Source organism: Oxyura jamaicensis, chromosome 3 (assembly GCF_011077185.1).
Source record: "Oxyura jamaicensis isolate SHBP4307 breed ruddy duck chromosome 3, BPBGC_Ojam_1.0, whole genome shotgun sequence".
NCBI lineage: Eukaryota > Metazoa > Chordata > Aves > Anseriformes > Anatidae > Oxyura > Oxyura jamaicensis.
The window spans coordinates 40,359,066-40,429,355 of NC_048895.1; the positions used below are offsets into that span (position 1 = coordinate 40,359,066).

At 48.6% G+C, this 70,290-nt stretch overlaps 1 protein-coding gene and 3 long non-coding RNA genes across 7 annotated transcripts in view; all 4 read left to right on the forward strand.

Annotated features, from left to right (window-relative positions):
• The window catches only part of TOMM20 (translocase of outer mitochondrial membrane 20), a 12,782-nt gene extending 6,925 nt beyond the window's left edge, over positions 1-5,857 (forward strand). For both annotated transcript variants that reach the window (XM_035320541.1, XM_035320542.1), the window contains exon 5: positions 45-5,857. In XM_035320541.1, coding sequence (XP_035176432.1) covers positions 45-89 — 45 coding nt within the window. In that variant the 3' untranslated portion in view covers positions 90-5,857. The remainder of the gene's footprint in view (positions 1-44) is intronic.
• Positions 5,858-20,490: 14,633 nt separating this feature from the next.
• LOC118163658 lies at positions 20,491-44,304 on the forward strand. Of its 2 annotated transcripts, none has more exons than XR_004749156.1 (4): positions 20,491-21,925; positions 35,533-35,634; positions 37,012-42,537; positions 42,576-44,303. It is a non-coding gene; the product is annotated as an uncharacterized LOC118163658 (long non-coding RNA). The 2 variants fall into 2 exon arrangements; XR_004749155.1 differs by lacking the exon at positions 20,491-21,925 and adding an exon at positions 33,381-34,257 and having other exon boundaries at positions 34,596-35,634; positions 42,576-44,304.
• On the forward strand, positions 21,936-22,907 carry LOC118163659. The gene is made up of 2 exons (XR_004749157.1): positions 21,936-22,153; positions 22,564-22,907. It is a non-coding gene; the product is annotated as an uncharacterized LOC118163659 (long non-coding RNA).
• Positions 44,305-55,555: 11,251 nt separating the features above from the next.
• Positions 55,556-70,290, forward strand: part of LOC118164737 — a 60,304-nt gene continuing 45,569 nt past the window's right edge. Inside the window, exon 1 of one of the 2 annotated variants that reach the window (XR_004749640.1) lies at positions 55,556-55,984. This is a non-coding gene — a long non-coding RNA (uncharacterized LOC118164737). The remainder of the gene's footprint in view (positions 55,985-70,290) is intronic. The other variant, XR_004749641.1, reaches the window with a different exon arrangement.

The window sequence follows — 70,290 nt, forward strand, 5'->3', positions numbered from 1 at the left end:
GTCAATTTTATGTAATTGTGAATGAGTTTTTCTCCTTCTTACAGAGAATTGTAAGTGCACAGTGCTTGGCTGAAGATGATGTTGAATGAGGTCACACCACAACAGGGGGAAAAAGTGTTTTCTTACCCCAGAAGATGAGCATCAGTAGGGGGATAAAGGGGCAAACATAGTAGTTAATGGACTGTGTACCACATCGGGTTCTACCAGAGTTAAAATTAACTTTGTGTAGGTGGGTTTCACAGGATTTTATTTATTACCCCAGTGAAAAGTGTATTTTGATAAGAATTCATTTTATAAATACACTGTGTTGAGTTATCAAAGTATCACTATCTTCGTTATTAAAATATGCAGTTGTAATGTTGTACATATAAAGACATAAAACTACAACCTATTGAAAACCCAATGCTCATTTTTGAAAACAAACAAACAAACAAAAAGTTATGGCAATAAAGATTTATCTGCACTTGTGTGTCCCTACAGTACTACTTTAAATTTCAGAACATTTGGGTGTCAGAGCAAACGATCTAAAAATGACTTAACATTAAAATTTATTTTTAATGTTATGGCTGGTCTTCCAATGCTTTTGATTAAAAACCTCGTGTTATTTCTCAAAAAAATAGGTGTGTGATCATTTAAGCTGTAACTGGTCACTTCAGAAAGAGATGCAGATCAGAATGGAACTAGATGACTGGCTGCAGAAAGAATGACACATCTGTTTGTCAGGTACAATGACACCTCTTGTGATGCAAGGCAAAACTGTATCTGCCAAACAGGAAAGCTCTGTTAGTGCAGGTGTCTGAAATAAAGCTGCTAGGAGAAGAACCCTGGACAGATTTTAAGAGCACAATCATTGGTTTTTGGAAAGCCCGAAACATTTTATAAGATAACTAACATTTCAGTCTGTAGTTTTCAAGACCATAGAAAATGGTTGTTAACAGTCTTTGGCACTTGTCTTTAAAATTTTTGTACTGATACAAGTAACACAGGTAACACGTTGATATACCCAGGCTAAACCAGCTAAAGCTACTGGAATTAGAAACATGTAAAACTTCAGTACACAATGAAAAGGAGCCAAGTAACATGTAGGCTCAAATGTGCTTTCAAAAGAATTCTTCTGCTCATTTTCCACCGGTAGGATGTTCTAAATTTCAAGTTATAACAGACTAGCTTCTGCCCTTTTCTGGTTTTGTGCTATGGCCACTCAGGCAGAAGAAACAATTAAATATGGAGCTTTACACTTCAGCACGGTGACTTATGCTTTAGGGTGTTTGTCTTACAGACCAGCTGATAGTTTGTGATTGTGATGCCAACACATTACTAGTAAGGTACTAGATGGCATAGTCCAAACAGAAGCGATACTCTGAATGCACTTTAGCTAACATTCCCATTTATTTCTGCCTCATTTCAGCCTGCTTTAAGTTTCTGTAAAGGCAGATTCTTCGAAAACAGGTCTCAAAGTTTCAGAAATTGCTTAGCACAGAATTTTTGAGAGGTTAAGTGAATAGTTTATGGTCACTTAGCAGTCGGACACCAGAGTTTAGGAGTGCAAATGACTTTTGCTGAGTCTTTCAGATTGGACAATTCAATTTGTTATGGAGATATTTCCCCACTAAGCCCGTGAAAATACAGTGTCCCAAGATTTGGGCTGCTGTTGAATTTTTCTGTAGTGGGACAAATACTGAGGCTCATGGCTGGTATGAACAAAAACTTCTAGAATAACCGACTGTAACTTAGTCTTTTTGTTGTGCTTGAGTTGTTCAGGAACCATAAGGTAGAAGTAAAACTTAATAGCCATAATCTTCAGGTGGCAATGACTGTTTTCCTCTTTTCTTTGGTTTAGAGGGACAAAGTTATTCTGCACCTAAAATATTTAATAAAAAAAAAAAAAAACAAACACAAAAGTTGCAGTAGGTTCTGTGTTTTTGGGGTGCATTTGGGCTTTTTGGAGGAGTTTGCCTTTTTAATTTTAAGGGTTAGGAAAAATTTGTAGATTAAGCTGGCAGCACTGTTCCCACATGTACCTGCTATCCTTGCTGGGGGTCATTTCAGTGTAATATCTTTTTGGTTCATATTTTAACCTCAAGGTAAATCAAACTGCCTTAAAACCCAAACAGTGTAAGATACCCTTCCTTCAAACCCAAATAGCTTTCTACACTCTGGTATAATGTTGCCAGTTCAAATTCACAGCAGCAATGCTTTCCCGAACTAAGTATATTTTAGCAAATCTGTGTGTCAGTTCTTTATTTTGATGGAAGACTTGATGATTGTCTGATTGTGTTTGCAAATGTTCATTGCTTTAATAATTGTTTTAGACACCCATGTTACTCTAAATCTTTTTAGTTTTCTTGATCCTGAAAAGTTAGATATTTAGATAAAGTAGATTTAAATGAAGCCTTAAGAAGTACAGATACGGTTGCAAATCTTACAATCCAAAAGTACTTGCTTAGTAAGCTAATGGAAGCTCTGACACCTGATTTGAGTGCCTTGTCTAGTAGGGTGAGAATGTTGAACCCTTTTAATAAGGCTTAATATATATATATTTTTTTCCACAATCTGATGAGCTAAAACTTTACAAACTGTGAAGACTTGAAGGTACTGTCTAGAATGGGAATTTGGTGTTTCTCTAACAACAGCAGGCTGCCACAGCCCACGGATGTAGGAAGGAGGCTGTAACTTCAGACTGGTTTCAGACATAAGCAAAGGAGCTGGTCGCTGGAAGTGCAGTGGTACTGATGGGCATTGCTGCATCACTGGTAGCAATGCTGTTGCATTTAGTTGTGCGTAATAATACTCTTTGCCTGTGCAAATTAAAAAAGGTGGACATGAACTATTGCAGGTGGTGTATATTTGCTGCTGGTGAGCTCAAAGTTCCTGGTGTTGATATCTGTAATCTTCACTGCAGGTAAAGCTACTATTCTTTCTCCCAGGGAAGAGCCATCCTCCATTCTGTGGCTCTCCCCTCAGAGGATTCCTCATAAAGGAGATCTGAGGTCTCTTAGTTTTATGTTGGGGCGTCTCCTGTCATCAGTTATGAGCTTCTCAGGCAGCTTTTGTAGCCAAAAAAAAACACAACAACAAACCAGCTAGTTTTATGATCATGCAGGACTACCTTTGTTTGATGTCTCACCATTAAGTTTTTTAGATAATGGAATCGAGTCCAAAACCAGAGTGATCAGGCACACACTGAATCATCTGGCACTAATTTCCTTACCCTAGGGAATGACAGAATAATATTGTTGCCCTTAACTTGAAAAATGAAGTCCCGGCCCTGCTGTGTAGGAGGCAGCCAGCCAGCCAGTCATCATCAAAGCTCAAGCTATTTATGCACCCAGAAGAATCTTTCTAAAATCCTATTTGTACATCTGTTGATGGTGTGTTTAAAGTCCCTTAGGCTCGACACTGGCCCTGCATGACCATTGTGTTAAAATTAATATGAGTGAAACTTCAAGGGAATCTTTGAAGTGGTCACTAAGTGCTTTTAGTGAGTATTTCAAAGGCATGTTGTACTGTGCACCCAAGCTTCTGAGTTTTTAAACATATACAGATACGAAAAGGGTTGATGTGAAGAAAGTTTCTTCAAGGCTTCTGTTGTACCTAGGTCTTGCTTTTTTTTTCAGTTTGTGTTTACTCTGTCCAGTAAGGGTTATGGTCTCATTTGGGCAGTGACCAAAAAAAAGCTTGTCTGCACAGCAGTCAAATCTGACCCAAAGTGTGTCTTTGAAAGAGCTGAAACCTGTGCTTAGTTCATAAAGACTGGAGTAGCTTTCATCATAGCAGCTCCAGAAACTGAGTTTCTGGTGGAGGTAACTACCTGCTTTCTGCAGTTGTACCCAAGGAGAGCTTCCCAGAGAAGATATGGACATCTGAAGCTGTTCTGAGAGGGCAGGAATCGCCATGTGCTGTGTGTGAATATGTGAGCGAAGCCACAGAGAGCAGCTGGCCCTTGTGCCATGTTTCTGTACCCAACCATCCAGCAGGCTAGAACTTGACAATGGGCAAATTTTTCAAAGTACAAAGCTTTCCATTTGTGCTTACAAAAATATATATATATAAATAAGGGTTTTCCCTTCTTTCCCTGCAATAGGGACATACAGGTGCTAGTTTTACAGATTATTTACTGTATATCTTTCGATAAGGTGACTACTCTGTGTTTTGTGATGACTGCTGTAACCTGATAATCACAAGTTCTTAAAGGCCTGTGTGCTCTAAGCTTTGGACTCCGCAGGTGTCCTTCCAGTTCCTGTTCTGTAAAGATCAGGCCTGGATTTCACGGGTTAATAAATGCGTGTCCTGCAGCCCAGCATTTACCAGCATTTCCCTTGCGCCCTGAGGATGTTCTTGACTCCTTACCTTTGGGATGAGGGGGTGTCTATCAGCGCTCGCCTGCTCTGGTGGTTGCTGAATGGGGTGGTGTTGCAGCTGGAACGGCGTTGCTGCAGCCTGTAAATCCGCCTGGATGGTCCGTGCTGTGAGACAGTTTGAGTGGCTTTCAAGCATGAAATTTCTGCTCTGCATGGAGGCAGAAAACAGCCTCTGCCAGCTAGTTCTGCATCTTCTCACAACTTGGACCCTTGTGACTTTGAAATCCTAATTTGCTCGCGCTTTCATTTGTTGCAGCAGGTCTGAATCTAAACAGCAGAGGGCAGTTTTGCACGTTGTCTGTGCAAGCTCATCCTGCAAAATCCTGATTTTAAGAATCTTCGTGTCTCGTGGGGTGATGCAATGCAGTATTTTGTCCAGACAAATTTGGTACAGTGTATCAGACAGGGTCACTGGGGCAGCAGTGGCAGATGTTTCTACCGATACCTAATTTTGGCACTTTAAATTCTGTGTGTTTTGTTTGGTGTGGTAACATGATGAGAAAGGTTTCCCTTCCATCCCTCAGCCCAAACCAGGCATTTAGATAAACCTGCTACATTGTGCAGCTTGAACTCTGCAACACACAACTGCTTCTCATTCCCTGCCATGTCAGAGGTGAGCTCCCCCTGCGCAGATGTAATGTTTCTGGATGAGCTTTGAAAAAGGAGTGAAAGGAGAGCTCCGGTTACCTGCAGTAGGGGTGGAAGAGAAATTCTCCAGCTTAAGCCTGGAGTTGCACTGTCTGAGATGGGCTGTGAGAGAAGGGCTATTCCCACCCCCCAAAAATATAAAAAAAGGGTAAGATGTTCTAAGTTGGCAATGGGATGCAGTTTTGTTGCTGGTTGAAATTCAGCCTAAGATGGCAAAATCTCCTTGTGCTGTGGCAATCCCGTAGCTGACGTGAAGTGAGCTGGTGGGGCCCCTCTGATGCCCAGGAGGCAGCTCTTTGTAGCACAGTGGCACCTTGGCTTGTGACCAAATCTTAACTATTCCCGTGCTTCAGAAGTGGTTTCTCTGTGCTTCTTGGGGTGTGTTTGCAGGGGAAAGTGTATGTTGGTGCTGTACACGTAAATGGAAGTTTTCGGCCTCTGTAGTTGTCAGTCAACATATTTCTGGGCATTTAACTGGTTATTAAAAATACTTAGGAGTCTGCTTAAAACATAGCAAGTACCTAGAGAAATAGAGCTGTTTAATAAAAGGTATTGTCTCTGCACACCAGGCTTCTCCTCCTTCCCTAGGTCAATCTGGATGTGTCACACCCTATAACATAGCCTGGAAGATACAGAAATTTGCTGTAACAAACTAAACTTTGCCTGGTTTGGCACGTATGTAAAAGAGCATTTCCTGGAGCTCCGAAACAACCTGGTTAGCATCTTCTGTTGTATTTAATATTGTTTAATTAGAAGTAATGTACTTTCTGCTGTGATGATTAAAATGACAATGATTATTGCATGGATTTGTTAATTATAATGCAATGACTAATTAAACGGAGAAATGGAGAAAAGGGATTCCTGAGCAAGCACGTTCTTTGAGAAAGTCTCCTGTGGTGTTTCTAACTGGTAGTACATGCCTAATCGATTCATAGCGGTGTCTCGTTATCGGTGGGAGCGATGTTTGGTTTTGATGGAAATTTACTTTCACCACACATGGACCTGACGTTACGCCCGGTCCTGTAAGTTACTGCAGTGAAGACTCCCAGCTCCTTGAGTTCAGGACATGGAAGCTTTTGCGTATATAAAGAAGAGAAGCCCCGTCTGTCCCCAGGTTGCAGCCCCCATGTTTATCAAGTTCCTCCAGTTTGGGTGTTTGCTGTGACACTCGTCTGAATTTGCATAACTGTGAGGGGTTGCTGTTTGTTTTACATTTCATATGCTTTTATCTCTCCATCTAAAGTCCTGAGCTTTAACATCAGCCCCCCTGGCTTATGTTAGAAGTTGTCTGACAAGACCAAGGGTCCTTTTTAACTTCTCTGTAGGGATGTCATCTACTGGCCGTTAGCGCTGGCAGAATTCTTAGCATGAAAATATTATTATTACTTCTGTATCAGCAGAGATGTGTGTGGCACTCTGAAGAATCTGCCAAGATGAAGTCTGTGCTTCTGCAAGCTCGCAGTCTGCCGTCCTGATCCTGTAACTTACCCTGCACGGTCCCTTCCTCATGGAAACCTAAGCAATCAAGATCAGGACAATGGGACAGTGACACATGGAGGGATAAGGTAAGGTTTAGGATAGTCTGATTGGTTTGGTAGTTATTGGGTGGGTGTTTTGTTGGTCTGAATTATGTACAAAGCTCTAAAACTTGCTCCTTTTCACATTATTTTTAGACTGGTTGAGTAAAAGTAGGAAAAATCAGGCCTCAGCCAACTGTAGACCTGGTTGTAAATAACGAAACCTACTGAAACACCGAAGTATTAGACACTTGTTACGGCTGAAAAGATCTGAAGCACAACCCCCCTCAAACTGCAATAGAGTAACACGAATTGTCAGCACTGGGTTAATTATTCTGATGGCATTCCTGCAATTTGTAAGCAGATTTTGCATTGCAAATGTAAGCAGCAATCTTTTAAAAAATTTGGCTAGCTGTTTGGTAGCAACTTCAAAAGGAACTGTGGCTGTGTCGTCAAAAGCTACTAATCAGTCTATGCCATAGTGTCTTAAATTTGGTGACCCCATCATGGAAAGAGGAAAGCTGGGACATAGGTATTAAGAAAACATAAGTAAAGCAAACGGATCAGAAAGCAGTGCAGTGAGTCAACGTCCATCTTATATGTTGGATCACAAACTGAAAATGCAGGAGGACCTGCAGCCTTCTTAAAACTTCTGATACCCAAAGGCCTCGTGGTTAGAGCAGATGTTTTCTGTTGACCAGGATGGCTGCATCCTCCTTTTTCTGCTTTTGAGATGGTACCTGGGAAGGACAGAAGTATATGCCTGAAAGGAGCTGGCTGCGTGCTATGGGCAGAAGGTCAGGTATCAGCCTGGTGTGACTGCCACCTTCATGAACCAACAGGCTGTCTGGTTCTTAGTGAGAGCTTGGACTTCAGTACCTTGGCTTCTATGGGCAGCCATGGAAGTAAGTGCTGATGATTTAAATTGGTTTTCTAGAGCACACAGAGGCCCTAGGATGGAATTTATTGATACTAGGGCAGCATTCTTCCTATGCTTTTTGTCGTAAAATGCGAAGCAGGGAAAACAACCGACTTCTGTGTAGAATCCCTGCCTTCATTTTCGTTGTTTCCAGGATGGTGTTATGAGACTCTGCCAAGTCTCAGGGGAGAGAATGCTGGGTTGTCCTCCGAAGCTTCCAGCAGGCCTGATAATATCTGCCATCATGCTGTAGATCTTTTCCTAGTCAATGTCTCCTACCTTGTTTGGGCAGCACGTTTTCGATAAAAGCAGGTGTCTCCCAGATTTTAAATAAAAGTTTTAAGAAAATGGATTGCAGTCTGTCACAACCAGCAGTGGCTCAGGCTCAGGTTCCTTCATGAGCTTGCCTTTTTTAAAATTTACTGTTCAAATTCTGCCTCCCCAACTTCTGGTTATGTTCCAGATATTGTGTGCTTGATCTCAGGGGGTGACAACACAAGGTTTGGTGTTGATTGATTCAGCAGGGACTTTGTAAATACTCTACAAAGTATTCTTAGGTCATTGTAGCATTTGTAGTCATCAAAGTATCCTATAGGTTCTCCCTCTGGGCTTTTGAGGAAGGGCTGCTGTAAGACTGATTTAGTGGAGCAGCATGCATTGTATTTGTTTTGGGGAACTTAATTGCATTTTCCTTTCTTGGCAAATAAAGTTATTTTTGCTACTATCACAGAATATCACCTTCATTAATATGGCTATTTAGGGCATAAACAGAGCAGCTGTGCTCCTGGGAAGCCACACAGGATCCAGGAACCAAAGACATGGAGCTAATGATTAGCTAGACATACCATTCTTTGCGCCAGGGCCAAATGCAATCTACTGCTAATCACCTTTCATCCCATTTAAGGTGTGATAGTGGTCATATATTTCCAGTGGGAAGTGCAAGAGCAGAAAGCGCTTTGCCAAAAGGCAGAGTTTTGTGGGCAGTCTGGGATTCCTGATGCAAGGCTTCTTCCATTGCTCCCCAAAATGATGGTCTCTCCTGGTCGAGTTCAGGCACTAGGACTGGCTTTGTTTCCTGGATAAACAGGGTTCTGCTGTGGCCAGAACTTTGCCAGCCGCACATCTCTCAGTGAACATCAGAATTCACATGGACCAAGCTGCTTTTTCTTTTTAACCTGCCATGTGAAGGTCATACAAAATAATCAATTTGCTCTCCTTTGCTGGGTGTCTTCCAAAAGTAAAGTGCCTTTCTTTTGCTATTTGAGGGACTTTGTGTTTCGGCTTTTTTTTTCAGTGTTGAAAGGCTGACATTTGTGTTCTTTTCAGAATAAAGGGGAAACGTGTCATCAGTGAGGCACTTAATGGAGGGCTAGCGTCAGAGTACGTGGTGCTGAGGTATCTGGTCCGATGCGGTTGGGTATAGGGCGTCAGCTCTAGATTCAGGCCTGTCACCTTGGAACAAGGCAGTTCCTGCCAGCCCCTGGTCTGGCTGCAGCCATCCATACGGCAATCAGAGAACGCGACGAGGCTGCTGGAGCTCTGCGTGTGGCAGCAATGGGTGACGTGACTGCAGGCCTCGGTGTAAACACCAGCTTTCCACAGCAAAGCCAGGTTGGTCTTTAACTTCCTTTTGGGGGCATTTCTCCCTTTCCGCCTTGCCTCCCTACACCTACCGCTTACAGACCAAGCAGTTTCGCAGTTGTCAAGCTCTGCTGCAAGAGGCCGAAAGGAAAGCGGGCCCCGTTTTCACGGAGGTGCCTGCTGCGCACAGGCCCGGGGAGGTGAGGCTGGAAGCTCGCAGGTGTCCGGGCCGGGCTTCCAGCCTGTGCCTTTGCCGCTAGATGGCAATGTGGTACTCTGCGGCTGGGGCTCCCCGTCCCTGAAAAATTCCTGCTTTTGCTGTATTTATCTCTGCCAAACTGATGATTGCACCCACCACCCCGGCAAGAGAACAGAACAGAATCGTTCCATAGAACATTACAGCTGTTGTGCCTCTTTCTTTTCGCCTCTTTTTCCCCCTTTAGTTCTTTGTCCCACAGCAGGGCGCAGAGGTTTAAAAACCTTTTTTCTTAATCGCTCGCCTTCTAAAAACAGAGAAAACGCGGCCTCTTGGGAGCAATTAGCTGTGAGAAAAGCATTTCTCAAACAATTGCCAGGAAATATTGTCTTGACCGATATTCCTGATGTAACACTGTCGTTCTCAGTACTGTTGTTCTAAGATAGTCGACCGCAAAAACAGCAGGGTACCGATCTGTAATATATGACCTGCAGTTTACCACCTACCTTACCTTTTTTATATCCATTTACTTTCAGTTTGTGTCCTCCCTGCAGCCCCCCCTCCCCCCTCCCAGGAGCTATTCTGCTTAGGAGAGTGAGGAATTATTTGTAACTCTCCTCTGCTGAGGTGTATCAGGCCAAGGCTCTGACAAGACGCGGCTGAAAATTAAGGTTATGCCTCCGCTGTGCAGGCTCCAGATTGAAATTCTGTGGCAGTGTGCTGTGGAGGAGGTCAGGCTGCATGATTACAGTGATCCCTCTTGGACTCAAAACCTGGCAGCCTCGGTGTACGTGAGGTTGGTGAAGCCTGAATTTCAGCGGGAGCAGCTTGAGAGCAGGTACACGCGAAGCAGGCGGCAGCTGTACGCCGAAACCAGGGTCCTGAGCCTGAAGGCCCTCTCCCCGTGGCTGTATTCATGGAAGATGGGCCGGGCTGCAGGGTGCGGAGAGGTCTGAGGAACAGTGGTAAACTAGCACTGAAAGCCCAGATCAGCAGCAGCTAGGAACCACTGCTAGCTAGCTAGGTAGAAGTGCATACACCCCTGCCCATTCACATGCACAGCCAATACTTGTTTGTATTGTAAGGCTCAAATTCTGTCCCTCTTTACGTAAGTTCGTGGAGATTTGAGAAATGAGCCTCACTCTGTGGGACAGGGTGTGAACTGAAGCACCTTCTGGAAGACAGACAGCAGTGTAATCCTTTCATTCAACCCTGTCTGCAGCTGCTTTTTATAAACTTGGCATAAATACGTACTCAGTGAGGCCAGGCCTGTGTAGCTGGAAAATATTTTCCACCGTCCAAAAAAACAGAAGATTGGAAAAAGAGCCCAGAAATTGTGCATAACATGGAATGGCTTCGCTTGTGGTTTTTTTCCATGACTTCCTCAGCTCATTTTTCTGCTGCCAATTTTAGAAGCCCATAAGTCATACTTGTTAAACTTTCTCAGTTAAAATGTAACTCGAAGAACAAAGTCATATGATATGTTGAAGCCAAATAATCGTTGCGGAGCCTCTGACTTGAGAACAGCTACCCCGACTTGGCCAGCTTGCAGTCCTGCAGGGGCTCCTGTCCCAGGGCAGGCAGGGCCAGGGGCAGGTGAGCAGCATGAGGCATGACTGTGTGTCCCCTCCCAGACCAAGACCTCAGCAAGGATTTCTCCCTTCTTTTGCTAGGGTAAACAGGCCCACTGTATATTATGTTGCAGAGCAGTTGTTTTGGAAGGGGAGAATTTTCAGCTCCTCTTCTAGAAGCACTTTAAATAGGAGGTGAAGCAGAAGAGGGAACGAGAGGAGGCAGCACAGAGACCAGCGGGGTCCAGCAGTTGAGAAGCTGATGTAGGTAGGAGCTGTTGCCATCAGGGTAAACTAGCTGAGGAGTGAGGAGAGAGAGGGAGTGCCAAGAGAGAAAATGAATTTGCTGGAGGGTTTGAAGAAAGGGCATCCGCACTTCAGTGCATTTTTAAGTGTTGAATCAATATGGAAGTACTCGCGTGCCAGGAACAATATTTTCATTTGCCAATTTTGCTCTCTTATAAGGTGATGGTGCTCACACCCGAGCCCTGAATGGTTGTCCTAAAGCACCATCTCTTTGTCCAAATTCTGCTCTGCTCCCTCCCACAGGACAAGTCCCGGGTCACCGCTGTGGAGGGGAGTTGCTCTAAATTTACATTTGGGCAATAGCCGAGGGTGGAATTTGGCTGTGGGCTCTGCCAGCGACGCTGCTCCAGCCAGCCTTGTTCGAGGCAGCGTGCGCATCCCTGGTGCTGTCAGTCCCAGCCTGCGCCTCTGGGACCCGGTGCCTCGGGAAGGCAGGAAACACCGGCCTGAGCTGCCTGCGGGGAGCAGGGCAGGGGGAAGAGGTCAGCAGGGGCTTTGTAGTCACTGGGAAGGAGCCTTCCAGCCCTGCCTCCCGGTTGTGCTGGGAAGAAGCAGCATGGAGACTTGCCCTCTCCAAAAAAATAAAAGTGTATCTGTGTTTATTTCCCCTAAATAGCAGCTTGTGAGTTTGGTTCTGGTCCTCGTTGTAAACTGGGAAATGGCCCCAAAGCCCGTCTTTCGATGGCAGGGCGAAATGCGCTTTCAACATCCGTGTGGTCTTCACGGGAAGGGAGGAACTGAACAAACCCACTGGAAATCAGCAAGGGTGTTGTAATGTTTTTTTGGAAAGCCAGTTTCAAAACCCGGTGGCTGCCTCGCTCTCTCCTGGCAGCCGCTTCCTGTGCCATGACATCCAGGGAGGTGGTGGTGACTGATGTAACCGCGGTGGCCGGGCAGAGTCACTTGCCCAACGTGCTGAGGCTGGCAGGCGGCCAGAGAAATGTGCTAAGGCTGGGTTTTCTCACAATGGGCTCGCTGTCCCTGTGCACATACCTATAACTGGGTCAGGTGCTTGGCACGGCCGCCTTCCAAGCCGATTAAAGGAGGCGGCGGAGTTACCCACGCCAGAAGAAGAGGAAGAAAAAGGAAGAAGATTTTGCTCTTGTCCCATGTGAATGCAGACCTGATGCATCTCTAGGCACGCTTTGTTTGCATAACAATGCTGTAATTAATAACGATGCCTGCTCGTTGAAGCCAGTTCTTCGTGTTAATGGTGGGAGGCGTAGAGGAGAGGGTGAGGAGAGGCCTGGGTAGTGTTTTTGCTGGATCACCACCTTTAGGTTATTGTGACAGACTTCTGAAAGGATCTCTTTGTATGAACGGGAATATAATGCTCAGCTGGGCTCTTAAATTCTGTCTCTGTTGAGAAGAGAGATCCTTTCATATTGATTGTCATTCTGTATGCAGTTCAGGCACCGACTTGCAGGAAATCTGGGCCAGAAGAGATATCATTAGGTATTTATGGGGGTTTGGTTGGCTCAGCAGTCAGTTTTTCCATTGTCATGCCGTGACAGTAGTGCATTACATACACCCTCAGGAGACATCCTTCTGCTTCCACAACAATAAAGGACTTTTTTCTTTTTCTGACTCATCTTCAGCATGAAAAAAAACCCACAGTAAATATAATTAGCAACAGGCAGATATACTGTACTTAGCTCTCAAAGCCCATTGGGATAGCTCTTATAAAAATATATGTTCGTGGTTGCTCGCCCTATGCTTAAATGTCCTGAAGTCTTCCTCCAGCTGCATTCCTGGTTATACTTAGATGTTTTAATGTAGCCTAGTGAGGTTGTAGGCTGAGGAGCCATTTCTAGCTTGGATTAGGAGGAGGAATACATTTGATGCCGGGATTGTCTTTCATGCACACACGAGAGCTTAGGCCAGACTGGCAGGTCACGAGGCAGCACAGTGAGTGCTGTGCTGTGCTGACCCAAGGTCCGCTTAGCTCTCCGTCCTGCAGATGCCGTGGGAAGGAGGACAAGAAGCAGAGCAAGTCTGGACTGATGCTGCCCCACGGCTCCCTCCTGGCTCCCAGCACTCACTGAGGGATGAGGAAGGAGGCAGCCATCTCCATTCTCCTGGTCCCCCGGCCCCCACCGCCCGGTGGCCCCTGCTTCCTTTGCTCTGCGCGGGATGGAGAGCAGCCCCGGGTCTGCTCTGCTTCACCTCAGGTCCATGTGGTCACAGGAGGATTTCTAGGTTAAATGCGTCCTGCCCCCCCTCAGTATTTCCCTGATGTAAGTGCGATGGAGCAGGTGGCATGCGGCTGGGCTCTGCTTTCTGCCAGGTGGGTGTTCCCTTATGCCTGCCCCGTTAGGGGCTGCCTCCCGTCCCGCCTGTGCCGTTGGGGCACCCGAAGCCAGGAGCCGGCCTTTGGGCCCATATTTCACCTCAGGGTGCAGGCTGACGCCAGTCACATGGCTGCGAGCGGGCCAGCTGCGAGATTAGTAGGCCTCTGTTTATTTATTTATTTCAACCTGTGACTAAGATGGGGGAGTATTTGGATGCGAGCCGCTCCTCCCAGAAAAGTACTGTTTATATTTCGGTCTCCTGAGTCAAGTCAGGCAGATCTGAAGTGCTCGCAGCCCAGCAGCGGTATGTGGGCTCTGCTGCCATGTCCCCGCGTAACCTGGCATCAGCGCTGCCGGACAGAGCGTGGGCTGGCTGTTTGCTCATCCCGAGCTTACGTGGCCACACGTTTTCCTCCGTGTTCCCGATTGCTGAGCTCAGAGGGGCAGAGGAGAGGGAGAGCAGGAGTCCATCGGAAAGCGGCCGGGCGTTGCACGGGGCCGTACCGGGGGTTACGCTGAGGAGAACGTGGCTGCGCGGGTGGGTGATGGCTCCGCATCCGCAGGCGGCATTGCGGGGCTCACCTGCGCGGCGTGTGTGCGGCACAGTCACTGCGAGGGCTGTGTGCAAGCAAGTCAGTACCTGCTGGCATGTGATCGGGAGAGATGCTTTTAGAAACGTGAGGGTGGCATGAGGAAACAAGTCAGCTGAAATATGTTTAGCTTGTAGGGCACCTGTGGACTCGTAGACGCAAGCGGAACAGCGTACAGAAACTCCTCAAATATCAAGCTGCCATTTATTTCCACTATCTCTATCAAATTTCACCTGCATAAGCAGCTTATTTACTTCAGATCTGGTAAATTCGAGCCCCTGGCTCTAGGCACACCTAATTTCTGGGGGAAGAACAGAGACATTTCAGCCAGCTTCTATGGAAAATGATTTCCCAAAGCTAGGGTCTCGTTCCCTTTGGGAGCGCAGGGGGCAAGGCACAGGGAAAGAACTAGCTGAGAGGCATATGGGGCCTGGGGCTTTAAATAGCGCCTGACTAGGTGCAGGAGCTGACTGCAGAACTAGTGAGACATGGGGAAATATGAGTTCATTTTCTTGAGCTAAGGGAAATTTGGAGAATCCTGTTCCCATATGTCATCAGTTGCTAAAACAAGTCTACTGGAAATGTAAAAAGTCTGTCTGTCTGCCTCCACTCCTTGCCCTATAGCAATGTAAGTCGTACAACTTCATCTGAGTTTTGTGATAAATAAATGAGCAATCCTGCCTCCAAAGCTATCTGTACATCCTTGCTCCAGGCTTGTACCACAGCACAGGGCTGCACACTGTCAGGGAAGGAGATTTTCTCTGCGTAGCATGTCATGGTATGTTCACTGGTCACAGCATTGCCCGTGGGGTGAGAAATGGGCCTGGACTGCTCTCAAGCCATCAGTCTTGTGCATTTTCTGTCTTCGCACTCCCTAGTTCTTTAGTGTAATGCCTGTACAGCTAATGATCAAGGTCAGGCCTGTTGGCCTTCTGCCAGCAAACTAAAACCTGGTGTTTTTCTGAGCTGAGTTTATAAACAGGGCGCAGGCTGAAACTTCTTTTAAGCTGCCATGGCAAGGGCTAGAAGACAGGATGCCAGCTCCAGCGCAGTATGTGCCAAGAGTGGTGCTTATGGAGTTATTTCTAGAGGGGAAGACCTCAACATCCTGAATCACCAGCTTAGCTGTGACAGTGCAGCAGAAACCCTCCAGAGAAAGGGGACTGTGGAAGCTTTCATTTGTTGGTGGTCCCTCCTGGGCAGGCCCACCAGCAGTGGGGCTGCAGGCAAGTTTGTGTGGTGCTTGCCTGGGTTTAGTGAATGATCTGCAGGCTCCAAGCTGCATATGCCTTCCTGTTGTGAGCTTCTCAAACTATATTTTCAGTGGGAAGTAACTGAGGGAGAGGAAGAACAGCTTTCTAACCATGTGGAGACTGGCCTTTTCTTAGGGAAGAACGACTCAGATCTTAACAGTGCTCAGAGTTGCTGACTGAGACGGGTTTGATCTTGGCAACACCAAAGAAAGATGGGGTATTTCCAAAGGAGGCAAAGAAACACGTGTAAAACCAGTGTAAATGATGTTAGGCTTGCAGGGTTCTGTTCTCTAAATATGAGCAATCGTGATCTGTACTGAGCTCCGTGGGAGGCAAAGGTATGTCAGTCTTGGGGTGAATGTTTTTTTTTCTGCTGATTTAGCACAATGGGGAACCTCGGGGAAGCCTTCCTGAAGGAGCTGACTGCCTGCTCCCTGTCTGACTTACAGCCCTCTGGCTCGTGCTGACGCACAGCCCAGAATAGGCAAGTTTTCTTGATGTGTAGGTTGGGGCTTCCATTTGGGTAAAACATGCAAACTATCTTTCAGGGAGAAGGAATGGGGTTGGGAAGAGGAAACTCTGCTCGGCTTAGTCGGCATTACTGAATCACACAACTTGCTCTGCCTAGGCCCAAGCTTTCAGTAGTTGTGGATTTCAGCTCAGCACGGCATCAAGTTTGTGTCCTAAAGCTGCTGTATGGTACTGAAGAGCAGTTACTGAAACGGATAAAATGGCCTAAAATAAAACAGGAAAGAAAACAGCTCCCTCAGCAGGCAGGCGACGAATGTAGCTGTCACCCTGGTTTTGTTTGTGGTGGGCTGGGTGACAATTTCAGCTCCAAAGTCAGTGACATTCAAAGCCCTTCTCTGAGGGTGAAGGGATACAGAATGAGATCTAATTTGTTCTTCATGGGGCATCACTTTCTGGCATTCTTTTTCTTTTTGGCAAGAAACTATGGGTAATGTATGTCAATGTCATCAAAGACACATTCATGTCACTCTCACAACTGTGACCTTCTATCCAGCTAAAAGAGGTACAGCGGGTGATGGTGAGATGCTCAGTTTACGTCCACAGGGCAGATTTTCCAAGCAGCAGCTCTGTTGGCAGGGCCACCTGCCATGCTGTCTGGCCCCGTCGGTGCCAAGCGATTCTGGGAAGATCTGGGCCATGACGCCACAGACCAGCAGCAACGGCGGCGGATTCCTGGAAGCCGCGGTGCAGGGCGCCGGGGGAGCCCCGCTGCAGGACAGCCGGGGCTGGGGAGGAGGGCTCCGACCGGTCACACCTGCACGTTGCAGGGCCCTGTCCAGGCAGCAGGCAGCAGCCTTACCGAACCAGTCCCAGAAAATTGGCTGCCTTGGCCGGGAGGAAACGGCGTTAGCTGTCACAGCTTTCACTCAGAATTAGCTATGAGCTGGCCAGGCATAAATTGCTTTTGGAATTAGTCCTGCCAGCTGCATTACCAACAAAGCAAAAACTGTCTCAGGAGCGAGGCTCAGGGTTCACACATTTAAACCCTACCTGTCACAAGGTTGCTAAACTCTTCCCCAGGGCTGGTACTACAATATTTACTGTATTGGCATGCTGTCTTTTATGTTTGACTGCCGCATGATCGTATTATAACATGTCCTGTTGACAGGACTAAACTGGGGTCAAACTGTGTAAAGAGATAACAGTGGCCTTGATCACTCCATGGTGAAACCAGAGTAAATTACTGGATGCCGAATGAGTTATTCCATGTTTATTTCAGATTAAATGAGATTAGAATCTGGCCTTCAGATCATGTTATTTCTCTCATTCAACTGGGTCATATTTTTAAATTCACGCGGTGGTCAACATGATCCAGTAAGTGCCAGCACAGTCCCAGCACTTGCAAAACATCAGATGTATATATTGGCACTTTCCGTATTTGCTGACTGCAGGACAAATAGGTTTCATATTGGGACATCAAAGTCTGTTTCAGCAACTGGAGGCATGACAAAGCCATGTTATAATCTGGGTACTGATTACAGCATTGGAACATGTCGGCTCAGCACGTGGTAAATTTGGATGCCTAGATAGAGAAACTTTTTAGTGGCCTATGGCTTGATTTCAGCATGGAGAAGGTTGTCAGCATATTTGTGCTAATTAAGGAAACAACATGGGAAACTCCTTTACAGTGTAGATACAGCCAGAGCTCAGGAAATATCACTGCTTTTCGATGTTTTTTTATAACAGCTAGCTTGTCTTCAAGTAGAGCTGCAGCTTCGTGCTTCAGCTGCATTTCTAAACTGCACTGAAGCTTGTTTGGGTCTTGTGTTTTCATCCGTTTCTGGGGAATGGGTTGAACAATTCAGTCACAAGCACATGAGGAGAGCAACTGACATTTTCTGTGTCTGGGGACAGCAGCGCAGGGTTGGATTCTCTGATATGGTTGTATTTATTTGCAACGTTGACAGTAACTGCACACCAACAAATAAACACAGGTCTGTGCTTGTGCTAGAAGAACTTTCATGCTATTGAAAATAATGCTTTTGCCCAACAGTTACCTTTTTTTTCATGCTGGTATTGTGGATATGTTATACTGCTTTTAACATATTTCCATGCTGAAGTCCCCGGGAAGGCTGAAGTGTTGCCAACCGGGTTAAGTCCTTTCTGTTGCACTGAGTCAGCCGCCGTGATTTTACCTTTGCTCTTGGTCAAAGTCTTACGCTCCATTATCTTTTTGTTCTTTTTCTAAACATAAGAAACTGCAGTACAAGTGTTTATTCCGTGTGCTAGCATTTCCTTCTTCTCTAATGACAAAACCAGCACATTGCTTTTATTATTAATAAGACAGGAACACCTAGAAACCCTTGATGTTTTCCCAAGGGATTCCCAGCTGAAATATAAATGACAAACAAAAATGGGAGAAGTTAAGTGCCTTTATTTGCATTTCTGAACAGGGAAATGAGGTGCCCAAAATTAAAGGGGCACTTGATACTTCCTTATTTAAAGGCCGTACAAAGAAGCATGGCCAAGAATAGACGTGGGATCAGTAGGTCCCTCTTCTCCAGGGAGCCCTGACCACATTTCTGCTCACCAGCCCCAGCAGCACGAGGCCAGCACCGCCTCATGTCCATGTGCCCCTCTGTCTGAGCTCAGGCCAGCAGCCCAGCTCTCTGCCAGCACCTTCACTGGGTCAGCACACTTCTCCTGTTCCCCGGGCAAGGTGCTCCCCGGGCTGCTGGCCTCCTGCCCCTTCCTCTTTACCACCAGGGGAAGAGCTGCTGAGCTGACACCTGCTCGTGGTGGCTGCTTGCATTGACCAGTGAAAGCCTCCGGAACAGCGGCTGATGAGAAATGACTGCTGTGTGTAGGTGCTCACGGCAGACCTTTCCCAAGTGCCAGTCCATGGGAAGAGCCTCGCAGCTCCTACAAGGCATACGTGGAGCCGGTTATAACCTGACTTACCTTCCTCGGCATTTTGAAGTCTGCTGAAACATGATGCATAATGACATTACTCTGCTTTTGCAAGTAGGAGACTGCCTTTATGCAGGAGTGTCTCATCTGTGAACCTCACCTCAGTGCATAGTGCTTATTCAGACGTAACCACGAAAATGAGGCCTGGCTAAATAATGCCTCCAACTGAAAGGATCCACTGAAGCCCATTATAATGATCTTAATGGCTTCCAATTCAGCTGTGCCTGTGATACCAGAGTGCAAAGGTAATTATGGAAGTGCTAAATACTATTATTAGTTGATATTAGCAACAGGGTGGGGGTGAGACCTGGCGAACCCTTCCCCCACCTGGCACGGACACGAGTGAGGGTTGCCCCCTTGCCTCCAGCCTCCCAGGGGCTGGGCAGGTGAGGTGGGGCCAAGCCTGGCTGCCCCATCCAGCAGCCTGGGCTTCACTGGTGTCAGGAGGTGGCTCCTTCGTGCTGCAGGAGCCCTGCGGCACGTGCAGCGAGCAGGGAGAAAGCAGAAGTGTCTGCGTGCCACCCTTCTAGCCTCCATCTTGTCGACAGGGGAAGCAAACGTGCTGTCTGTCCTTCCCATGATGGTTTTGCTGCTCTTTCCCTAGGTTTATTCTGTCTGTCCTGCAGCCCTCTGGTGCTACCTGGCGTTACTGTTTTCTCCCTTCATGCTCTCTCTCCAGCTGAGCACCACGCATGGATGTGCTCCCTTTGCTTGTGCAGGGTTCCCTTCTCTGCAGTGTGGGTGTTGCAGACTTTGGACAAGGAGCGGGGCGCTCACAGCCTGGCTTGGAGTGGGGTCCTGGACCAGACGACATCCTTGGGCCCCTCCCCACCTCAGTGACAGGGGTTCCTGGCTCACTGCCGACACCGATCTAACCTGGAGAAGCACCAACCTGGTGACAGGCGAGCGGGTTTTGAGGAAACAGCGATCACTTTGGTGGTTAGTGGTTTGCTGCCTGACTCCTGCCTAGTGCCCGGCAGAGCACTGCTGGGCTGTCCGTGCTGCCGGGGTCCGTGATGCTTCACTGCAGGCAGCAGCCCCGCGGTGAGAGCTCCTTGGGTCGGCCTGGCTGACGCAGGCTGCAGGCAGCTCTGCTCACTGCCGTGCCCGCCTGCGCCAGGAGAAACCTGTGCGGCGATGATTCACCCTCAAGTGATTGCTTGACCCAGAGGAGGGCCTGATGATACACGGAGGCCGGGACACACCAGCCGTGATTACAAGATGATTCACTGCCATTCAAAACATCCTCTGTATTGCACAGGCAGGGCCGCTCGCGGAGGCTGCAATAAGGAAGTGATGTTTGCACCTTTAGCTGCCACGTTCCCACCGAGCCTTTCGGCTGCTGCCTGCAGCGTGGCGCTTTCTTCCCTCTGGCTGTGTTGACACCACAAAGTTTTGCTGGCAGAGGGCAGCTCCCTGAAACTGCCACGTGGCTGCAGACACGTGCCTCTTGCTGGTAATGTCCATCCTCGCCCTAGGAAGGTTTGGCCAGAAGTGTGGTGCACCCAGGTGTCCCGGTGTCCTCACAACGCCATCCCGTGCAGCGTGGCAGTGCATCACTGGACACTAGCACTATACTGAGGAGCAGGAGCGGGCTCAAGTCCTGCAGTTCTCCGTGTTCCGGCACATTGTTCTTCAAAGTCCTCCTAAATTTCTTGTACTGCTGTTGCCACTTCCACTTATCCCCCGCCAGAAACCTGGAGCTCGCACAGCCCCGCTGTGCTTGAGTTCCCTTGAGGGAGGGCACATAGCTTGCTGTCTCTCTCCATTCTTTGTGCTGCTGTCTGTGCTTTCCACCTTCCCGTTTCTCCCACATCTTTGCCCTTCACTCTTCCTCTCCTCCAGATGTGCTCCTGCCAGACACCTGCTCTTGTTTGGTTTCACCAGAGTGGTCCGAGTGTGCTGACTGCATTCATCTCGTCCTGCAAAGTGCTTCCCACGCGGCACACAGAGGGCAGGGAAGCCCTGGGTGCCTGGCAGGTGCCTGTCTCCTGCCCCAGGAACTGATACTGCTTGTGGCAGCGTGCTGCAGGCACGGGTAGGATCTGGGATGTGGAAAGCTTGCTCACGTTGGCTGCGACTTGCAAACGTGTCGGGGCTAATAGTGAACACGGTTTGTATTGCGCTTTCCCTCGAGCTAAGTTGAGCAACGTTGGTTAGCGAGTTGGGCATTATTCAGAGCTCCTAAACCTCGGGGTTTGCCAGTGACAAAGTTGCACGCTTACAGCAGGACGCTCCCGACATTTTCTGTGCAGCGTCGTGGCCAGGCTCCAGCACAGGGGAGTTGTGCTCCATCACATTTCCTTCTTCAGCTGTCACGCTCTGTTGCCAGCTCTGCTGTATGGATAACTAGGTGAGCTATCTCTGGAAAACAATCTGTTCAGTGAATTTAGCCCTTGTTTCCTGCGGGGGAACTGCCTTCAAACTGCCTTTCAGATGCATTTTAGGTGCAGTGTTATTATTTGCGCTTTGTCTAAACATGTGCTAGCTGTGGATTCTCTGTGTGCTCTTGGACATAGCTGCGGTTTTAAATACCCACCGCTGGTTATTCATAGTGCACATTTAGTCATTTAACAAACATGGTATTAGTTCTGCTCTCTAAGCTGATGACTAATACTCTTATAAATAGGAGGAATGTGATCTGAAAGGTCACGTGAATGTTCCCAGCGTGAACATATCCCCAAACTATGAGGCTTCTCATTCCAGGAGCGTGCTTGCAAAAAAAAGAAAAAGCTCATTATTAGGAAGAAGAAAAAGGGTTAAAACCCCACTCAAGCAGTTTCTGTGCTTTAACTCAAACAGATTTTTGCAATGTTTGCTTTTGCCTGCAATCTCTCCTGATGTGCTTGGGAAGATGGGAATTGCCCCAGTGGAACAGTCCTGAGCTCTCTCCCATGCCAGCGCCCTCCCTTGGAGCATAACAGGGCCTAGGTATTTTATGAGTACAAGAAACATCCTCTGAATTTCCTGATGGAAAGCAGAACAACTCCTAACACTGGATTCCAAAGCAAATGGGAAGAGTGCACGATGCAGGTTTCTGCATGGCTTTCCTCAACTCGGTACCGGGGAGAGAAGCCACGCTGCCTAGACCGCTGCGTGAAAACAAAATAAGCGATTGCTGCTGCTCTCCTGCCATTGAGAGCTCTGGTTTATGTTCACAGAAGAGAGGAAGGGTGGACCTGTGACCAGCCTGAAGGGCTGGCCTGGCCATCACGAAGCACAGCACCGCCTGCCCCCTGCCTACAACTCAGGTATGCCCAGGAGCCACCGAGGGTTAGGCTCAGCTGGTGGGCTTTGTGCTGGTGGGGCAAAGCAGGGTGAGATGCTGCCCGGGCAGGCTCAACATGCAGCTGGGAGGTGGCACTGACTCTGTCAGCACTTCTACACTCCCCTTCTACAGCATCAAGTGTGCTGGTCCGAGCCACCTGTAGCTGAAGTGGGCTCGTTGGACTTTGCACTGGAGCAAAGTGGAGGAGAGGGTTTGTGCAGCTGGCTCAGGGACGTGTCCTGGTTTCGTCAAAACAGAGGCAGGTCAGTTGGGTTGCTGGCTGAAGCCCGAGGCACAAGCCTAGGTGGCACGTGGGTGTAACGGCTGTGTCTGTGCTAAGAGGGTGGGCAGGGGCAGGAGCTGCGCCCCGTGGCTGAAGAACACCGTCCGTGGTGGTACAGATAAACCCTCTTGCCCTCCTAAATCCCGCGGCCACATACAAACTACCCACTGAGGGCAGTCCCTGACCCATGCTAACTCTTGAGCTGTGCTCGGGAATGCTGTGGGGAGCATTTGGTGGCCTGGGCAAAAACTGTCCAGAGCTGAGCTGAGGGCTGGAGGTAGGGATGGCTGAGTTGCTCTGCCTGTGCCCTGGTTCACTGCTTTGATTTTCTGCTCTAGATGCTGCCAGTCTGTCTGTTACAAGTTACCTTATGTGGGATACGGGAAGGAGAAGAGTCTTCCAGCTTCATTGCTAGCCATTGTCCCTGTGCCCTCTAACAAGGGCTAAGAGTACTTCCTTATGCACAGAGGAGTGAGAGGCTGCCAGGAGAGGACACGCTGGGAAAGTGGAGTGTGGCAAAAGTCGTTGCAGTGATTTGTGCTCTTGACTCGGCGAAGTATCAGGCCAATGGTATACACGTGCCATAAGGACAGTATTCCCAGTCTCACAGAGCTATCGTAATTTTGTCTGTGCTTATTATAGTTACAGGAATGCATTAACATTAAAATATATGGGCTAAAAACTTGTGTCCTATATTTTCCTCCTGCCAACCTTGCTCTTGACTTTAGGTAGCAGATTAGAAAGGACAGCTGAGGCTCTGGGTCCCCCAGGCAGTCTATTCACAGTCGAGAAGTCCCCGAGATTTGCTGGACTAGCCTTGATGTTTCTCCCTGAGCACACAACGTGTTTCCTAACTTCAGCCATCGCAGAGGTTTGATTTCAGTGGAAGATGGTATATATAAGTGATACTTGATTGAGAAGTGCATATGCAGGGCTTATGAAATAGCGTGTGAGCCTGCATGTGCATGCATTAAAATAACAGGGCAAAGGCAACTGCAGTGTATTATTTACCTACTGGTTCAGATTTATCTGCCTGCCTTAGGGACTGCTGCTGTCTCTGGTCTGTCTCTGTCAAATTTTGTTCCTAGAGAAAATAGCAGTGTGAAGAATCATGTCTGAGGGTGGCTCTCTTACGGCTGACATCAGGGGACTGAGCGGTACATTCGAACCGAAATCAGAGGCGTCACCAGGTTACTTTGGGTGCACTGACTTGTATTTGTTTGTGGGTGCATCGGGATTTCTCCTCTCCCTTGGTCAGTAGCAGAAGCATTTTTCTTGCCTAATGGCAAGTAGGTGGTAGGGGTGGGGTCAGGTCTTGCTTGTGGCTGCTGGCCAGCTGACAGTGGACAGTGATACAAATGCAGAAGAGGATGGGAAGAAAGGAACAGATGGTGTAATTACACCTGCTCAGGGTCAGCATGGCACCACACGCACTGTATCCATATGCATTTGAAACCTACACACATAAAAGAAAACATTCAAGACGTGCAATCAGGTTCTTCCACAGGGCAGCCACAATTACATAAAGATATGAATAAGGGTTTTTTATGCTGTGATGCTAGCAGTCAGAGCCTCCTCTCTGACTGCCCCGGGGAGAAGAGCGTGTTACGTGTGAGCAGAATAAATGATCTGTGGCTGGTAACCAGCACGGCAGGCGCGGTGCAGCACGTCACTGCAGCACCTTCCTGTGCCAGCCGGGTGGCAGGACCAGGCATCACGACTAGTCAAAAGCAAACCTAGTTACAGATCTTGAGCAAGGTCCTCGGAGCTGGCAGTTGGGAAAATGGGTGTAAATGTTCCAGACAGATGCCAGTCTGAGGCTTGCTCTCTACGTGTGAACAAGCACAGATCCGGTTTTGCATGTTGCAGGACAGTTGTGTTTGTAAACAGCCGGAATATTTTGCAAACAGGGAAGAGCAGCACCCACCCTGCTTCCTGGCTGCCATCTCTCCTGGGGTTTGAGAAAAACCGAAAGCAAGGCCCAGAAGCTTTCTCCCTTTCCATGGTGACACACCAGAGCAAAACAGGATTTCCTTCAAAGCAGCAATAGGACAGGCTTTGCCGCATTCTTGCATGGGTGAGTTTGGATGCCAGAGAGTGGAATTTCCAAGTGCATTTCCCTTCCTACACCTTTCTCTTTCATCTTCATAAATCTGTGCCAATTTTTAAAGAACCTATTTTGGGGGGAGGGAATGGGGACAGAAGTGATGAGCTATTCAGAGCTGAAAGCAGATATTCATGCTGCCAGAGGTAAGACGGTAGAAAAAATGTGTCAGTGTAGCAGATGATAGTTCTCTCTTAATGCCTCTCGTGAAGCATCAAGGTGTACGTGTTTCTCAGAGGGGCTGTACATCTCAGAGGCAGTCTGTGAACTGCGTGTTGAAATGGTTGCCATGGCAGTGACTGAGTCTAAGTTAGAAAGCATGATTAGCCAGAGCTGGCCTAAATAGCTGCAGGGAAAAGGAAAAGGAAAAGGAAAAAAAAAAAAGGCCAAGGACTTTCTGTTATTTCTAATGCAGACTCATCAGCACTAGGCTGTGCCTAAAAAGGGAACAGCGTGGAGGGAGAGGAGCTGGCTGGAGTGCCTTGCACCCCAGTCCCTGCTGGGGTGCAAGGAGTTGTGAGCAGCAGCATACACTGCATGGGGCTCTCAGAGATTTTTCCCTTCGCTCCCTTTACGCTGCACCAGCGTGGTGGCTGTGCACCAGCAAGGGGCTGCTGGTACAACCAGTCCCTTTGGTGTTGGTTCAGTGAAACTGCTTCTCCAGAGTGAGAGGCATGGCTCCAGTGACCCAGGGCAAGTTTTCACAGGGCTCTTCTGGCTGGGAAGTGGCATAGACATGTTAGAAAGTGTGAAAATGGTGCATGGAGGAGTTTAAATGCTTGTCCAGAGTGATGCAGAGGGTTGCCAGCCTGGGTAGAGTGCTAATGCATGAACTCCCTGTCCCTAGAGACATTCAGTGTGTGTCTGAAAGGCATCCCATCTTCATTTGAAGCCTGAGAACTGGAGAAGGCAGCCCTGTTTGATAATTCATTGCTGTGGTTAATCACACTCGTTAAAAAAAAAAAATAGGCACCTTATATCTAATTTAAATGTGTATGGTATGTATTAGCTTTCAGCCTCTCGTGCATGCTGTGTTCTCTGCTATATTAAAAAAAATCACTTCTTGAGATCCTGTGGGTTTTTGCTGTGAAGGTTTCTTCTGCAGTCACTTCTGAGCTTGTTTTTGAAGAACTGAAGAAGCAGAAATCTTTCTCTCTAAGGGTTTTCTTTTAGCTTTTGTCAGGGAAAAAATGGAAGACTGGCAGACTAAGGTGAAGATTTCTCAGTACCGGTACTGTATGGAAAAACACCCTCCCTGAGAGCTGTGGAGTGCAACATCAGGGAGCCAGATGCCCAGTGTGAAATCAGCAGAAGAGATTTATGCAAGCTCGGAGCGTGCAGGTAGTGTTTGCAGGAGCAGAGCCTGATAGCCTTATTGTCTTCTCTCATAGCTTTCTAAAATAGAGAAGTTTAATTTACATTAGTCTGGAGTTGATTCTGCTTTATAGTACGTTAAGTGAGATTAGATATGAGCCTGCTCAGGCCAATCCATTACATATGATCACTTACAAAGGATATGTCTCTCCCCTTCTGTCCTAAGGGATCAGGAGGTTCCTCCTTCGAAAGGAGTGCAGAGCAGCAGTCCTTATTGTGGTGGTTAATAGGTGCCTGTTTTGGCTGGTTGAGTTGGGGTGAAAGAGATCATAATGGCCTGCACTTTAGGAGGAAAAAAAAAGAAAAATCCACAAGACACCTATTTGCCCTACATATCACGCCTGTTGGCATTTGCTGTTATTTGCAGGAGTCTCTTCCACTTCTTGCACCTCCTAAATCCTTGTCATCCAGGTTTGAGAGCTGGAACTATCTTCCCTGGCACAAAGTCAACAACACGTTTTTTAGCACTAGCAGCCTTTCATATTTTACATTAGTGTTCCTCTTTGTTCCTTTCAAGCAATAATCGTAAATATCAGCTTTCATTCCTAGAGCACCTTTCATCCCAGGGGCTCCTAAAGCACTTTCCAAGCTTAACAAGCTTACTGTATAGAGTGCTCCTTTAGAAAGGGTAAAAGTTGCTTCCCATTAACGTCTGATTTGGGGAAGAAAACCCCCGAATTATAATGTCTTCAATACCCCAGGGAGCCTTTGCAGCTGTTATTTGTTGTATATGTTCCCTTAACAAAAAAAGATCTCCTCTTACTGCACCATCCCCCTTTCTTCCCCAGCTGAATCCAGCAGCACTCAGGTACCTGGGGGCAGAGGAGGGTGAGCAATGAGAAATAATCATCCTCTTTGATCTGAAGAAGTTCTTTTTTTTTGTTTGTTTCTGGAATCCTGTTGATGCCCTCAACACTTTCTTCTGGCAACTCAATTTCCATCTATTTTCTCTTGATGGGGGCAAATACCCAAGGGCAGGGTTGAATGTCCTCCTATGGTTTTAGCCAGAGAGGTCACCATCCATGGTTGGGCTATGCTAGGGAACATGTGAGAAACTGTAATCCTCTTCAGCACAGTCAGCCGGCCTAATTTAAGCCCCATTCCTCTGCAGTCAAAGCAAAGCCAGTTGCTTTACATTAAAACGAGCGATGACCTTTCAAATGGTCTTTTATTTGGCTCTTCTGTGGGAGCAGTAGGCCCAGAAGAGACAACAGTTGCTGGTAACTTTTAAACTGAAGAATTTGTTTCCTGGTGAATCATATGATTAATTTTAGGGCGGCTAACATCTGAGTAGTCTCAATTTGTTTTCATGGGTTTCAGGAGGACTCGGTGTTGCAGGAGCTGTCCATCTCAAGGTGCATGGAGCTTCCTTCCAGCTGGTCATGCAGGAAAGTGGTTTCTCCACAGCTTGGCTGATGGGGGCCCCGGTGAATCGTAGAATATCCTGAGCTGAAAGGGACCCACAAGGATCATCAAGTCCAGCTCCTTGGTCCCCACAGGACTACCTAAAATTAAACCATATGTCTGAGAGAGTTGTCTAAACGCTTCTTGAACTCTGACAGGCTTGGAGCTGCCCTGGGCAACCTGCTCCTGTGCCCAACCACCCTCTCAGTGCAGAACCTTTTCCTGGCATCCAGCCTGACCCTCCCCTGTCCCAGCTCCGTGCTGTTCCCTCGGGTCCTGTCGCTGTCCCCAGGGAGCAGAGCTCAGCGCCTGCCCCTCCGCTCCCTGTGAGGGAGCTGCAGGCCGCCATGAGGCCTCCCCTCAGCCTGCTCTGCTCTGGGCTGAGCAAACCAAGGGGCTTAGTTGCTCCTCATGCATCTCCCTCTCTAGATCTTTTATCTTTGTAGCTCTCCTTTGGAGGCTCTCTAATAGTTTTATGTCCTTCTTATGCTGTGGCACCCAAAACTGCTCACAGTGCTTGAGGTGAGGCTGCACCAGCGCAGAGCAGAGTGGGACAATCCCTTCCCTTGACTATCTGGCAATGCCCTGCCTGATGCACCCCAGGGTGCAGCTGGCCCTTTGGGCTGCCACGGCACACCATTGACTCATGTTCAACTTGCTGTTGACCAGAACCCCCAGCTCTCTTTCTGCGGGGCTGCTCTCGAGCTTCTTGTCCCCCCATCTGTACATGTAGCCAGGGTTGCCCTGTCCCAGGTGCAGAATCCAGCACTGGCTCTTGTTAAACTTCTTGTGCTTGGTGATTGCCCAGCTCTCTAATTTGTTAAAATCTATCTGCAAGGCCTCTCTTCCTGCAAGGGAGTCAGCAGCTCCTCCTAATTTACTATAATCTGCAAACTTACTGAATATGTATTCAAGTCCTGTGTCCAGATCTTTTATAAAAACATTGAAGAGAACTGGCTCCAAAATGGAGCCCTGGGGAACCCCACTAGTAACTGGCTGCCAGCCTGATGTAACCCCATTTACCCTTTGAACCCAACCCATCAGACAATTGTTCACCTATCATATTTTGTATTTGTCCAGCTGTATGCTGGACATCTTGTCTAGAAGGATACTGTGAGAACCAATATTGAAAGCTTTGCTGAAATCCCAAAAGATCACATCTACTGGCTTTCCTTGGTCAGCTAGATAGGTAACCTTATCATAAAAGGAAAATAAGTTTGTTAAACAGCACTGTCCCCTTGTGAACCTGTGTTGGCTATGACCAGTGACTGTTGTCTTTCAAGTGTTTTTCAGTAACTCCCAGAATAATCTTCTCCGTAATTTTACCAGGCACTGAAGTGAGACTGACAGGCCTGTAATTACCAGGGTCTTCTTTCTTACCCTTCTTGAAAACTGGGACAACATTTTCCAGCTTCCAGTTTACTGCAACTCATAAGGCACACAAATCCCTATTGCCTCTCCAAGGACGCACCAAGAGCCTATGGTAGAAGGGGGAACATTAGCCCTCTCTGTTTCAGTGCTTCAATTGCACAAATGCAATTTATCAAGATGGTATTTAGATAGCCCTAGATAAAAGATACATCAAAGCATATTTTTGGCTGCTGCTTTCAGAAGTAGTAGTAAATCTCCTGGGGGAATGCAAGCAGTCAGATATGATCCAAGTTATCGAAATGCTCCATCTCCTTACTGCCCCTCCTCCTCTCACCCGGGTCGGGTTCACAGGGAAGCCCTCTCTTGGGGCTGGTGCGTCATCTATTCCCATCAGAAGAGTTTAGTTCAGAAATGTATTTTCATTCTTTTCCAACAAAACAGTGCCTTTTTCAACACTAATTCCGAAGAACTGCAAACTGGCAAAGGATCCAAAAAGAATAATGAACCAACCGTTTGCTGTTTACTTTGGCCACGCTGTGTAAGTGCTGATATTAGCATTTCTGAAAGGATTCATTCATCACTGAATAAAGATTTGTACCTGTGAATAAAGTCTTGCTTAGGAGGTCCTGTGTGCCTCCTTTCCTCTATCAAAAAAGCTTACAAATGTCAAGAGGTGGTTTTGCATCAGAAGGCAGTGCATATTTATTATTTCCAGATAAAAAGAGCTACTGAAAATATTCCATGCCTATGGTATAATAAAAGCAGCAGCAGCAGTAAATTAAAAAACAAAACAAAACAAAACAAAAAAACACCTTACTTATTTTCGTGTGCCTTATTGGTTTGTTTATTTAATTTGATACCTGAAAGTGGTTTACCTCAAGCACAGTGCTTAGTTCTCATGTCACAGAAATGCAAGTAGACCTGCACTAGCAAGAACAATGACTGTTGAAAACATTTTGCCCTTTCCAGACCATGACCTCTTCCACGGATGCCAGCAGAATAAAAATACTTCTATATAGTACCCTTAAGTCTTCCTTCCCTCATGCTTTTTGCTGCTCTTGTTGTAATTTGTCTAAACTAGTTGCTTTTACACTAAGGTACATGACGCTGTTTTGCTTAAAAAAGAATTTTGTATGTTCTTCACGGGCTTACCTGGGATGCCACGGGCATTAGAAATGGATGAGTCTTCAGCCCTGCTTTTGGAACCAGCATTTATCCCATCACCGTGCTGCAGGTCACGGGTTTCTCAGCAATGGAGGAAGCATAACAGCAGCATTTGTGTGGGAGACAAAAAGATGGCTCTGAGTAAAATCTTCAGTCTCTTTGGGATGCTTGCATTTTGACTAGGACTCCTGGGGATTCTGTGGGATGAAGATCAACCTCTTTTCCAGGTACTGTATTATGTTACAACCCCTAATGATACCATTTTTCTTTTAGCCTTTTGCCAACTTCACTTTTAGGCTAGAAGCATTTCAGTTATAGGGCTTCCTGGGCATTTCTGCATCTTTGGGCATGGTATGGCTTCAGTTTTGACAGGAGATTTTGACCATTGCTACAGTCCAAATGCACAATGGGAAAAAGAAGAAATATGTCTGGGAGCTAACCTGCTTGCAAGTGCCCCTTATGTGAAAGGTGATGATTCTTTGTGAGCAGTGCGTCTCAGCCATCATTTACACAGCAGAGGAAGAAAAAAAGTGTGAATGAAATGGGAGACCAAGGACCAGCTCACTTGCTTCTGTGGGAAGTCCTCTTGGAGAGGCATAAATAGGAAGGTGATTGTGGAGATGTCCATGCTGGAGCTTCTTCCCAACCCTGTACATTGCTTGGAGGAGGAGTTTGGGCTGATGCCAAAGGAGGACCATGAGGGCCATCCCACTAGAAATCTCTAAATGGGTGAGTGGCTGCATGAGGGGCCAGTGGTGTACACCAAGGATTTCAGCGCGAGCAGCCAGAGAAGAGGCACCTGCTCTGCAACAGGCAAATGCTTCCCTGCACAGAAGCAGAATGATTTCCCTTCAAGCCAGGGCAGCTTGCCAACAGCCTCGAATGTAATCCTCATGGTATTACTTCCACAGATGGGCTCCACCGCCGAGGCAGGTAATCTTTAAATGTAGCTGCAAATTGCCTGTTCTAATGCTAACAAACCCTAATGGTGAGGAAGGGAAGACAGGTAGCAGCACCGATAGAGCATAATATAATGTGATAGCTGGTATAAATGTGACTCATTCTAGCCAGAGGCTTTAGTATAGGAAGTTGGTTAAAAGATGTATAAACAAATGGGATTTTTTTTTTTCCTTCCCAGTGAAGGTCACCACCAGGAATAGCATGGGAAATAATTAATGGAGGAAGAAATGTTCCCCTTCAAAGTAGAAGTATTGTCTTGCTCCGCAGTTTTGTTCCCTGACTTGGGCTCCCCTAACAAACACCGGCAAACACGCCAGGGCCTTTCTCTCTGGCGCTGTTGACAGACATCCCTCCGGCTGGCAGCTGACGGGGGACCTGGCCATGGCTGTCTGTGCTGCTGGCAAGCCAGGCAATCGAGGTGCTGCTGCTCCCTGGGCACTGCTTTGTGTTCTTCCAGGTGGCGGTGGCAAGGAGGAGCTCTGGTGGGACAGCCTGACATCTCCTGCACGGGACACTGTCCCTTCTGCCAGGAAGGGCTGGGCACTTTTCCATTTTTGACTCCATTTGGCTTCTCAGCCTCTGTACATCCTGGGCTATCTGTGCACAAACCAGCTGCCTTGCCCACTGCTCAGCCCCTGACTGCTCCCCAGGACCTGCAGGGGCCTTAGGGCAGTTCACATGGTGTTAGCTGCAGGCATTTTGCGGGGGCTTCTCCTCTGGGAGCCTGGGAGTGAGAGTTCAGGTCCTCCTTCCCCCAGCAAGCTCCTGGCTTTCCAGTAGGCTTCCAGAGAGGGGGCACTGCAGAGGCCCCCAAGTACCTCGGAGCTCCCATACAGCAAAGGAAAAACCTATTACAGGAAAGCTACTAATAGCAGAGGTAAGCTCTTACCCACATTTTCCACTTGTGTTATGGACTCTGGAGAATCGACTCTGGAGAATCGGCCAGATTCCCAAAATGCTTTTTGGTGTTTATCCAAAACTGCATTGAGTTTTCCTACCCCTAAACTGGCTAACGTCATGAAAGGAATGACCTCAGCTGCACGGATGCTCCTCCACCTAGTCCTATGACTAGAGAGGGGCTAGGACACAACCCCATGCCAACTCCCCTCTTCTCCCCAGAAAGGAGCCGTTTGAGGACATTGGATCTCAGTCCAGATCTGACTTTCACAGCTGACCCCAGAGAGTAAAATCCTGATGCAGAAAGTTTAGGGCAGTTCAGAAGTGTGGCTGTTTGTAAATGCTGAGATACTGGCTGGTGTTCTTCATAACGCCATTCAGTCTGGAGTATCTGGGAAACAAAGATCACTCCCATACAGGTGATCTGTCACTGGCATGCTTTAATGTTGACTTGAAGCATGGTCCTTTCATTCCGCTTGCTTTCTCACTTTCCAAGGCATGTGTGTTGCTCTTCTAGTTATCTCCTTATGGTCATGAGATGTGGGGTCACACATTGTCTTACCTGAGGCTTTCACAGCTGTTACTCCTCAAAATGGCTGCAAGGGATGCTGAGTTGGGTGGGATGACCTGTTGTTCTTGGATGTATTTCCTTATGGTATCTCTGTCCAGAAAGATCTTAAGGCAGGTATCATTCAGATGCTTCTAGATCCATAGTCTTGTCAAACTCAAATGTTAGGACTCCTTGTGAATATGGGGTTTGTAAGCTGTTTAACCACAGCTTCTATTCCCTTTTTGGTGAAAAATGAAATTCTTTAATTCAAGCTTCTTCTTCCTTCTCCCTCTCTTTTTTTTTTTTCCCCACTCCCTTTTAACATGGACAGACTGTGTTAGCAGTTGGTGTGGTGCAGCGGGAGCAGATCTCTAGAGGCAGATGTCTGGTGCTGAGGACTTGCTGTGTCCGGGGATTTACATCAGGTACCTCTATCCTAGTTCCCAAGGACTGGATCTTCATTAGTGGCTGGAGCACAGAAGTGCTCTCCTGGAGCCCACCTTCTGCTTTCATTTCATTCAAGAGGAATCCAGCTAAAAAAATCACTCCCCGATGGCAATCAAAACATGGCAAGTGCGCACAGCTGGGAGATTTGCTCCATGAGCTCACTCCTGATGCAAACAAGAGACCAAGCCCGGAGACACCACTTTGCCCTGAGCTCCCCACGGTTCACAGATCAGTTACTGGGATAGCGAGGCAGCTCTTTGGCTTGGCCGAGCAGCTCTCTTACCCTGCCTTGGACATCGCTGCTGATCTGTTCTTCAGCCCTCTTGCACTTCCTCAGCCTTCCCCGTTTCTGCACCCTTACTAAGCACATACATATGTGTATTAACTGTGTGTGTGTGCGTAGGCAGTTGTGTCTGCTGCAGGGATTTCCTCCCAAACAATACCTGTTGTGCTAGCCGCAGCGGTTCTCTTGGTTCCCATGCTCAGAGCAGTTTGAGTTTCCTGCTGGCTCAGCAGCCGAGACGTTCAGTGCTTTTTATACTTATTCTTCTTCGGGAGCCAAACGGAGGAGTGCAGTTTGCCTATGAATAGCGAGCTGACTGGGCAGGCGGCAGGAAGCTCGCATGCTAAACCGTGTGAACTTGGCGGGGGGCAGGAAGGGGCGCCGGGGCCGCTGGCCGGGCTTGGCGAGGCGTTTGCTGCAGCCCTGCCTTGCACCCTGCTCACGGGCACGCGGTGTGCTGGTCCTGCTCACAGGGATGGAAAACGTGGAGAGGGGAAAGGAGCGGGAGGCAGAGTGGTAGTGGCGGGCGAAGCTGTCCCTGAAGCCAGGAGAGGGGAAATTTGGCAGGTGCCACGTGGGGGGAGCTGAGGATCCGTGGGGCAGGCAGGAGGACCTGTTTTGGGCAGGATGGACCTCGTGGGGGTGCACAGCTGAGCCCAGGCTGCCTCTTGCTTCCAGCAGGGCTCTGCCCCATCGCTGCTCTGCTGGTGGCCACCGCCACGCTCAGCCAGGCCTTCTTGTCAACTGCAAAGCCAGTCCCAAATCCAGGGGATTGCCACCAAGTCACGCATTTTCTGTTCATCTCCGCTCCTGGCTCAGCACAATTTCATATTAAATTGCACGTGATCGACGACTTTGGTGCCTCTCTCAGTTTTTGAGGCTGCCCAGTGTTTCTTGTTGTAAGACCAAATGTTTACCTGCCTACAAGGCCTGCAGACTTCAGCAGCTCACCGCTCTGCTGACATTTTCTCTGCTGGGTATCGGTCTTGGTCTGAATGCACTTGGGAAGCTTCTGCAAAAGTGTTTTTGCTTGCTTACAAGAAAGAGATGAGAGAAACATTTTTTTTTTCTTCATATTCAAACGTGTTCTTAAAATGATCAGTTGAGAAGCCCTAACACTTTCTGCCTTTGGAACAGAGACTTGAGATTTGGCAGATAGCAGGAATGTGCCTTTGGTTGTTCTTCACGGGGGAAAAAAAAAAAAAAACTTGAGCTAAGAAACCTTAGGAAAAAATACCAACAGCCTCAGATCTCAGGCACTCAACAGAAACTTCTTAGAGGTAGGAGCTGGATTCTCTGAAGGCGCTTTTGTTCAGTGGAGACTTGTTCAAGTCTGGCGGCTAAATCGCTGACTTGCGCGCAGTAGGCGTGCTGCAGCCCCGCGCCGCGGGTGAGGAGCGGCTGCTCTTTGAGATTAAAGGTTTCTGGGGGACAGGGACGCTGCCCTGCTGGGGACCAGAGCCTGGAGATGCTCTCGGGTGCTGCCTGTGCAATGCAGGGGAAGGCTGGTCGAGTATGGGTAGGGCCGAGGGAGGGCTGAGGTGCAGCACGAAGGCTGGGGACCCCCAGCCTGGGCAGGGGACAGACATCCGGTGTGGAGCTGGACGTGGGAGCAGGCTAAGTCAGAAGGCTGGAGGGGCCAGGAGGAGCAGGAGGAGGCAGGTCTGGGGATATCTCGCCCTACCAGGCCATGCCTCCTGCAGAGCATCAGATATGGCAGACCCAGGGATTTCTGCCGTGTGGCAGCTCTCTGTTGTCAGCAAACACACGGGGAGCCCACTGCCAAGGGCTGCGACCATCCTGCCTGCTCCCTCAGCGCAGGCTGGTGGTCTGCTAGCACTCCTGGTTGCTCTGCTCCGGAGGCAGGACCGCAGCAGCACTTGGTGATGCCGACTGCATTGCTCTCTGCTCCGCATCCCTGGGCTGGAGCATGACCAGGTCAGCCCTCGGATACATCACCTGCCAAGCTCAAGCAAGCCCCTGTCAGGCATGCACGGAGTGAAGGTGTGTGCAGCGAGTAACTTGGCACAGGTGGGGAAACTTTTGACGATCGCAAAGGCAGATCCCCCTTCCCTGGCTAAGTACCAGTGCCGGTCTCTGAAGACTGAGGCACTTAATCTCTCTGTTTGAACAGAGCAAGCTAACATATATCTTGCTAATCTTATTCTGGGAGACAGTTGAATTATTTTAACTAAAAATTACCAAAAGAGCCTGCCTGAGGCAGACTTCCAGCACGGAGTATTTCAGCTCGAGCAACTGAGCTTTGGCAAAGCTGTAAGTAACGGAAAGCAGTCATTAATAGGACGCTTTAAGCAATTTTAACTTCAGGCAGCACTCACGGGGCAAAATGACAAACTTTGGCACTGGGGATGGCTCCAGAAGGAAAGATGTACATGGGCCCGTGACATCCTGCCTCTACCCCTTTGGGTAGCTGGGTGGTACGGGCAAATGATGGTAAAGCATGAAGAGAAACATGTGGGATTTGTCTTTCCCTCATATTTGTGGGAAAAGGAAAGGGAAAAACTTGAAACGTGTGTCCTAAGCTATTGGCGGGAGCTTGGCCGCGTCTAGCCTCATGTGCGTGTTGCACATAGCACAAATAACAAACCCAGCTGTGCCTTGTGCACTTCCAGTGTAACATCCACAATCCTGCCAGTGTCAAAATGGGCAAGCGGGGAGGCAGCTGGGGCTGGAGGCACACCGTGTGGTGGCTGCAGGCTTAATGTGCTGAGCAGCGCCATCCTCTTCCATAGAGACCTGGCATGGAGCATCTGAAGGGCTTCTTCCAGAAGACCAGCCCCTGAGCGGTGGCTGATCTCAAAGGAGGACCTCTCGCCACCCACTGCTGACCCCTGGTAAGCCCATCTCATGGACAGAGCCCACCTCATGGACAGAGCCCACCTCTGCTCACGAGGGCACCCAGATACTTGCTACAGAGGGTGAGGGGGCTGGCAGCGCTCACTGCCCCTCCACGTTTTTATGTGGAAAGAAGTGTTTTCCTTTCTCTCTACTCTTCATGTGGAGCTGTGCCAACAGCACTCTCCCCCGAATGTTGATACCTTCAGACAATTGTATCAGCCTCTTAGGGATTTATTCACCCAAGCTGCAATATTTAGTTCTTTAGTCTTTCCTTTAGTGATTCAGTTGTTGTTCTGTACTGAACACTGCCCAGTTTGCCAATGTCTTTTCGGCATGCGAGTGCCTGCATGGAGAGGAACCATCTTCCCTCTGCTCTTTTATATGATGCTCTTCACCTCTCTGCAAGTCAAGATCAGGCCATCTTATTTTATAAACTAGCATCTAATTCGCTGCCTACTCTTATCCCTGTGCTAGGCCCATTTCAGCAGCTGCTGCAGACTGTTTGTCCAAATGTGTTTCCTTGCATTGCCCACGTTCCAGGCAGGAGCTTTTAGATGCTGTTTTCCCTCACAATCCCCTATCTCAGAGAGATTGTTTATGAGACTGAAATCATAACAAGAAACCAAAGCTCAGGCACTTTTCCCTTCCTCGTTACTAAATCCAAAACGATCCTTTCAGAAAAAAAAAAAAAAAAGAAATGCTTTGCAGGTTGTTTTTTCTGCAGCCTGGGAAAGGATTTCTTCCCATTTACAGCCCCACTGGGTGCTCACGGTGCCATGCACTCGACAGGCTGGTGGGTGCTGTGGCTATGTGCAAGGGATGGGGCTTGGAAATGGGGAGCAAGGCTCTGCCCAGCCCTCCGCTGTTCTGGGCACTGATGTGCTCTGCCTCAGCTCGGGCAGGGGTTTTAAGAGCTGAGTGTTTGGACAGGTGAGAGCTTTGGAATGATATATGCACTTTGTGTGTGCAGGTGATGCTTCGTCTTTATATTCCAAGTGCATTAGGACATGAAAGAACCCAATTTCAATGTAGTCTGCAAGTGACACACAAGCCCAGCCTGCAAAACACATGCTGCTCGAAGAGCATTTACTAAGGTGTCCGTGCAGGTTTTATTTTCCTTAAGAAGTTTTTTGAGCAATTTCTTCCCTGCAGGCAACAGAGGTGAAAATCGGCTAGGTGAAAATTGGACTTAACCTCCCAGCCAGGAGAAGGCAGAGGCAAAGGGTGTTCTGCAGGCAGTTCCCAGTACCATTGCCTTAAGCAGGGAACTGGAAGCTGCTCCAAAGCTGTGGGAGCCAACCTGGTTTGCCTGTGGCTGCCATGTTAATTTTTCTCCTTTTGAGGTCTGAATCCTTTAAATCCTTGTTTTATAGGGGTGAATAAAAACTGACTACAGCCCATGCAGAGACCTGGAAGCCATTTGGTGCAGAAAGATCACAGAAATCTGAGAATGAATGCAAGCTTTTAAACCGAAAATAATGTATACATTTAAAGAGCAGAACATGTACATACATTCACAATGGCTGCTATCAAGACCTCTGGCAGTTTCTCTGAGCATTAAAGTCCTGGTCCTGGAGATTTCTGCTGCCCCTCAGGCTTCTGTCCCTTTCTATGTTGTTACTTGCAGTGTTTAAGCCCCATTAAGTTTAAGTGCATACATTTTCTTTGGCTATTCAGCCCTAGCCACTTTGGGAAGAAATTGGCCAGAATCCCTGAACCTAAAATAATCAGATGTCTGTTTTTCCATTGAAAAGGATCCCATTTATCTGGCAAGTAGTGTAAAATGGAATAGGTAACTCAGTGCAAACATTCTCCGAGAAACCTGTTGTTGCAAAACCAGGCAAGTGGCTTGCACACAAGCAGATAAGGTACCTTTACCAATGCCCAGGTTGTTGCACTGCGTGTCAGTATATTTGGTTTCATAATATGTGTGACTTTTATTATCAGCCTCTTGGTTTCTACCACTCTCTTTAGAAATACAGCAGCCATGAGCTGTAGCCCAAGGAGCACAGCCTTTCAGACACTCCTTTTGCGAGTATCTGTCGTGCTCCCAGAGAGGCTGTCTTTGTTTCAGGATTGTTCTGGGCATGAGAATTAAAAATCAAAACGGAGATGGTGGCCAGCACGAAGAACCAGCCAAAGTTATTTTAATGAATTTCTTTCCATACCTGCCAATCCACCCTCCCCTGCAGGAAAAACAACTCTCGAACGAATAAAGCATATGGCATGGAAGATAGAGTGCCGATGCCAAGTTTGTCTTTGCCTTAGCAGAACTGGCTGTGAGATGCTGAATCTGCAGATCTTCCCCTGGAACATGCTCTTGGAGAGAAAAGGGGAGGCACTTTCCCACTGCCGCTTTAGCCTGGCTCCTGCGGTCTCTGTTCGAGTCCTCACGGTGCAGGACAGCGTGGGGCAGACGCAGCACCACCTTCCAGTTGGTGGATATCAGCGGGCAGCAGCAGCAAGGTGGGTTAAGTATTTGAGAGGGACCTGAAAACCACCTGTGTGCAGGTCACTGACTGCCCGTGATGGCTGCTGTGCTGGCAGACAAGCATGCCTGCTGCTGTGGGGTTTGACACCCTGCTCCTGGACGTGGATCCTTATCCCCTTGGGTCCATGTCTCTGGGAATATCGGAGGACCATTGTACTGCGGCTGCTGAGAAGTGAGGTGTTCAGCCTAAGTCCCTCCATCAGCACTTGTCCTCCAGTCAGCCACCTCCACAGGTTGCTTCCCGCTCCTAAGTGTGGTGGGCTGTGAGAGATGTCCCTCTCCCTCCGTGACAAAACCCTGGATGCTGGCTCAGTCTGTGGCCAGCCCTCCCAGCTCAGTCTATCCGCGCACAGCGTGGCCAGCTCAGCCCCGCCAGGTGAGGCTCCTGGGGGACACATCGGTGGTGGGTCCTGAGGCGGTGCAGCTACCTGGGACCTCGCCACCAGCTGCTCAGCTCTGCTCTGAAGGATGTAAGATGCCGGAGGGACCTTACTTTTGGTGCCCCACAGAGGAATGCCTCGCCAGGGTTAGGCGACAGCTGAAGAGGAGGTTTGAGTGTCTAAATTTAGAAGTTAGGCAGCCAAGGCCTTTATTGGGCCTATCTCTGCTGGGACTGAAGCTGAGCAGATTTATATAGAAGGAACGAATTCCTAGCTAAGTTACTTTAATCTTCCAGACAGCTACGGAAATGTTTGTGTTGTGTATGAGACGTGTTTCTCCTACAGACCTGAGAGAGGAGGCCACCACCCTGCTTGGACACTTGCCATGGGGGGACACCATGGGTTAGGACAGGGGTTCTGCCCCCACAGGACCTTCTGCAGCACTTTGGCCTGGCGATGAAGTCCCCGTGTGTCAGGAAAGCTTCTTGCTGTGGGTAAGTGAGGTCTCTTGTTTCCAGAAGATAGAAGATACCTGGCAGGGTGACGAAATTAATGGCCTGGGGAGTCCCTTTGTTTAAATTAACACTGGGAGAGACGGGGGGAGGCGGCTTGGCGTTTCACATGGTTAATGTTCCCAGTCTTCTTCTTCATCCTCTCCTGGCAACCTGTGTACTTTCCAATGCAAAGCCAAATGAATCTCTGCAGTGCAGAAATGTAAATGTTTTGATAAAACCATTCTTAACAAGTTTGATTCGTTTAATCAGCTTGATTAACTGCAGAGCTTTATGGTCTTTAATCAGGAAGGATTTACTATAAATTACCATTTCTTGCAGTTTTGTGAAGAACACGATGGTGGACGGGAGCCTTCCCAGCGTGGAAGGCACTTCCCGACTCCAGCACCCAGCCCTGCCCCTGCAGCTCCACGTATTTCAGGTCCCTGCAGACCTGTGGGGCAGGTGCTGGGCTAGGGGTGGAATGGAAATGCGGCTGCAAAGTCCTCGAGAGACTCTCTTACTTGCATCTGCATCTCCTCAGTGATTAATCTCATCTTCCATTAAAGGTGCAGCATGCCTCTTCCAGCCAGGCCCACGAGGAAGGAAGCACAATCGTACAGAACAGCCCTCTCCTCATGTTTCACAAACAATCTTGACCTGCACTGGATTTTCAGGGGCTGGCTGCACAAAATTCCCAGGTTTACCAGCAGAAAGAGAAGAAAAACCAAAAGCAAAACCAAAAACAAACAGTTGATCAGAAGATCTCAGTTTGGGTACACGTCACAACTAGTTTTTCCTCTCTCCCGTTCAGTATGGCAGACTGTCAGGCTGCAGAATAGGCCCAGCTGGAAAGAAGATAATTCTGTTCTGCTCTGCCCAGCCTCATTTTTCAGCACTGAATGTCCAGTTGTGTACCTGTATGAAACCTCCGAGGCCCTGGAGGGTCGATACAGCGATGATTTATTCATTTTCAATAGGCAAACTTGTGTCCATGATACATTTCTCCGTGCCTTTTAGTCACTATCCCAGACTGAAGCAACCAAGGGGAGATTTAAAACAACTGAACTCTCTCCTCACATTGAGATTCTGCCCAAAGCACCGGAGCAGCTGGAGCGTTTACAAAGTCTCCGCACCAGCAGGTTTGCTCTTTGCTCTGTGAGCGCTCTTCCCTCGTTGCACTGCCATGCAGCAGGGCTGCTCCGCAGCAGGTCTCAGGGGGGCTGTGATCAAAACGCACGGGCTGAGCAGTGTGGTTTTGCAGCTCTCTTCAGACAGCCTTGTGCTTTTTACTCCCACCCAACTCTAAAGTGGAATTGCCTATGAGGAAATTGTGTATTTCATAAGAAAGGAATGTTTTTCATCCTTTCCCCGCAATCCTGTGGCCAAGCCTCCCTTATAGTCTGTTAGACTTTGCACCCCCATGACCTGAATGCTCATTTCTAAAGGATTCCTGTTGTCCAGTTTCCCTTGGATCCTGTGCTCAGCTAGCTGGATCACATCCCGCACCTTGGCTTCTTGGAGAGCACGTCAGGTAGCTCTGCAGGCCCTCCGGTGTAGAAACAGAGGATGGGCAAATGCCCTTTGTTTGGTGTCCTGTCACCACAGGCAGGATCCCGGTCCTGGGGCAGACCAGGTCAGGGCAGGGTGAGCTTGGAAAAGGTGTGTGAGATCCCTCGCTCGTGCTATGGGCTCTGCGGCGGTGCAGGAAAATGAGCGAGACGCGTGCCTGGCTGCGCGGGCACCCGTGCCTCTGTGGCCCAGTCCTTCCACGCGTACCGCTTCACAGGCCGGGGTGCTGCATGAGGAGAAACCCTGCTCCTCTTTCACCTTCGACATTTCCACACGGTACGAAAAACTCTTGGCTGTTTGCCAGAAGTTAGGATTTGTGACTTTTTCCTTTTTTCTTCTCCCCCCCTCCCCCAGACTAAACATTCACGTCGTATCGTGTCCGAGCAGTTGTTTCAATTGCTGCCAGAGACACTTGGGTTTAAGTGGCTGATCCTCTGCAACCATGACGGCTTTTAATGAAAGATTATGTCTCCGTAAGGCCAAAATGTTTGTTATCCAGCTTTGGCTTCTGAAAGAAACCCTGCAAATGTTTCTGAATCAGACGTGTGTGAAATGCTGTGCAATTTCTCTAATACCAAGGTGGAAAATCTGTCCTTTCCCTATTAATAGACCAAAAATCAAAACAGAGGTGGGGGGGTTAAAGCCAAATGGTTTCATACACTATGAATCCATCAGAGTTTTACATTCCCAGCAAGGGAAATATTTGAAAGCAGAAGAAATGCATAGGAATACATAAAAAATGAAACCAAATAAATATATTTAAAAACTTGGATTAGCTTTTCTTTTCGTCTCTTCATGCGAGTTGCTTGCATTTTGGAGCTGTGCTCTTGGACCCCCTGGAGGGCTCTGGCAGGAGCAGGCAGGGCCACCAGAGAGCCAAGTGGCCCTTCACGGAGGCAGAGGCTCAGAGCTGTCCTTCAAAACAGTTTCAGCTTATGCTGCAGGCACTGCTGCATGTGCTCGGGGTTGGGGAGGCCACAGCTCACTGTGCAGTCAGAGGAAACGGCAAGAAGCTCAAACGGCAAGAAGCCTGGGGTTCAGGATGCAGCACAGTTCAGGTGGCTTTGAAAAAGAAAGTCATGCAGCTGGTTGCTGGATCCAAGGAGAATGCAGTAACACGCTGCTGGTGACCTCGTGGGAGAAGCCACAGATAACTGACGGCTGTTAAATCGCTCTTTCATCATGCTGTGTGAACAGCACATGGCGGCGGGATCTGTACCGGAGACTGTTGCATCACAACTCATGGTTTCAGCAGAGCTTTGCAGAAAAAAAAAATGAAAGTAAACTGTTATTTTCAGCCTGAGCAGTGAGCAAATTCTCAGTATCTAAATGAGAGCCCTTAGAGTAAGCTCCAGGTGTTGCAGGAAGTGGTGGAGGCGACTCAGTAAATGTCACACTTCCCTCTAGCTCGGTTCTGAAGTGGTGTCCAAAAATAACATTTCATGGGCATCTGGCTGCTTGAGAAGGCCCTGCTGTTTTCATGACACTCACAACTAGCCCTGCCTGGCACCTTCCTGATTTTACATCACCTTCCTTGTCATGAGTGTCTGCCTTTATCTTCCTGTCTTTGTGCTTCCCTATAAAGCCAAATACATGGCAAGTCCTGTAGGTCTCCAAAAACAAAGCATTAACCACTTTCATCCTCATTCAATTGCTTTGATGCGTGTTCTTAAATATTTATGCCCTGTGACTGACCAATACTTCCTACCCTGTTTCAGTCCAACAAGTTTTTCTTTGCAACTGCCCTGTTCCAGCATGCCTGAGGGCACTAACCAGACACCAGGGCTGTGCAGCTGGAGAGTGAGTGCTGTGATGGAAAGGAGAAACCTTTTATGTCTGGAGGTGTGGGCTGTCCCAGGAGGTCCTAGGACAGCTTAGGAAACCAGGTGGCACAAGAATGGGGACATAGCTGGGGAAGCATCAGGTGTTGGTGCGTGGGTGCTGCAGGCTGAGTGTGCCAGGCAGGTAGAGGCATCAGGATCTTTGCTGTTCTTTATGGACAGATCCCATAAACTTCTGAAACTGCTGCCTAGTCTGGATTTTATACATTGAGACTTCTGTTTTTATCTGAGCCTCACTTAAGAATGATTTTAAGGTAGTTGCCTAACCACAGGGTATCTGCTCCTACGGCTGTGAAAATGCTTCAGACCAGGTACTGCTCCCTCCTTAAACCCTGGTGCTCTCCTGCCAGGAGGCACCTCAGCCTCAGCCCCACAGCCCCAAGGATGCTATCTCCCAGCGGTGAGCTGGGTGCTGAGTCCTGGAGGGGGATATCCTGGCAGTGCCGTAGCTGCCCTGGCTGGTGGTGATGGCCATGCCTCTCGTGCTGGTGGTGAAACCACCCCGGAGCCCCTTGCCGTAGCACGAACTGTCACCTCCTGCTTTCACAATGACGAGGTTTCATATCCTTCTCACAGCAGCTCTTGGCTGGAGCTGCCTGGGCTGCACGCCAGCCCCTGCAGCCACCATCTCCTAGTGGAGGACAGGGCAGCCCTTGCCACACCATGCTGCTGCTCCTGGTCCTGTCTCACGTGGCAGAGGGAAGTGGTGGGGCCGGCAGCGGTGGGGCGAGCACCCCAGTTTGGGGTGCACCTCCTTGTTGTTCTCATGTATTCTGCTTTGGTTCACCTTGTGGGGTGGTCTCAGAGTGCATGGGTTTCATTCCTTGTGCAGGAGACCAATCTGGAAAATGCTCTCCAGGAGCACCCTGGCAGCTTCCCAGTACAGTCCATAGGGCCAGATGCAGTTTGTCTGAACTAACCCCCACAGACTGCGTGCTGCACGGATGTCAGGTCCTCAGCCCCAGCTGCCTTGCCCCACAGATCTGCTCCTGTCGGGCTGCATGACTTGCTCTTGGAGATGCCACACTCGTGACTGCTGCTGGAAGTGAGCAAACCTGGGCTCCCCTGGTAGTGGCCTTCTGGGACAGTGCCCTGAAATTGGTACCAGGCGACTCCAGCACACCAAAGTGTGGCTGGCGGCAGGCCGGCAGTGCTGGCAGAAGCCCACCCCTCACCACGGCGAGGGGGGCTGTGGAAGTACGCGGAGGGCAGCAGGCCTCAGCCTCATGCTCACGCCATGCCTGCCGCCTGCAGCCAGGGTGGAGAGGGCTGCGGGTACCATGGGGCCGAGGGCAGTGAGGCTGAGGGACAGATTTTGTTCCTGGAACAGGTACATCACAGCCTGTGGAGTTTTTGTGCATGGTTCAGACAGGTCACTTCAAGCCCCAGGTATGGAAAATGGAGGCTGTTTTGCTTCTTGTTGATGCTGAGGGGACTGTGTGAGCGTGTGTGTGGCACCATTTTGCATCGTGTTTCTTTGCACAAGTTTCCAGGGCCTCTGCTGTTCTGCGATAAAAATTCATACCTTTTCGTTGACTTAGATGAAGGAACCCTTTGGAGAATGATGTCGCCTGCATCTCAAATACTCAGAAGTGTTTGATCATGAGTTTTGGATGACTTCAGGGCCAGACTTGCTGATTTACAAAGCCTATATGCCTGCTGTTCAAAACTTATGAAATATGGAAGCGATTTGTGTATGGCTGGGAGAGGTGCTCACGTGCTCTGTTTTTATTTTTTCCACCGTGTCTTTACAATTTCTGAGTCTCTGGGACTTTTCGCTGTTTCTTTTAAGCAGACCCGAATGGCTTACAAGGAACTTGCTTAAGTGTGGGGAGCCCAAACTTTGGGACAGATTTCTCTGAAAAGGTTGAAGCTTTCCAGGGAACCTCCGGGGAGGAGGGAGGGGGGGGGAGAAGAATTCAGTGGTGGGGCCCAACTTGCCCCAGCGGTGTCATCGGCCGCGGTGGCCGGGCATGGCAGCACGCCCGCGCGAGGTCTGGCGCCCTGCGGTTTCCTGCTGGGGCGGGCGGCCGTTGCCGGCGATGATTCAGTGCCACTGCGATGGGCAGCGGGCTTCCTGCAGGGATCTGCAAGCGACCCCAGGGGCGAGGGCAGCAGGGCAGGGGGACTCAGCAGGACGCAGGCTGATGCTGTGTTCCTGCAGAAACGGGTGCCAACACAGCTCCTGGGGCTGTCCCAGGTCCCAGGGCGCTTCTGCTGGGTGTGAGCAGCACCAAGGCATTGCTGGCTGCGTCCCCCCTGGCATGCAACCTGTGCGTTGGGCTGACAGAGCAAAGCTTCAGGCTGTCCTCGGAGCGCTGTGAAGTTTTCCAGGCGGTGTGGGCGGCATGGAGGTGCACGGGGTGACTCGGAGCCTCCCCAGCGCTGCGCCTGCCACGCTCGTGGCAGGTATGGTGCTGCTTTAGCAGAGCTTTGCATAATTTCTCGAAGGGAAGGATTTAGCAAGACAGAAAAGAGGAAATGCAAATGCCTTCCTTTATTTTTATTTTTTGATAGGGTAGCCGCACACTCACGATGTCTCCATTCACTCCAGCAGCTGCATGCGGCAGGCTCAGTGACCGGAAGGTGCGGTCCAGCCGTGTGTGCGCAGCCGATGCAAAGCCTAGAAAATAACAAACACAGGCTCACCAGAGCAGGGCACGTCCGTTACTGCCTGCACGCTGTAATTCAGGAACTAACAGATGTCCCCGAGCTTTGTGCCCGGCCTGAAAAGGACACGAGAAGGGAACTGGTTCAAGGCTCATGCACAGCTGCGCAGATCAGATGACTTTGTCAGCTGAACCTGCCCACTAACCGGCCCTGATTTATCATAGCTGGAACCCTGACCTTTATTTGGGCACAAAAATACCATCTTGGAAAGCTCGTTGCTGGCTCTGTAAAGGATGAGAGCAACGATCATAACAATTCATAGCGTTTCTGTAAGGAAGGGTCTGGTTACACGTTGAGATGTGCAGCCCTCCCCAGCTGCGTGCCTCATGCCAGAGTTCACTGGAGGTGATCACAAAAGACATTTTCCAGGGGCCAGGCTCACGGGACCTTTAACATTTCCACTCGCATTTATCCAGGGGGTGGTGGGGCATAGCTGCACACGAAGGTCTTGTGCCCACCTTTGCAGGGTGGGGGGCTCAGACCTGTGGCTGCTGTTGCCTGTTTGGTGGCTGGTGTGAAACGAGTTGGCAGCTGCCACCAGGGCCTGTGTCACGAAACCACTGTACGTTGGCAGCCTCAGCCCCAACCGAACAAGCCGGGCTATTTTTCTCATCCTTACTTGGAACATAAAACCTGGGCTTGAGCTCTGATTTCACGTGGTGCGGTGACCAAATGCCATCCGAAGATAGCTCTGCAGGTCGGCGTGGCCAGGACTTGACCATATTTCAAAACACAGCTGAAAAGGAGAACTGGAGAAGCCCTGTGGATTTCCTTTCAGCCTCATCTACCCTGGCTGGGCAAATGGTGTCGGGGGCCGTTATGGCCACAGCTGAGTTTTGGACACGCTCAGCTGGGGTACTGCTGCATGGGCCTTGATGAGACGGTGGAAGAAAGGATCATAGGTTGGTGGTTAACTCTGAAGAGCAGCAGCTTGGAGATACAGGCTGCGTTAACCTGCGGGCACCGCCTCGCGGATTCGTAACTGTGGGCAGCTCTTACTTCCATGTTTTTTTTTTTTCTTTTTTTTTTTTTTTTTTTTTCTCCAAAACGCACTGACAAAGGTTGAGAATGAATCCTGAGGGACAGCTCAGTCCGAGGGACCTCAGAAGGCACCTCTGCAGAGCAGACGGGTGTTGTGCAACGCTTATCTGCAGCGATCTGTGACTAGTTCCCCGAAGGCGGGAGCGCGAGGCGGTGTGGAGTTTGCAGCGAGGCCCAGCCTGCGGCTGTGGCCCCAAGGGAATCGTAGTTTCCCTGCCAAATATGACTTCGTTCAAGACCTTTTCCTCAGTCTTTGCAGCAGCGTGCCTACCCTCAAATTTCAGTTTCATAGTTTAACTTTAAGAAAACATCCAAAAAAGCCCCTCAGAAGATCAGGCAGAGTGTCACCAGGCTGCACAGATGACCACAAGGAAATCAGTAGTTGGGGACGTGGAAGGGCAAGGAGGTGCCAAAGTCAAAGGCCATGTAGTTTGTTTGCAGTGAGCCATGACCTTCCACTTTCATACATACCCCTCATCCGTCTGCACGGTGTCCTACTGTCTGTGGGGTTGTGGGGAATGACCACACACCTCAGCTTCCCTGGACAATCCTCTTTTCCCTTGCTTGTCTTGGTGATTCTGCAATTTGACGGTGCCTGCGGTGTTGTTTCATTAACGCAGCTGGTTTTTGATGGTTCCATGGCCCCACTGAGGAAAAAATGGCTCTTTAGTAAGAAAAGCCTGATGGAAAGGCTGGTTTATGAAAGGAACAAAAGTTTGGGAAGAGGGGAAAAGTCAAGTGAGTGCAAACACCAGCAAAGCCGTTCCCTTGCTCAAAATGAGTATTAAGAAAACTTGCTCAGTGGGTCACGATGAGCTCATTCAGTCCACTAGATTACTGGAAAAATCTTCCACTTTGACAAGTATGCATGTGTCTGTGTTGAGTCAGAACCTGGCAGAGCAGCTTTAGTACACATTTTTGTTATAAAGAAGTCCCCTTTGTCTTTTGTGACCCTAAAAAAATTCTGGCCTGAATATGCTCTGTGTTTCTTTTCTTTTCTTTTTTTTTTTTCTTTCACACAGAAAATGTAGGCACTGCAGTGTTGTATTTCATCGGGAAGGTGGTATCGGGGGCCTGGGGTGGGTCTATTTTCCTTCACTGTTGTGCATCCTTTTATTCGCTGTCCAGCCAGCTTTTATTTAGTATACAAGCAGTGGTGCACGAAAACATTGCGAGCGCGCCGCTGCGCATGCTCACACACAGAGCTCACATTTCCAGAAGTTTGCTGTGAGCGTAACAAAATTTTTCTGCTGAACTTCTTGGCATACTTTCAATGCGAGGCTGGCAGCTATTGTACGATGAATCCAGCCTACAGTGCGGAGGCCTCAGAGAAAAACAACGAGATCTGTGACACTAAGAAAACACAGTCACAGACACCACAAAACTACGCTGGGACGGACACAGTAGTTGTGGGGAGGGGTCATGGTCAAATATGCTATTTCAAGCAAAATCTGAGAGGAGGATGTGTTTTTAGCCACAGGAAGAGCGTTGTCTTAGTCAGAACAGTTAATCATGCAACATGAGGAGAGATACGTACAGTAAGCCCTCATGATTTCTGTTTCCAGCAGCTTTTTTCCTCGTCTGAAATGACTTGCATATATTTTCATATTGCTAGCTTGCAGTACGGTAGCATCTGTGCTCCGGCCTTGTTGATGGAAACCTGGAGGTTCTCCGGGCCGTGTGAGCCATGCTGTTGTCACAAAGCTAACCTCCCCGCGCCTCTCTCAGGCAGACAGAGAGAAAGGGAAAAAAATGTCCGGCTGACGTCAATGAAGACCACACTGCACTGGATAATATTACTGTGTGCCTCAACCACCCACTCCCTTTAATTTACTAGAAACTAAGCAAGCTGTTTTGAAACCCATAGCTTCCAGCGTGTTTGCGCTGCTCTCCCTCCACCAAAGGCCATTAATTGTCAGGAGCTTGAAAGCTACCTGATGCCTTGTTCAAAGCGCTGAAACAGAGGGGATTTCCATGAGTAATAATTTCAGTCTGTGCCTGTGCAGTGCACCGTAGGCTAGAGTAAATTGATCCAGCTGCTTGCAAGGCTAGATGGAAAAGTGCCCGGGGGGGCCGGAGCACATCACCAGATGGAGCTGGATGCTGTTGTCATCACGTGGGGCTCCCCAGCTGCTGGGCATGCTCGAGCTCGGCTTCCACCACCAGCGGGGCGCGCGCAGCCTTCCTGTCTGTGCTGACTTGCGGGGTGAGGCAAAGGCGCTAGCACATGTTGCAACATCTTCTCTTGTAATGAAAAGGATAATTTTAGATTAGCCAGAACTGTTGACTTTTTTTTTTTTTTTTCATGGTGGTTTTTCTCTTTTCCTCCCCCCCCCCACAATGTCCCCGCCACACTGACCCCAGTGATTCGTGCATGTGTTTTGCTCAGCAGCAGTCTTCTCCGTGACAGGGACTATAAAAGCTTCTGAGAGGCCAGCTACCTCTACAAACAATCAGAATTGGCAGGATTAACCTGTAACCCGAGGCGGCGAAAATACAGATTCCACTAGCCAGATGGCAGAGTTCAAAGATCCACTCACTTCCTGGCTGAGGTTGCACAAGTTAATTTTTATCCTTGTTAAAAAGAAATAAGAAGTGAAAACATAGCAATAAAATGTGTGCTGCTTGCTATCTCTGGTTTTAATCACATTTATTTTATTCCTTAGTGTTTTGTTATTATGTAGGTTTGGGGGATGTGAGGAAAATACATTCTTTCACTCTTCTGGAGATGTTTAAATCCTACTTGGTTTCTTTGTATTTTGCTGGGGCGTTTGTGTGATCAATTCAATTTAGTCTGTTGGCAAGGAGTGCTAAATAGGAGGAACTAATTAAAATAGCCGGAATGCAATTCATTTTTTTTCCCCCTTTCCCAAATGAACAATTCAATTAGATTCACAGAAAAAACTGCACAGCAAGTCTGCACCCTGGTCCTGGAGGCTTCCGCACAGAGGCCACTGCAGGTTTGAAGCTGCCTGAGCCGGAGCCCTCTGGCAGAAGCAGGGCATTCGGGCAGTGCTGCAGCACGGGGACGTTGTTGCACCCTTCCTGAGGCAGTGCTTGTAAATGCACTGGAGCAAAAGGATGGGGGTATCTAGTTCAGGAGGCAGCTCTCAGTTCTTTGGCCCTGACTGCACGGCTTTCCTCACGAGCTAAGTGCTAATTGTGACAAGGAAGGCTGCTCAGCGCGAGGCTCAGATGTGTGCCTGTGCCACCACTGTCATGTGGGTGCCGTGAAGAGTAAGCAAAGGTAGGTGGCTTGGCCAGCAGAGTGCAGAGGCAGGAGTGGAAGAATAAAGTTCATGGGTTGTTTTTGTGATGGTTTGTCCTCGCTGGCTGGGCCATTAATGAAAACAGACGTGGAGCTGCTGGCAGCGCGTCTGAGAGCCTGCAGGTACCCTTTAGGAGAGCAGCACTGGGAGTTCCAGGCAGGGAGTTTATGATTAATTTTGCAGGCATTTATTGTGCAATACGAAATGGCCACCGGCCAGCTCAGAAGTTAAGCCAGAAGATGACTGTCAAATGAAACTGTTACGTTTGGCAGATCTTTCCAAAGCTGCTGTGCAAAACAGGCATTTTGAAGCTAATTTCTGGATTTTCCAGATCCTCTGCACAGCTTATTCTTGTATCACGGTCCTCTTTGTTTTCCCGTTTTCAGTAGAATAATTGGCTTTGACTTGCACGCTGTATAAATTTTAGGTCAGGATTTTTTCCTACAGACAGCCCTCGCTGTGTCTCGCATTTGCCAGCATCTCTCTCCTTCTGGTAATTCCTCCTTGAGCAGTCCTGCAAGGAACAAGCTCTACCCCATTGCATGTTCTGAGAACAAAACTCTGTGCTCCTTGAACAGCCCGTGCAGCCCAGACGAAGCTGAGAGGGGGACGAACACGGCAGTGGTGGGAAGGGAGCCCTGTCCCTGCAAGTGGCTCGCGATAGACATTTCCCTCCTGTGTGGCCGGCCCGAAGGTGAGGTCAGTCAGCGAGCTGTGTTTGGACACTGTCTGGCACAAACGCTCCAACGATAATGCTTAATGTGTAACCAAGGGTTTTTTTCTTCTGTGTCAGCAGTTGGCAAGAAGACACTGTAAATAAGGATCCCTGTGAGTAAATAGATATGTGTGGAGAGGGGAGGGGAGCACCGCAGTGAGCAGTTTTGAAATTCATGCCAGGGTTGCTTCAGATGATAAGGTTGTTTGAGTAACCTGCAAACCATACGGATGCCCAGGTTTCAAAAACAGGAAAGCGTCTTGTTTAAAAACCTTCTAAGGCAACATGAGGGCTTAGAAAAGAAACTGGCTTTGCGGTTAAGTGATTGTACTTCCTTATTGATATAATGATTGAGCTGGTGCAAAGCCTGCCGGGATCGCGGTGCTGCGAACCGCAGGCCCAGCAGTTGTGATGACAAAGTTCTGCAACGGGCCGCGGGGCTTTCTGGAGAGATGAGAAATCTCAAAGTTTCCCTTTTCATTTCCTCTTGTGCTAGGCTGAAGTTTGTTATTTTTTTTTTTTTTTTTCCCCTCACTCTTTTTCAGTGATGTACCAAGAAATAAGTACACAATCGGGGTGGGCTGCCCCCCCCCCTTGCGTGGCCAGCCGAGCACCGGGACGAAGTGCACTTTCCTGAAGGGTCTGGCCTGGGCTGCACAGAATTTGCTGACCCTTCTGGAAAGCGTGATGGCTGTGTTTCTCCATACATAAAACCACGCCGCATGCTTTCTGTTTGACCTTTGTTTTGGAGTAAGAAAAGCAGCACATGAGAGCTGAAGTTAAGTTTCCACGGGAGAAGGCAAGGCACGTGGTGCACGTGTGGGTGGACGTGCACGTGTGCGGCCTGACCCCTGCGGGGACCCTCCTCCTCGGGGATTTACAGCGCCGGTGCCTCGACAACAACAGCCTGCCTTACCTGAAATGACACAGCTGAAACGGTTCCAAAACGGCGAGTTATTAGTTACTGGACGGGGGTAAAAGTGCAAAGCTGGGATCGAGGCTTTGCCTTTCTCAGCGGCCACAGTTTCCAGTCAAGGCCTCGCTCCTTCCTCTCAGGCTTGGTCCGTCCCTTCCCTGAGCACGTGGAGCATGTGTCCTTTCCCTGAGGGACAGCTCCAGTTCCTCTCCCCATGGAGAGGATATTCCAGCCTCCCCCTCACATCTTTGTGCCTCCCATGGCATCGCCATGAGGCTGCTTTCCTCCCTGACTGCAGGTTGCGGTGGAGATGCAGCCGCGATGCGCTTGGTCCATAAGGATCCCGAGCACTGCATCCTGATTGCTATTCAACCGAAATGACAATGGCTTCTCAGCCAGCTTACAGAAAATAAAATATTTAAAAAACTTTAGGAAATTAATTTAACTGGACTTGGAGCAAAGTTTTTTGGCTAGAAATTCAGGCTCCGGCCAACACAGCAGGCTTTTGCCAGCTCATTGCCTTGGTCCTAGAAGCCAGCAATGAAAAGAGAGCAAGGAAAAAAAAAATCCCCTCCATTGCCCATTAGATTTAATTGTGCTTTTTTGTAAGCCTCATAAATCCTGCCCAAATCACGTCATCAAGCCACAGGGAAACTGAAACCTTGCCCAAGGCAGGAGCCAGCAGAGCTGTTCAGACTCGAAGGGTTGCACTTGGGGACAAGCTCAGCGCGCTGCGATGCTGCTCTGAACGGGAGTTGTTTGTGGGAGGGGAGCGGGGGCTCCAGCGGCAGGACCGGGCTCCAGCCCTGCCTTGTTCCTCCGTGGGTGCCAGAAGAGCCGGGAGAGGAAGAGCAGCACGCGGAGAGGCAAAGCAGACATCCTCACCTCCCCCCCCAAGGAGGCCTTCAAAGGGCTTTTCCTCTGGAGGGGGAGCCGGAAGGGAGGAGCGGGGATCCGCACCGGGAAGGGCCCTTCCAAGCTCCTTATTTTTTCCTCTGGGCATTGGACAGGAGGAGGGGGGAGGATTAAAACTTGAAGGCATCTGAACTGAGCTCTTGAGGGCTTTCCTCCCCTTCTCTCTTGCGGTGCTTTGTTGTAATGTTCTTACATGCAGCTCCCAGCTAGGAAAAGAGCCTTTGGGATCGGAGGAAGAGCATCCTTGTTGGTGCTCTCCTCTGGTGCATGGTGCTCCCCTGGGACATCAGTGGCTTCTCCCCACAGAAAACAGGGGATCCCCCAGCCCTGGGATGGCCAGAAGAGAACAGGGTCTGGCCTGAAGCAGTGGCTGGCCCTACAAAGGGCACGTTTATTGCATGGAGGACAGATGTGCTGTCACCACCTGCAGCCCTGCAACGTGCCCTGCGGCGGTAGGTAAAGCTGACAGGTAACCAGTGGTGCTTAGTCACCCACCTAAAGACTGCAGCAGAAGCCAAAAATGGTTGCTTATTTTCACTTGGCTTTTTTTTTTTTTTTTTTTTTTTTTCCCCAGCTGAAATATGTGTAAAAAGCATGAGGGGATAAGGATCCCCCCTGCCAAGCTTTGTGAGGAACCCCCTGAGCTCTGCCACGTCCCGGCACCCTGACCTTCACATTCAGTCAGGCTTTACTCAGACTGATCATTATTTTGGCTGCGTTTTTGCTGCAGAGGAATGCAGGTGTTTCCTCTGTTCCCACCAGTGTGCCCATGCTCTGATTTCTGAGAGGCTGGGGAGGCTGCTCATGCGTGTCGTGTCGTGCTCAAGGAGGCATCTGAGGAAAACGTGGATGCAGTTCAGGCAAATGACCAGGGGAACGATGCATTTGCATGCACTTGCATGTGAGTGTAATTTAGGCAGGCAACGTGTCGAGTTTGCTTGAAAACCTGGCCCATGTTTTTACATTTCTGATTTATTTATTTATTTATTTATTTATTATTTTTTTAAGTTTAAAAAGGCAAACGCCCTGTTCCTTCATTTGGTCTGTAATAACCTGAGCTGGTTCCCTTGGAAAGCTTATTTATTCTCCTTGGCTGCTGAAGTGGATGCTGAGTTTTGAGCATCCTGAGAAGAGACGGTGCGCAGATGGGATTCTTTGTTGCTGAAGCTTTTGTTGGACAATTATAAGACTCGTTTATATAGCTGTTTATATATTAAAATTGTTGGGTTGCCTGGGGCTACGGATAAGCGCTCCTTGTTTGACATATCTCTAAATAAATATAAAGGCACATTATTAATGGATACAGCTTTAAAAGCAAACACCCAGAGATGCACTTACAATAAGGGGAGGAAAAACCAAGGTTACATCATGTTGCTAGAAGCCAACTGCTTTGTTTTCTAAAACATTTCTCTGTAGGACACAGATGATTTTTTGACTCATTCAGTGTTTGAGCATCCAAAAAGTCTCACGGTTGTTCCAAAATTCTTTCAACAGCATCCCGAATGGCATTAACAGACAGTTACACTCTTACTGTCCAGCTTATCCTTTCCCCACGACAGACTCGTGTTTGTCAAGGAGCTTTGGGAAAGAATATTCTGCATTTCTGGAGGGCAGTGTCCCTGCTGAGGTAGGAATCAGCTTTTTAGGGCTTTTCAATCCACATCATTTTGCGATCTCAAGATGCGTGGCTGTCCCTGGGCTTGTGCAAATGAACGTGTACCTCTGGGTGAGCACCAGGAGTCACCAGGAGGCTGAAGCTAGTTACGGCTGGCACAAGAAAGCATCTCCTAAGTTCATAGGGAACCATTCTTACCGGCAACCATGAACTTGATTGTGTGCTTTCTGCTACCTCTGCTGCACTCCTCTGGAGAATGGTGTTTCCTTCTTCTTCCTCTCCTCCTCTTCCTCCTTCTCCTTCTCCCCCTCCTCAGGCCACGCAGGCTTGAAGCCTCTCATCTGGTTTTGCTCCTGGCCCCACTGGTCACTCCTCACCCCCACCAGGAACCAGTAGTTACTTGTTTTGGACCTGGAGGACCCAGATTCAAGCAGGCTGGTGGCCAAGGAGGGGCTGTCCTGCCTCTGTGGGGGTGGGAGCTCAAGCAGGGGTCTGGGTCTGCAAGGCTGGTGGAGAGCTGGTGCCCCCTGCTCTGGCTGCAGGAAGGATGATGGCTTTGCTGCCATTCGTGCTTGCAGTTTTCGATGCAGACAGGAGCTGGGGCAGATGTGGGACCTGCACACCCACACCTTGGGAGGCTGGCTGGCCCCTGGGGCGCAGTGATGTGGGCACCCCTATTTCTCACCCCTTCAAGTGGCTAGCCTCTTTCCTATGCAGTTATTCAATGGCAGTCTCTCCTGTAGGTGGGTGAATTGCTCTCTTCCTCGCTGGGTTTGCCCCTCTGGGTTAGGAGGGTTTTGGCTGGGGGCGTTCCTGCCTGTTTGCTTTAGGGAAGTGGTGGGGATTCACCCGCTGGGACAGGGTGGAGGCGAGGCGGCCGGGGACAAGGCACAGCAGCGCAGTGTGTGGGAGAAGGGAAGGGAGGGAGAGGGAAAGGAGGAAAAGGCTTAACAAGAAGCACATTCCCATGGCAGTAGAGTTGTGCTCTGGGCAGGAGGTGTGCGCGAGTCCGCCTCTGCTAACATCCAGCTCGGATGCTGGGAAAAACCTGAGAATGGCAGCAGGGCACGAGCCCTCCAGCAGCCCTCTAACAGCATGGTGAAAGCTCCCGTGCCTCCTCAAGTGCTCTTTGTTGAGACATTGCCTCTGGTGTCCTGGCCAGGCTCCAGGGGGTTTTGCAACTCGCCCCCTGCAGCCACCCAGGATTCGGTCATCCTGAATACCTCTGGTCTCCCTCCCGCAGGCAGCTCTCCGTCACCAGTGGGACGGCTCTCTGGAGACGAGGAACGGGACCTGGCTCTCCTCTGCGTGCTGCCAGCCCTCAGCTGGGACCCTCCTGTCGGACAGCCGCTCATTGCACAGGTCACCACGTGCTTGGGGGGTTCACCATGGTGCTCCCTCGGTGTACTCCTCAAGCAGGCATGAAAAACTGCCCGGTATCAAGCTGGCTGTGTTTATCTTTTGGGTACTTTGGTAACTTGCAGTCCTCCACTGCACGGAGGATCTCTGGGGAAGGATGAAGGACACACAAGTGTTGGAAGCGCAGAGACAGAGGATAAAAGGGCAGGCTGGGCTCATCAGGCTCCAGCCAAAAAAATCTCCAAAGCAGCAAAACAGAGATGGATAAAGTGTTGCCAGTTAGTCAGGGGGAAGGAACGGCAGCATTGTCTCTTTGTTGGAGCAAAGAGTCTGTAATGGAAGAAGAGTAAGTGCCAGGGAACTAATATCCCTCTGCAGCGATTGTTTGATCCTTCCCTTCCCCTCCAAAAAAGCAAGTTGCTGCTGGCTAGCTTGCAAGTAAAAAAACCCAGTCCAAGAAATAATCGAGTCTCTTGTGCCAATAAGCGCATCTGTCGGTGTGTCAGTGTTGATCCTCCTTCAGTACATGCCACATGCTCGTTTCTTTACACAAGATGGGCTAGAAGGGCCATTAACTAGATTAGAAATTCTAAGGCACAATTAAAAAACATGCTGCCTCTTTGCTTTAATCTTCCCTCCTTTAGCTCCCAGGCTTGTTTTCGTGCCGGCCTGACACAGCCCTCAGTTGGCGGGCGGCGGTAGGCTATCATTACACAACCGTGGCTGGCTTCTGAGCTGTGCAACACCCTGCGGCACCTCGGCAGCAGCACGCCGGCCCGCGAGGCTCTCCAGCAAAGGAGTAACCCCACCAGCTGGCTGGGCGAGAGCCGCATTTACCACCCGGGGGGGAGAAGGTGTGAGCAGGAGAGGCAACGTGGGGGCTCTGACAGGCAGGGGCAGCCCTGTTGGGAGCGCTCCCGATGCCCCGAGCAACCTCTGGCAGCACGGGGGGACGGCAGCCTGCTCGCTGGCATGGGGAGCTGCTCCTTAATTGCTGTGGCGTTGTGCAAATGCGGTGGGAATTTCACAGAGGACATAACGCATCCTAAAACGATTGTTTTTATTCCTTGGGTAAGTGTTTTCCTCATGCAGAACAGCATTTATTGCTGTTATTAATGGCCTCACCGGTCCTCGTGCTCATTCTGAATCCTTATGGCTACTGTCATTGTACAGCACTGATGGTACAGACCCGCTCCGGGACTGCCTGCATTGCAAACAGGTTAAGGGGTTGATTTTTGGCAGGTTTGGGCACCGGGATGTTTTTGCATTCTGTCCTGTGTTTTCTCTGCTGAAAAGTCCCCCTTGTGACTGTGGAATATGGCAGAAGGATGCTTCCCTGCTGTAGGAAACTTGGGGCAGTGTAATCGCTCCGCTAATCCCTCTGAGACTTCAGAAATGAATGCCACAGTTTCCTAGTATTTCTGTAGGCCCCTATTTGCTTACTCTTCTTAAAATTCTCCATATGGTTATGTTTAGGGTGAGTTATGGAGGCCTTTCATCCTTCTCTGAAGCACAGGATGAAATACGGGTCACTTCTGGAATAAAGCAGTAAGACTTGTGATCCTGTCGCCCACTACATCTAATACGGCAAATTCTGTGCTGCCATGAAAGCCATCGTCCTTTTTGGGACTGAATGACTTGGTGGGGATGCTTTAAATGTAGAGCTGCACCTATTTGATACTGGTTTGGATGCAAGAACAAGATCTTTCACTCTCCTTACGGTGGAGTGCCAGCAAGGTTTAAAATTAATATCCATTGACATTAGAGAGGGAAGGAAATGAAAGAAACATTTCTTCCCCAGAACCAGCCTTGCTTTCCTGCCTTTTCCATAACTGCATAGATGTCTGTCATATTTGGCACCAGAAAACATTAACAAGTTTTTAAATACCAGGAATTCTTCTCTGTCTTTAGATGTAGACCAACAGGAATGCAATGGAAAAAGAGCAAAGGGGAATAGAGAACCGAGCCGGTCAAGCAGTTAACGTGGCTCTGTGTGGAGCACTTCTTCCTGCTTAATAAAACGCACAAAATATCCATCCCATCTGTGTCTGGGAAAACTAGTGCAAGGTAGCGGGCACTGCCTCTGGCCTGCTGTGTCCTGGGATCTGGAGAGAAGCCTGGGGCTGGGGGACATGGGCTCAGCTTCCAGCTTTCCACATTCGCTCCAGATAGCCAGCAGATTCTAGCAGGTTGGGAGAGCTGCCTTGAGACGCCTGTGGTCTTACTTGCTAGAAATACTGAGCACCTATCGTATTCACTGTGTCTAAGCACAATAAACCGTGGTAAATCAGGCTCCTGGCTCTCTGAACGCAGACATCTGAAATGAGCAGAGGCTCTCTCAAGAGATGTTTTTCCCAGCTATGAAAAGGGGGAATGACTACATTACAAGAGGGGCAGTTAAATCATGTTGGTTTCTTTTATTCCTTTTTTTTTTTTTTAATTATTTTTATTTTTATTTTTATTTTTATTTTTTTTTTTTTTGTAAACTGCTTCGAAGCTTTGGAGAGGAAGCCATTATGGGAGTACAAATGACTCTTTATTTTTTATTTTATTTATTGCCTCATTTTCAAATAATGAAATTCTGAACATACCTCCTTGCTAGCTGCTGAAAAATAAGGAAATGCGAGAGGATTCTTAATGATGCTAATAAAGCCAGTTGAACGCTTTGCCAAAGTATACTTTTTTAATTTTTAAAATACCATTTTATAAATACAAATGGTCTTGATAAGATTGCATTGGTTGCAATACAGTTTTGTTTAGAAAAATATACAGACCAAATTATTTTGTATGAAATGCTCCCTGTTTGTCTGGTTGGAATGAGGCGCTTTATTTCAGAATTTCATTTTGGGATTACTTTTTTTGTTTGGGACATTTAAATTTATATTCTATAATAAAAATACAAAAAATATAAAAAAAGGAAATGTGATTTTAATGCAAGTGGAATGTATTAACATAGAGTATGTCTCGATGACCTTGTGGGTCCCTTCCAAAGCAGGATATTCTATGATTCTATGATTTTCTGCCAGTGGAAGCTACAACTAGTGGGAAAAATTCACCTATACTGGTGGTCCAGCCTGCAGCCTTGCTGGCCTTCTCTGCTAGGGAAGAGACTGGGAGCTCACTGGAGTGTCCAAAGCAGCCTTCTTTGCTTCTTCTACTCAACCCTACTCATTCTTAATGCCTTTCTTGTCTAGCAGGTAGCATGATTTGAAGCCCAGGTTCAAAGGCTTCCTTTGGGCTGAGGTGGATTAAATGGGACCTCCAAGCGGTGCATGGATTTTTAACTTATCTCAAAGGTTTGGCGATCGTGGCTGTAGGATGTGGGTGGAAATCCATCCCTGTTGCTTCTCTCTGCCATTTGCTTCCCTCTGCCCTGCAGTGCTGAGCTCGGTGGCCCTGTTTTGCTGAGGACACCTCCCGGGCTGAGGACACTTCCAGCATACAAGGAACGTTCCCACTGTATTTTTGGGAAGAGGGATGACAAACATCTGCCCTTGGCAGCCACCAGGATCAGAGTGGGAAAAGGGATGAGGTAAGGTGGAGCCTCACTTCTGATCAATGAGTGCTGGGGGAGATGAGATGCTGTGAGCAGGATGGAGCCCAGGCAGAGCACTGGTGTGCTCACTGACAAAACCCATGCTGCTCTGTTGATTTTGCAGGAAAAAAGGACTATGTGAGTGTCCACAAAAGATGTATCAACCAGAGTAAGTCACCCGCTGAGGGTGTGCTCAGTTCCCTCGCTGCTCCAGACCGCTGCCTGTGACACTTCCAGCCTCCCAGGTGCTCAGGACATGCAGAATCGCAGAATCATTAGGGTTGGAAATGACCTCTAAGATCATCTGGTCCAACTGTCATCCTACCACCAATGTCACCCACCAAACCATGTCCCTAAGCACCACATCCAACCTTTCCTTGAACACCCCCAGGGATGGTGACTCCACCACCTCCCTGGGCAACCCGTCCCAGTGCCTGCCTTCTGAAAAATAACTCATCATTCACAGAGGAGCCAGTGTCAGAGGGGAGACCTCAGGGTGCCAGGCAGCACCCCGACCACAGGGCGGGCACAGGTCTGTATGGGTAGGAACACGGGCAGACTCCTAGACGTCGACATGGCTTGGTCACCTGGTCTACCCCGCTGGTACCGGGGAGCCTGGCAGAAGCTGTTTGTAAGCGACTTGCCTGCCAGGATTGGTCAGCCAGAGGGAAGGATGTGCTACCTGGGGTGACGTTTATAAAAGCGCAGCCCTGGACACAGCCACATGCAAACCACCGCCTGTTCCAGCCGGAGGCACCGCCACGTGCAGCTAACCGCTCGCTCGCACCGCACTGCGCGAGGAGCCAATGGCACCCCGCGCTCGCGGTGCTCAGAGCTGCATCGGCTTTATCTGAGCTGCCGATTTGCTTTTCCTGGAATTGAACCCCCAAAGGATGTTGCATGAAACTTGTAAACCAAAGTAAGGCCTCTTTGTCTTGTGACACTTGTTTTAATTTTACTGCGGGCTGCCATGAAAATAATTTGTGATTAAAATTGAAAGCTCCCTTGCAGCAGCTGCCAGGGTGGGGGGTGTTGGAGGCGATTCCTCTGGGGTTACTTTACTCCGAGTCCTCATTTTTTCCTCTGAGATCCATGTGGAAGATCTATTCCCAGATCTAGTCAGGGTAGACTGCCTTGCACTTGGCAAGGGGTGACTACCGGAGCTGTGACCAGCCCTAGGAGTCACAGAGGAGAAAGCAGCCCTTGTACGATTTACCTTCACGCTGCTGCAAGCTACTGAAACCCTTTGTAAGAGAGGAGTAAGCTTGACTTAACGAATTTACCAAAGCTCACAGGTCTGTGGTAACAAGCCAGTACAACAGGTCTTTGTGAGAGGTGGATTTATGGCACATAAATAAGTTAGTGTGCTAATTGTAGCCGGTGTCAAAGGTAGCAGGCTAACTGTTAAAAAAGGGCTCGTAGGGTGATTTATTTGGGTTATTTCGCACAGACTTGTGTGAAATACGTTAATAGATCCTCTGCCTCCCTTCCCCACAGCCGTAATAGTAAGAACAATGAGCAGCATTAAGTGCAGGCTAGCCCACGTTTCCTCCCAGGAGTGCAGAGCTGCAGCAACCAGAAATCATTACACGGGGAGAGAGAAAATGACTTTTGGCTGCCTCCGAGCCCTCATGTCAGTGTTGTTCTGCAATCTCTGTGCTGAATGGAAACTGTTTCCTTTCCACAAGCTCTAAGCTTACAGACTGGGTTTCCTGCTTTCCTGTTAGTGCCTCCACCTACCCAGACAGCTCTGACACTTCAGACTTACTGATCAGCTATTTTCTACCACAGCTCTTTTAGCAAAGGTTTTACACGTTGTTGTAACAGCTGACTAAGCAGTGAGCCTGCTAGCGAAAGAAATGAATGTAGGGCTTTTTTGTTCGGCTAACTGACACGGCTCTGTCTCAAAACGGTGAGGCATTTATCTGTGCTAGCAGCCTGCTAGGTGGATGGGCTGGCGTTCAGCGCTGCCCTGGGAGCCGGGAGGCACACTGTGCCAAGGCTCCCAGGTGGAGGAAAACGGCACCAGGATGTTTCAGATGCCTAAAGAGACTTGTAACTAAAGGTACTTTGAAGTGCCTAAGAGAGACGTGCAGGGGACATTTGCATCGTGAAGCAACGATGGGAATAAATGCTGAACGTGCGCCAGCTTTAAAAATAGTATCACATGCAAAAGCAATTAATACATAGGCGACATTTTATAGAGAGGGACACTGTGGACCACAAATATGAAAGTAAAAAGTGATTTTCATATCAGAAAGTCTGTCATCTCAGGATGTCCCAGAATGGCACATTCTGGGGCACCGCAGTCGAGCTGAAAACAGCCAGTCAGCTCTGAACTGACTTTTATATATATATTTATGTCTCCTGTGCTGAGTTCCCTCCATAGCCACGGTAGTGCAGCCATTCAGAGCACATTTCCACGATGCTTTCAGTTTTCATGCTCACTTTTGCAAATTACTTCCAATATATCACAAAAAATGAACCAAGCCTGTCTTCAGTTAGTGATGGATGTACCTTAAAATATTCCAAGTACTCTAAAAGTTCTGATATCTTTGGTCTGATCCTTAGCCAAGCTATGTCTAGCCTTGTTTCAGCCTTTGTTTTATTCAGACACTAGTGGCAGAAACATCTGTAGACTTTCACTTCAGCATTTGTTTAGCTACCATCATCTGCCATAAACAGGTCTTCAATCTTACCAAGGTCAGCAGGTGGGGAAAAAGACTGGAGCACAGTCTTCTACAGGATTTAGAAACTGGGGACATTTGTGTCACTGAATAGTGGTGGCACATTTCTCGGTGTGTCTGCACCTGTCTCCGTGCTGACGTGGGCCCCAGCGGTGCTGAACAGCTAATGGCTGCGGTGTCCCTCCGGGCTGGGCAGTGGTGGAGTTGCTTTCCCTTGGGAGGAACCTCAGGGGTGAATTTTTATGCTGATGGAAAGGGCTGGGAAGGCAACTCTACCAAACAGAGTGGAGTTACAAGCCTTTATTCTTTATACTAGGTGTCAGGCATGTGGCCAGGTGGACACTTTGCCTCTGGAGTGTGGGGAGCTGAGAAGGATGCTCAGTACCAGAGTTTCTACTGGAGGGGTCAATAAGCCCACTGTTGTGAGGGTGCCTTTCACGGCATGCCTGGAGAGCACTGCTGAATGTAACGCAGTACTGGCACTCCAGCGAATCGATTTCTCTGAATGCCACGCCACGCAGATGAGAAGCCTGTGTCAGCCAGTTTGGGTCAAGTCCGACATCGGACCTATAGTTTGTGGGAGATGAGTGCGACGGATGAAGTCATCAGGAAAGTCCAAAGGTCTCGATTCCTTGCGGGGAGAGGTGGATGTGCAAGAGGAACAATGTATTCAAAATAAATCAATAAATCAAAGATGCCAGCCCTGGGCAGATGTGTCTCTGTGCTGATCCTGGTGCTGTGCAGGAGCACAGCAGAGCGAGGTTTGGCGGTGTGCCTGCGGGAGCTTTCATGCCATAGGTATGAAATGTACCGTCACCGCTGGGCAGTGGAGAAGAATTAGCATGCAGTGCTGCATGCCTTTGCTCCCCTCACCTGGAGGACAAAAGCCTGCAGTTGGAAGGATTTTTCAAAGTAGCGCGACAGGCAGGCAGAAAAAAAAGAAGGGGATTGCTGTGCTGCAGCTATTTGTTGCATGTAAGCTTATCTTTTTTTGCTGTGTTCAGATCCCATTTTCCTCAGGCCTCCCTCTGATTTCTTCACATCAGCAGATGTGGAACGGGCTCGTTAGTGTGTTCAAGAGGGAGATTTTGACTACTGCATCCGAGTAACATGCCTTCAGTCAAGTATGACGGCCTGCTCACTCCGGTAAGGGGCATCACTGCTTCTACAGGCGTGAGGAGGTCCCCAGTCCTCATGCCAGCACTGCCAGGCAGCATTGTGGTTTTCCCCTTTCCCTTTCTGTATCCCCATTTCAGTTCCAGGATTTGTGAGATGTTGGACAGGCTGGAGGTTCTTGTCTCTGCGGTTTGGACAAGAGAAGGAACAGGACTCATCCGGCTCAGAAACTCAGGATATTAATTACAGGTTGGTAGGCTCCCCAGGGGGGCATGCTGACCACTGCGTGTACCAAAACAACGTTGGTTGCTTTTTCTGGCATAACATTTCAGCTCTGTGCCTTAACATGTTTGCATGGTAACTGAGACAGGGACAGCATTTTGGAAAGCGAGAATGCAGAGATATGAAGAGATCATTACTGTGAGAGTTCGCTTGAAGAGCCAGAAAATTAAATGAGGAGACTATAATGGGAGTATGAAGGGTGATTTAGGAGCGTAGAGGCAGCAAGATGCTAAGGCTACGGACAGATAAATAGAGCACCAATATGGATTAAATTGCAGTGTAACAGTTCTGTGCACACGTATTATAGGATTTTGTAAGCCAGGCAAGTTCAGCCCTTATACTCAGGGCTAAATGGGGGACCCTCGCAGGGTCCTCCTCTGTACCAGGGGGAGCTGCTGGTCTGGGACACGTGTTGTCCCCGTGGCCTTCAGCAGCATGGGTCCATTACCTCCCTGTGCCATATGGCCTGGCTTCCCTCTGGAGGGAGGCTGCCTAAGGCTGAGGAGGGATCACCACTGAATTTGAAGTTTCAGTGTCATTCAGAGCACTATGTGAACAAGGGATTTGTAGCGGGATGAGCCGGTGCTGTTTCTTGCTATTAATACCAGTGACATTGTAATTTTTGTTGCTGTAAAGGTGCCCAGAGCATAGGGTGGGCCCCCTTAGAATTAGAGACAATATATGTATATATTTAATACTGAACAAATGGGTTTTCCAGCGAGCAATCTTTGCTTCTGTTGCCATGGTCTGTCCTCCTCACAGGAAAGCATTTGCTTTGGAAAGACTCGGCAGCCCTGCAGAGTGGGCAGGGCTGCTCACACACACACAAAAAAAAAGACAAAAAAAAAAGAAAAAAAAAAAAAAAGATGTAAAAAGCAGCTGCTAGAAGCAAGAGCTAGACTAATGTGGAGATGAAAGCATTTATGCAGAGCAGAGGTGGAGAATATTGGATCTGTGGAGTGGGCGGAAGTGTCCTAATGAATGAACAGAATGATGCTGGGCTGTCTCGAATAACAAAAAGGGAAGGAGGGTGTTAGGATTTGATAGTACAGACTTGGAAAAAATGAGAAGCTGAGAAGAGAAGGAAATCATGGCTAATTTAAAACTGCCTTGGAGAAGCAGGTGGGAGGAAGACCTTGAACATTTGCTATACTATGATTTGAAAGTAAGGAAATGGAAAAACAAGGCTTGGAAGGCAGAACAAGGGAGGGCTCTTCTCCCTTTCTCTCTCTAAAATGAACAATGCCAATTTTTATGAAGAACATTTGTGATATTGTGAGAAAATACAGAGCTCCTGGAGTGAACTGTCCTAAGGGATGGGCTGAGGAAAGTGGATGAAGCCAGTGGCTCCCAGAAATATGACGATGATATGATGAGTCAGAGACACTTTCAGTTGCATTGAAATATTTACTCTTTGTTTGCCTGGATTCTCAAGCCCATGTCAAAAAATGAGGGTAACCCTTCTTTGACAGGTTACAGTTATGCTATCAGGTGGTGCATTAAAGGGGATAAACAGCAGCCAAAGGAGCTTTATCAGCTCTTCCTGCTGTTACTTGTTTTGGACCAAACTCTTATTGACTTGGTTGGGTGTGCTCTGGGGTGACTGAGCAGGGAGCCTGGATGCCTTTCCCCAGCGTGCCTGTACTTCCTTCTACTCCATGCTTAACATGGCAGAGGTGACGACTTCATTATGCAGGTTGCATGTGAGTGTGGCATCATGCCCCTCTTGAAAAGTTGCTCAGGTTCGTTTCTCATATTTTGTACAAAGAGAGAGAGAGACATCCAGAAAATATAGTTGCACGCAGCCAATACAATCAGTTTCAATATATTCTCCTCTCAAAAAAAAAAAAAAAAAAAAGAACGTCTCTCCAAAATAATCAAAGCTGTTAAATAACACTTACTCTGTGCAGAGGAAGTATGGTGTGATGGGACTGTAGGCCACTTCCAAGGAAAACACTCGGACTGGTTTGGACTGTAACAATGAACTAAACTGAAGGAAATTGGATGGTGCAGTATATATAGGCTGTGTGAGCAGGGGAAGCAGGACCCGTTGGAGGTGCCTGGCTGGCCATGGGGTGCTGTGGTGGCTCGGGGGACAATGGGCACATGGGGCCTGCTCTGGGCTCGCTGACTCACCCTCTCCCAGCAGCCAAGTCCAGCCTAGGGCATGCAAGCAGAGTGCTGTGACCAGGGAGCCAGTTCATGTTGATCAATCAAATCAAAGCCATTGCAAAGAGGGAAGAATTTTGATTTCATTTGCAAGGATAAATACATCTTGCATTGTTTTCTTTGCCCTTTGCCTTACCAAACATTACCTGCTGATATTAGACAAATAATCAGTATTTCTGAAACACTGTTCACGATCCCAATACCAGCACTGAATAAAGATGTAGCACTATATATGTAAAGGCTTTCAAGCATGGCATACAAAAGTGAACTGAAGAATCCTGTAGCTTGTGAGTCCCATGTTCTGCTTCCACCTTTCCTGAGCAGCATCAATATCCCTGTTCCTAACAGGGCTGGCCCACTCAGCCACATCCCACTTTCAGGGGTATATAGACCTTCAGATGTTTTCAGATGTCTGCTCAACAGCATTAGCATTTCACAGCCTGGATTGGAGTCCAGCATGGCCCAAGGTGGGTTGGTGGGAAGGTAAGCAGTCTGCTTGCCGCAGACAGCTGGAGGGAGAGTGCTGATCAAGTTGGGCCAAGTTACAACCCCTGCTGCAACTCTGCAGCTCTGCAGCAGTCACGTAGAGAGATGTTACACGTACCTAGCCTGTGGCATGATGCTTGCCACTTCTATGAAGAGGTACCAGTTGAAAAGAGGGTGGTATTTGGGCTGTATGCTTTATATCAGCTGTGCATGCCGGATGGCAGGAGGGGAGGGCTTCCACTGTGGCAGACATTTTGTATGTGAAAAGAGATGTAATGAAGCTCCCTAAGCTCACAGTCATTTTCTCATAGTTTACATGGAACAGGAGGTGAAAAATGTAGATTTGATTAATGTTGCTGGATCTGTTCTGAAAAAGATGTCTTTGCTATGTCTTCTTGTCCTAATGTGAGGAGACATTTTAGTTCCTGTGTTTCTTTTCTCTACCTCTGCACGTGAAACACATCTTTCCCTGCTTTAGCCTGTCTGCAAAGGCGTTTGTAGATGATCTCCAGGTGCCCTCAGTCATCCTCAGCCTCTGGCACTGCTGCTCCTGCCTATGGCTGTGCACGGGGCAGCCCCGCTCCCCCCAGCCAGCCCCCCGTGCAGTGCTCAGTGCTGCCTCAGGACGTGTGATGGGGAAGGGGCCATTTATAGGCACTGATATAAGGACGAGGCAGTCTCCCCCCAGGTTTGCCACTGCTTGTAGGGAGCAGGGCGAGGACACGGTGCTGGGAGAGATGGCATCGTGCCCTGGTGGGCGTCCCAGACCGGATGCAGGGGGTGAGATCCTGATGAAGACAGGAGCAGGATGGGAGGAACAGCTGAAACGCCAAATGCTGATGGCCTTATTTTGGTCGATATCCCACTGAAGTCAATGGGATATCACTCCAGGAAAAACTGGATAAGGATCTCGGGATTTGGCAGTGGGAGAGGCTCTATCTTCTTGCTGTTTACTCCCCAGCCCTTGCCTGCTGTCGGTGACTTCATGATCATTTCCAGAGCCTGCAGCAATGATGTCAGACCCGGGGGACTCGGGCTTCAGGTGGGAAATCAGCAGCAGGAGCAGATGAACGCTTTAATAAACAAAGTTCCTGTTTTCATGCAAATGCCTCTGGAAATAAGGAATGAGGGGAGTGAAAACTGCAGAAATATATGGTATAGAAGCAATGCTGTTTGGAAACAGACTTTTTATGTGTTTTCCAAGAGGTGCCAGCTGCTCTTTAATGTTTTCGTTTAAGAGTTTTATGTATGAAAGCTCTAGCTTGTGTAAACAGAGAGGCTGAGAAAGTTGCGAGGATTATTGTTAATGGTGAACCTAGCAGGCTGGGGATTTGGTTCAGACAGGACTGTGAGTATTGCTATTTGTGCAGAGCGGAGGTTTTCAGCACAGCCGGACGTGATGTCCCTGTTGTTCCCTGAGCACTTCGCCTGTCCCCCTCACTCTCATGACCACCACTAAGAGCTCCCATGTCCCTCCATTCTCCAGAGGCCTTGGAGAAGGAGGTCCTTCATCCTTCTGGGCTGAAGGGACAGCCTGCAGCTGGGGCAGCTCGATCCCAGCTCCTCCCGGGGAGGCTCCCTCCCAGGAGCAGGCCCAGGCGAAGGGGCAGCCATGTTGTCCCATCCCTCCGGCCTGCTTCTGTCCCCCTCAGCACCGTGCGCTGCAGGGCTCCCTGCCTTCACCAACATCTATCACCCATCCCTATTTATTAATCTGCTATTTTAGGGAGTGCCTATTGTGCACTCCAATTCATGTAATTGCATTATTTGGCTGGAGAGAGTGCTGGGGCCCGTGCCACAAATAGCTTCATGCGCGTTCTGTTGGTGGGCTCCCTTTGTTTGGCAATTAGCTCTCTATGGGTGAAATGCATGGCACCATATTAAAAAAAGAAAAGAAAATGAAAAAGAAAAGTCACTTAAGTGAGGCCAGCACGCATAAAGTAGGCAGCTGCGCACAGAACATTTCTCAGCGAGGACCTGAGCAATGATCCTGAGCTGCTCTCCATTTTGCTTTCATGTTTTTATGCAGCAGCTTTCTGTTTGCTCATCTACAGGAATACTCTGCATCTAGCCTGTCTGTTTTTGAAAAGGTGACTGTTGATGACAGCTAAGATAACAAGAGGTTTTTTTTTTTTTTTTTTTTTTTTTTTTTTCCTTCATGAGAACGCCTCCGGTTCTATTAATAAAATCCTGAATCTGACTAGTCCTTCTGAGAACTCCCGGCCTCTCCTCACCCATTGAAAACTGTATTTTTAAGCTGTTGTAGGTGGATTGTCGACAATGGTTGTTATGCAAACTCTGAGCACTGGCTTCAGGAGCTTCTTGGAAACCTGCAATGAGTAATCTTTGTTTCTGCCAGGTCTACAAGGAGGGAGGAACTGCAGTTTTGCTGCAGATAGGTTGACAAAATAAGTGTCAATTCATGACAAACTAACTGCCAAAAATATTCACATCAGACCTTGGAAACAATTAGAGAACATGATGAGAGAACATCCCTGAGACTGAAGATCACACTGAGTACATAGACCCTTGCCGGTAAACAGAAACTTTTTTTTTTTTTCCACTTTGGGTCAGTAAAAATGATCAGATTCTTTGTTCTCTGGTGTTGCTTTTAGTCTTTGTTTTGTTTTGTATGCTGTGGCTATACTTGAAAGGGTATGTTTGTTTCTCCAGCTTTTGTGTGAAGTCAACCTTGGTCACAAGAGAGCTTGATGAACATCATAAGGTTGTAGAGGTGCAAGGTGGCCATCAACATAGGAGGAGCTTTGGTCAGTGCTAACTTGGATTGCCAGCTCTCCTGAACAAGGAGTTAAAGAAACAGTTTCCTGATACCACTGCTGTTCCTCCTTGCTACAAATGGGGTGAGAGGCTCCTGCACATGGACCACGTTTCTCTTCCAATACAGGCAAGGCATGCAGATGTGTCTCCCAAGCCTGGCAGCTGTCAGTGCTCATGAAGTAAATGGAGAGATGCCAAAAAGGCTCAAGGAAGCATGTGTTGAGCTGGTAGAACCCCTTCATGTGCATTAAGTAATCGTAGCTTCCTCCCTGATCTCAGCTCTCTTGCCATCCTCATCGCTGTGGGCTTCAGATATCGAGCTGAGTGAAACAGGGAGAAGAGGGCTTCTTGGGGAAGGGGGCCCACACCAACATGAATATACCCCTCCCGAGCTGCTGTGCATTTGGGTGGATCACCATATGGCAGCATTTACTATTTGACCTGGAGCTGTAACATTCTATGCTGGCTGTAATCAGGGGCTTGGCTTAGCGATACCTGTTTCCTGACTGTGATGAGCAGCTCCTGCAACTGCAGAGCATGCCTGCAGCAGATGGGGTGGAGGAGGCAGCACAGCCCGGTGTGCTCCTGTGGGCCATGTTGCTGCTCCTGCTCTGAGATGTGGGGCAAGACTGAGCCAGGTCACCTAGGAGCTTGTAACAGCATCAACCGAAGTGACACAGTCTTCTCAGCTGACTTCCAAGGTGCGGAGCTCTTCATATTGCTCCTCCTGCACAGGCCAGGAGACAATTTTATCCTAAGCCATTAGTTTTGCAGGAGGAGGTCAGGTTCCCTCCTCTTTCTGTGCAGAGAAGTAAGACCATTTTGGTCTCTGAGATTGCTTGTAAGAGCAGTACAGCAAGCCTCACAGGCAGCTGAGGACTTGTGAGGCACTGCCAAGAGCCACGTGGGATGTGACGGGGCGATGCTGCACGCCTTCTGTTGCTGTTCTCTGTAAGCACCCTGTGCTGTTGTTGGGTGTCACACCCAAGTACCCATAACAAGCCACATCTTTGCATCATGCTGGTAGTCACAAGCTGGTAATACCCAGCAGTCCACCAGCTGGAAAGCCCCATCTCTGTGCAGTGTTGCTTTTTACTACACTGTAGCTCATAGATCTTCAGATGGCAATCCACCCTGTGAATCTGTGTTTTCTAATGCCACGAGTCTCTGCTCTTGCCAGTCTGCTAGTACTGTCATTCCTGCCTCCAGTGAGTCAACAGCCATCTGTGCACACTGAAAATCAAATAACTTCTGGGTTAAGAGGGCTTTTTGTCATTTATAATGAATCCCTCTGCGTCACCCTATGTGGTACCTAGTGACGTCCAAGATTAAATCAAGAGAAAAGAGTGCGATCTGAAGCCACCCACAGCAGCCTGGTATCACCCTTCCATCTCAGCTGCACTTCGGCAGGCTAGCTGAAACAAGGCAGTTTTCTCTATGCTTGGTGCTAAACACTATTCTTACTGAAGCAGAGGGAAGTTTTGTTTTTCCCTAAATAGGAATGATTTGGCCTTCGGTGGTGCTCAACTGGAAAGAATCCAATGCTTTTCTGATCTTGTCAGAATGGCTGAGCTGATCATAAATCAGAAGGGCTGCTCCAGAAATATTTTCCCTGGGCTTGATTCTCTGTCCCACCATGCTGGTATAATGAAAAGAAAAATTGAGCCCACCAATGGTTTAATTTTACAGATAACCACTCTCTTTCCAGGCAATCTTTGTGATTATTTTTTCTCACAGTCTGTCTTTTTTCAGTTTGTCTCATAGGGCCATTCAGGGTTGTTTTTTTTTTCTTTTTTTTTCCCCTCCTCTCCCCTTCCATATGGGGAAGAATAAAGTGAAGAAACAACATTTTCAGAGAAGAAAGACTTGGAAGGAGTTGTTGTTTTCTGGGAGTCTGCTACAGCTGTTACTTTGTGGAAAACCTCAGTGGAAAGTAAGCAATATGGCAGCATCACTTTACACGAGGATTTGGCAATGGCCGTGCTCCAAACTGTGGCTGATTTAGGTTCTTGGCTTGCACGGCCAAAGCTTCATGTAGTGTCATGCTTTTTTATAGATAATGTTGATGCAGCTGTGGAAGGCTATGATGTTCATTTTTTTTTTTAACGTGGAATTGTCGTCATTCAATCAAGCTTAAGTATTGTGGAGCTGTGATGTTGTTTGTCTTTGCTTGTTAGATGTTGGCGGGTGAGTCCAGGACGGGCTGATATGTTGTTTGGGAAAGAAGAAAAGGCTCCCTCCCTTCCTCCTTGCCTTCTCCGCAGAAATACACACAGACCAAAACTTCCATCCAAAAAGGCAGGAACGCTGAGAAAAATTGGAGC